Source organism: Eurosta solidaginis, chromosome 3 (genome assembly GCF_040869045.1).
Source record: "Eurosta solidaginis isolate ZX-2024a chromosome 3, ASM4086904v1, whole genome shotgun sequence".
Classification (NCBI taxonomy): Eukaryota; Metazoa; Arthropoda; class Insecta; order Diptera; family Tephritidae; genus Eurosta; species Eurosta solidaginis.
The window spans coordinates 137,499,405-137,571,493 of record NC_090321.1 but is presented as its reverse complement, the minus strand read 5'-3'; the positions used below and the strand labels follow the sequence as shown (position 1 = coordinate 137,571,493).

General features: G+C 39.4%; 2 long non-coding RNA genes and 2 pseudogenes across 3 annotated transcripts; 2 read left to right on the top strand and 2 right to left on the bottom strand.

Annotated features, from left to right (window-relative positions):
* Nucleotides 1-12,207: 12,207 nt before the first annotated feature.
* On the bottom strand, nt 12,208-18,435 carry LOC137244298 (uncharacterized). Of its 2 annotated transcripts, XR_010950884.1 has the most exons (8): nt 18,257-18,435; nt 17,966-18,182; nt 17,681-17,900; nt 17,387-17,620; nt 16,985-17,326; nt 16,250-16,931; nt 16,061-16,194; nt 12,208-13,168 (listed from the first exon to the last, which is right to left on the bottom strand). It is a non-coding gene; the product is annotated as an uncharacterized lncRNA (long non-coding RNA). The 2 variants fall into 2 exon arrangements; XR_010950883.1 differs by having other exon boundaries at nt 17,966-18,435.
* A 15,846-nt stretch (nt 18,436-34,281) lies between these two features.
* On the bottom strand, nt 34,282-34,954 carry LOC137246006 (mediator of RNA polymerase II transcription subunit 29-like; annotated as a pseudogene).
* A 1,622-nt stretch (nt 34,955-36,576) lies between these two features.
* Nucleotides 36,577-40,213, top strand: LOC137246656 (uncharacterized). The gene is made up of 3 exons (XR_010951630.1): nt 36,577-36,696; nt 36,758-36,913; nt 36,976-40,213. It is a non-coding gene; the product is annotated as an uncharacterized lncRNA (long non-coding RNA).
* A 2,803-nt stretch (nt 40,214-43,016) lies between these two features.
* On the top strand, nt 43,017-45,455 carry LOC137246005 (DNA-directed RNA polymerase I subunit RPA2-like; annotated as a pseudogene).
* The last annotated feature ends 26,634 nt before the right edge of the window (nt 45,456-72,089 follow it).

Genomic DNA, 72,089 nt, shown 5'->3' with positions numbered 1-72,089 from the left:
CGATGTAAGCTCACTTTAAAATATTGAAAGTGATATCTGAATCCCCAAAGCGAAAGAAATGTTTGCCCAACAATTATCCCAACTTGTCTTCGAGTCAGGGCCAAAGCTGTCCCCTAAGACCATCCCTTCAACCGCGTTGACCAATACGAACAGGCTTGCCTAAGACGTTATGAACAATGTAGCTCAGGAATCTCCACAACGCTCTGTCGAGACTTCTAGCGAGACGATCTTTGGCACAGTTAATGATGTACCAACTAATAGTGGTACCTTTGCGGCTGTCTGTTCTACGTCACCAATGTTGATTTCGCTGGGCTCCACAATTCTTCCTACACCTCCACCTGTATCTTTAGCTCCACAAATAACAGTTACCGATACTGCGGTTGTTGCTAGCGATACAAGTGTAGCTGCAAATAATCATACTTCATTGACGGATTCCATAACCAATGCTAGGTCAAGCAATGCCTTTCCTGTCAGCTATCTTACAACGGCCGCACCTTCCCAGCTCTCTGGTGAGCTATCTGCTACTCATTTGCAGGAGACTGCCGTGCCACCTCGTTGGGCTGTATTTGTGTTCCGATACACGCCTCGCTAACAGAAAATTATATTGCTCATTATGTTTGCTCTAAATTTGGTGTTGCACCCACTAGTAACATCAATGATTATAAATTTAACTTTAAATATGAGAGAGATATCTCCTCATTTAAAATATCTCTTTCAGATGCATATATCGATAAGGGACTTGATTCCTCTTTTTGGCCCAAGCATACTGTGGTTCACTTGTTCACAAGAAAGTCCAGGGCTGAACCTGTTTTATTAAATCCAAAAAACGCTATGACGAACACAGTAATAACAACACAAAGGTAATTGCTGATCTGTCCCGTCTTCTCATTAATTACCAAAATGTTCGTGGTTTACGATCAAAACTTGTTCCATTCTTCCTTAATTCCTTCAACTTTTCTGCACAATTTGTAGCTTTTACGCAGGGCCGCAGAGAGCCGAGCCGGACCCCTGGGACAGTTCGCGTTTACGAGCACCCTTAAAAAATAAACTCAATCCAGTAAAAAAAATAATATAACATACATAAATTTTTCAATTCACATTGTCAGTTTTATTTCATATAAAATAAGATTTACTGGAGCACTTACATAAATGAAATGTTAGATTTCATTGTTTGATTTGCTTACATTTAATTTTTCTAAATATGCACATTTTAAGAGCTTGAATCAGTCAAGGAAAACTTTCCGTGCTTTTTGGTCTGCGAATATGGAAATAACTGATTCAAAACTAATGCTGCGAGCAAGGCTGGACTCCAACGCCAATGTTCCAAGGCTTGTAAAGCGATTTTGGCTCATAGTAGAACGTAAAAAATTGTTCACGCGAGACAATATACTAAAAGAACGCTCCCCTTCAGCCACACTGACTGGAAGTGTGCAAAATATTCTTAATGCTATGCACTTGTTAGGAAATAATACTTCCATCTTCAAGTCATGAAATTTGTTCAGAAGTTGAAATGGTGGCAGCGAATCACATTCCAAATTTGCTAAGTGGATGGCTTTGGGATGAATGATTTCATCTATTAGATCCGTAGAAATATGGATGCCATAAATCGTGCAGAATGCCGCTGCCTCTTCTCTGAGCTCTTCTTCCGTCAGATTCTGATACTTCCACAAAAAACTAAATTTAATGGCAATGCCATTTACGGCCTCGAAACGTCTTGTCATGTTACCAATCAAGCAGTCCAAAAGAACATAAAAAGAAGGTGATTCGCCATGTAAAATGATAATTTTTTTTTATATTTAACTGTAAAATCATGATTTTTGAGTTGCAACACTCTGGAAGTAAATGAGTGATGCATTCATTTTTGCATTTCATTTATTTAATAGATTCTTACCTTTAAATTTTGTGCTCAGTGTGTGTCTTTAGAGTCCGTGAAGAATTACATTCACAAATTAAAAAAGTTACCAATATTTGCACTACTGACAAAAGGAATTACGAAGCTTGCAACAATTAACGCGAAACTGACCTATATAAGCTTATCCACGGCATACTCATATGTTTGCACAAATTTGCGCTTCGCAAAACAAGTCAAACGTACTAATTTTTTCAAATTAACGCTCTAGTTTATTATCAGCCTGTATCTACAGATGTCGCTGGCTTTTACAAAAATGAAAAAGCAATTCGACCAAACCGATAGGGGCATAGTTATAGTTGAAATAAAATGTGATTTTAAGTTAGTTGAAGCATATTTGACAGATAGCGCTTATGAAATTGTATCAAAAACGTTTATCTAACTTAAAATCACATTTTATTTCGACTATGACTATGCCCCATAGTATTTGATTGGATGTTTATGATTTTAGTTTGGTGATTTTCAATTTTAAAACAATTTTTTGTAGCAACAAAATATGTATGTATCTATGAAATCCTAGTTAGAGCAATTGTCCTGGCTGCGCCCACCTCCCCCTCTTCGTGGCCCTGCTTTTACGGAGAGCTGGCTAAAGCCTGATAATTACAATTCTGAGGTTTTTTCAAATAAATATGCTGTTTATCGGCGTGACCGCATCTCTAGAGCGGGAGGTGTCCTTATTGCTGTTGATTCTAACCTATCATCTGAGTTGATTTCGCTGGACAATATCTCTCATATCGAATTCATAGCAGTTAGGCTTTCATTCGGTACCTATAGCGTAATTGTTTGCTGTTCGTACATACCACCTCGTTCGGATATGGATGTTTATGCTAGTCATAGCTCGACCATCTGCGATTTGCATTCACAGTTAGGAGATTACGATCGACTTGTTGTTGTTGGTGACTTTAACTTGCCAACAGTTAGTTGGGTTAATATAAGTGATTCAAACTTTTTAACTCCCACTGTTCAACATGAGTTTCTAAATTGCCTGATAGACTCATCCCTTTTACAGATTAACAATGTTCCAATTAGTAGAAATAAAATGCTGGATTTAGTATTTGTGGATGGCTTGGTGGGTACTGCCCTTACTTAAATCCCACCTTTATCCCTTCCAGAAGACCCTCTGCACCCTACGCTTGGGATATCACTTTTGGAAATAGACTTGATATCAGCCTCCCCCGTAAGATTCAAGTACAGACTCGTCCCCGATCTAGATGCTTCTACAAAGCGAATTTCATTTTGCTCAATGATCTGTCTTCCAGTACACTTGATGGCTTCTTTGATATCTGCATTCCTACTCGCTATACCCTGTGTTCGAATAAGCCCCCTTGGTTTTGAAGGCAACTTATCAGACTTAATAACATTAAATCTAGGCCTTATAAGAGATTTAAGAAATCTGGAACATCTGCAGACCTCTCTAAATATCTAATAGCTCGTTCTAACTTTCACCGTTTTAATCAGATTTGTTATAAAGATTACTTAAGTTGTTGTAAAGCTAAATTTTTTTTAAATCCAAAAAAGTTTTACACTTTCGTAAATTCAAAGCGGAAATATTCTAGGTATCCTTCCTATTTACCTTTGGATGTAAAAAAGCTTGCACTGATGACGATGTTGCAGAACTATTTTCAAGGGTTCTTCAGGTCCACCTATTCCTCCAGCGGTTTTCATTCCGGTCAATACCTGTAGCGCTTAGATGGCTCGTATTCCATCATGAATCTTGCTATTGATACTTCTTCACAGTCTTCAATCTTTGAAGCCCACCTTTTTACCGGGACCAGATGGTATTCCTAGTTGTGTGCTTAAGTACTGCGCTGAAAACATGTAAACAATTGGGTATGGGCTCAGGGGCATTCGCAATCGCGCGGGGTTTCCGGGTTCTAAGGGCTAGGGGACTTTGGGGCGCTTCACTCACTCCAGAGAGACCAAGGGGTACTTGCACGGCACTACTTACGTCGATTGCAAATTTGAATAACTGGTAACGCACGAGTTTGAGGCGAAGTAAGCACTTTATTGGCGGCACAATATATAGACGTGTTGTCAGGTTGATGTTCGCAAAATTGTGATGAACAATTGAACAAGTTGACAGGTGTGGTGTGTTGTGTTACAATAAGTGTCTATGTGTATGTGTGCATTTGTCTGCTTGTGTCAAGTGTGGAGTGTTGGGTAACGTGTTCTGTGTTCTGTGTGGCGCGACCTCTGTGGGAATAGTTGCTCATTTGACCATCCCGGCCCCTAGGCGTATACTTAGCCTAGCAAACGTTGTAACTGTTGCAACGTCTCCACGACGTTGCTTAGCCCGGTGGCGCGCCGGTGATGCGACCGGGGCTGCTGACGATGACGATGAGTAGCTGGGAGGGGCCGAGATAGTCGACGATGCTGCGGCTGCTGAGCAGTTTGACGTACTACGGGACGGCGGCTTCGTGAGGCTGCGACGCGTGCGTAACTCCCGGCGCGCTGCGCTTCTCTCGACGTTGCAGGTTGTCGACGGCAGCGGTTCCCCATGGCGATCGGATTCCCTTGTGGGCCTCGATGGAGCATCGTGTGGTGGGGTTGGTAACAAATTTGGCACACGTTGGCTGATGTGCACTCCGTTGCGACATGCGTGTGCGCCAGGCAATTAAGGCAGTACCCGTGCGCAGCTGCCACTTGTCGACGTTGCGGTGGTGACATGCCCCGGAATATGGGACACAGGCGGAGTGCGTGAGGACGACTACAAAGTCCACATTGTAAACGGGTGTTGTTGGCGTCGCGCATCGTTTCGGTCGGGGCAGGCCGCTCCGGTGGAGCCGCTACGGCCCTTGGAGCGCGATTACGCGGTGCTGCGGCTGGGATCGCCATGGGCCGTGCGTTGCTGCGACGCGGCGGAGCTACTGTGGTTTCGTTGCGTCGTTCGACTACATTCCCAGGTTGCGTGACATTGGATTCGGAGGTGGCAATCATCTCGGTGTCCATGATCTCTATCGGGAGAGAAAGAAAGTTCGTGTTTTATACGAGGTTGCATGTTAGGGGTAGGCAACTTGTTCAATATGGTAGTGAGGTTTGAGGTAGGGGTATCGTTTCGTAGGTTTCCGATTGAAGAGGTTACTATCTTACTCTTTATTGGTTAAAGGGGTTACTATCTTATTCACTATTGGCAGTCGGCAGGAAGCATAACTTAACTAGCGGTCTAGTTAGCCTGCCATTTTGTGTTCGGAGGTCGACGACTCTGATATGACCATCAGGTCCCTGATGAACCTTTTCTATACGGCAAAGTCGCCACTCAGCGGAGGGGGGGGGGGGGGGGAGACATTCGTCGCTTATTAGGACGCATTCTCCAACATTTGGGGCCTTTTGGGTGTCTTTCCACCGGTATCGTTTATGGAGGTCTTTGAGATATTCCTCCTTCCATCGGTGGCTAAATTCGTGATGTAGAACCTTTATTCGTTCCCATCGATTTAGAAGGGAAAGAGAGTCAACACTTGGTTCAGGGGTGGCCAAAAGTGGTGATCCTGTAAGAAAATGCCCGGGGGTGAAGGCTGTGAAATCGGAGGGATCTTGCGAGAGCGCAGAGAGTGGCCTTGAGTTAGGAACGGCTTCGATTCGAGTGAGTAACGTGGTAAATTCCTCGAAATTGAACTTGTGAGTTCCAGCGATTTTTTTGAAATGCATTTTGAAGCTTTTTACAGCTGATTCCCATAAGCTGCCCATATGTGGGGCCGCAGGTGGGATGAATTGCCAATCTATACCTTGGGGTGCGTATTTTGCTATGATTTCTGGGGACACCTTTTCCGCGAATTTGACAAATTGTCTTTCGGTTGTTCTTTTAGCTCCGACAAAAGTTTTTCCATTATCGCTCATCATTTTAGAGGGAAATCCTCGCCGTGCGACAAAGCGAGCAAATGCCGCGAGGAAAGCCGCTGTGGTCAGATCAGAACATAACTCGAGGTGTACCGCTTTTGTTGTGAAACAAACAAAGACGGCCACATAGCCCTTTGTATAGGTGGAAGACCTTAACATGGAGGCTTTTATCTGAAAAAGCCCGGCAAGGTCAACACCAGTGGTGGTGAAGGGCGGAGCGAAGTTACAGCGTTCCGGGGGAAGAGCTGCCATGATCTGAGTGCGCATCCTTTGTTTATGCATAGTGCAAGTTTTACACGTAAATATGCATTTTTTGATTTGCGGCTTTAGGCGTGGGATGTAGAACTCTTGACGGACCATTTGTTGCATCAGGCGATGTTCAGCATGTAACATTGACAGGTGAAGGAAATTTAAGTACAGAGAAGCAAATGCGGACTTCTCCGGAATTATTATTGGATATCGTTCGTTATAAGTGAGGGTCGAATTTGCTAGCCGTCCATCGGCACGAAGTAAGCCGTTCATGTCGAGGAACGGGTTGAGGACTAGAAGTGCGCTCCTTTTATCAATGGGTTTGGAGGTTTGAAGCATTGATATTTCACGACTGAAGTAGCGTGATTGGGTGATCGCTATGAGATATACCTTTGCTCTCTGTAGATTCTGGTGACTCAGAGCGGCATGTGGGGGGTTCGGCCTTTTATTTACCTTATTTTTAAGGCGTTGTATAAATTGAATTATATACGCAACGACTCGCATGGCTCGGGGGAATGAAGAAAATCTCTCAAGGATGTCGGGTTCATCCATAGAAAGGTGAAAGCATTCAAATTTTCGACCTTCGGGGGGTATTATGTTCCGCGCTGGAGCATATGGCCAGGATTCTGGTGATTCTACTAGCCAATTTGGGCCATTCCACCATAAAGCGCTGCTGGCTAGTTCTGAGGGATTGCAGCCTCTTGTACCAAGATCAGCGGGATTACCACCACTGGCTACATGTCGCCAAATGGCTGGTCCGACTAAATCAAGGATATGGGCTGTGCGATTGGAAACGTACGTTTTCCATGTATGGGGTGGTTTTTCCAGCCAGGCTAAGACGATTTCGGAGTCAGACCACAGATACAGTTTCCGATCGTTGAGATTTAAATGAGCTCGTACGGTTGAGACTAATTTGGCTAAGAGGAGTGCGCCGCATAGCTCTAACCGTGGCAGGCTCACAGTTTTTAGAGGAGCGACCTTACTTTTTGAGACTAACAACTGGCTTGTCGTTTTGCCAATCGGCTAGCTGTGTTCGCACGTATATAACTGCGCAGTATGCCTTTTCGGAAGCGTCGCAGAAACCGTGTATTTCGACTTGATGGTCGGGGGAGAAGTTGACCCATCGAGGTATCTGTATCTCTGAAATTGAGGGCAAATTGTTCGCGAATTGGGACCATTTTTGTAAGCGGAGTGGTTTTACGGACTCATCCCAATCGGTTCCGTCTAGCCATAGCTCTTGAATAAGCATTTTGGCCTGTATCATTACTGGCGAGAGCCATCCTGCGGGGTCAAAAAGTTTTGCCACAGACGACAGAATTTGCCGTTTTGTCTTTGCCGATGTAGCAGATATTGCTTCGGGGGTATACGAGAATGAATCTGTTATCGCATTCCATTGAATACCAAGACCTTTAGTGGTACTCTCTTTTTCAAACATTAGGAAATTCGAGTCCAGTATATGGTCTGGATCTATATCCTTGTGGTGAATCGCTGTAATCTTTTTCAGCGGGAATCCTGCTGAGTTGAGCGCTTTTATCACTTGGGATAGTGATTCGCATGCAAGTGGTAAACTGTGGCTTCCCGACAGGATGTCGTCTACATACGTTTGTGTTTTTAACACCGGGGTTGCATTGGGGAATGTGTACCTTATTTCCTCTGCTGGTTCGTGCAGGGTACGAATGGCTAAGAAGGGGGCGCAATTGACGCCGAATGTTACCGTCTTTAGTTTATAGTCAAGTATTTGACTATTTGGGGAATTTCTGAATATGATGCGCTGGTAATCTTGGTCGTCTTTATGCATCAGTATTTGCCTGTACATTTTTTCGACGTCACCATTAAATACGTACTTGTACATACGGCAATTTAAAATGAGAAGCATTAAATCGGGTTGTAATGTGGGGCCAGTGTATAAAACATCATTGAGGGAATTACCTGAGCTTGTTGATTTGGAGGCATTGAAGACTACTCTGACTTTAGTGGTTTTCTTATCTGGTTTTACCACCGCGTGATGGGGAAGGTAAAATGAGGTGTATTTACCTTGGGTTCTTTTCTCATATGGATTTACCTTTTCCATATGATCTCATTCGATATACTCTTCCAGGACACCATCATATACTGATTTTAACTCGCCTTTTTTAAGCAGGTTGTTTTCCATACTTAAAAACTGCTGAAGCGCAGCGATTCGGGAGCGACCTAATGCGAGTGTGTCAGGGAATTCGGGTTTGAAGGGGAGTCGTACGATGTATCGACCGTTTTCAGCACGCGTTGTGGTGGCTGCGTAGTAGTCTTCGCAAGCTTTGTCTTCTGGGGTAGTGACTTGCGCGGGGGGAAGTTCTTCCAGCTCCCAAAATTTTTTGAGCTGGGAGTTCAGATATTCATTTGATATCCAAAGATGGTATTTTGAGCTAATAATGAATTTGAGATTTTCTCAATACCACTTAGCATTATTTGGGGTATAAGGTCACTGCCTAAGAGCATATCTGTTTGAGCAGGTGTATGGCAATTGGGGTCTGCCAGCTTCAGATGTGCAAATTTTTGCCTATCTTTGTTGTTTAATTTATAGTTGGGGAGCATATTCGTTAGTTGTGGTAATACAATGGCTTGTGCCCGTATTCTTATATCCGCATCGGAGGAAACTAGAGTTAATGAGCAGATTTTATTAGAGTTTTGCACAACCCGTCCGCCCATTTCTGAAATTTCAAAGCTAGAAGTTTCAGTGGGAAGTCTCAACCGGTTATGCACTTTAGAAGAGATAAACCATCTTTGTGAGCCTTGATCGATTAGAGCTCTCAGTTTGAATAGTTCTCCACGGTGTTCGATTGAGACTATGGCAGTGGGCAACAATATTCTGCTTTCATTATTAGAATGAAGTGCTTGTACATTCGATGCAGGTGAGCAGCAAGCCCCCTGCTCAGGGTGCATTTCGGGATTTTGCGTCTCTGTACTTTCGGTTCTAGCTGTTGCAACTAGACCTGTTGTTCTTCTGTGGTGAGAACTATTTTGGGGGGTATTTGTATTGTCATTCATGTGGAGCATTGAATGATGTCTCCTTTGACAATACACACAGTCAAAATTACTGCCACAATCTTTAAAAAGGTGGGAGTGTGAAAGACATTTGATGCATAGACCTTTGGTTTTTACGACGTTGTATCTGTCATTTATTGACATTCTTTTGAATTTCTCGCAAGATCTTAGGGCATGACTCTCTCCGCAGGTTTCGCACGAACCATATCTATATTCAGACATATACGTTTGCGATCGATTGTAGCTTCCATTTCTGTTATTCTGATTGCTGGCTTGAGGTTTTGTGAAACTTCTATAACTATCATTTTGTGCATTTTTGGGATTAAGTGTTTTTGTATCTACCCCCTCTGCGATTTCATATTGGGTGGTTAGGAAGTCTTTCATTTGTTGCCATGTAGGGACTTTTTTACGAGACGTTAACGACTGTTCCCATAATAATACCGACTTTTCTGGCAAGGCTGAGGTACCAGAATCGGATCCCAGTTATCTGTTGGGATATTCTGGGTGGATAGAACTGATAGACAGTTGCTTAGGGTGGACTGTAATTTAATAAACTCTTCGCTTGTTTCCCTGTGAATTTTTGGCAAACTCATTAAAATCCCTATTTGTTTATCTACCAGTGCTCGGGTGTTTTCGTATCTCTCTTTAAGAGCTTCCCAAGCCAGATTAAAATTATCATCGCTTAGAGCGAATTGCTTAACTATAGTGCCTGCCTGGCCTTTTGTTTTGTTCCTGAGGTGGTGCAATTTTTGTGCTGGTGATAGGTCCGGATGGTTTGTGTACACGGCGGTGAACATGTCCCGGAAGGACGGCCATTGTCCATACCCTCCGTGAAACTCCTCCGTATCACAAGCTGGCACTTTGAGGTAAATGCCTGAGTTGACCTCTTTCATTTGAGGCTCGTCGACTCTCGGGGGTGGAGCGGGTGCGGTTCTTGGCTTTAATATGTTGAGCTGATCGGAGATCTTGGCTTTCGTTTCTTCATATAGGTCAAGGCAGTGTTCATATCAGGCATGCTTAACCAACGAACCGATATCATTTCGTTACGATAATTAACGTTAATAAACGAAACAAAGTCATTTCGTTTCGTTTATTAACGTTAAAAGCGTCAAATTAACGAAATGATTTCGTTTCGTTTTCTGCCATATCAAAACGAAATCAAATCGTTTATGTTGATTATTAATTTCAAACTATGCTGGCAAAGCTGATTGATGGCGGAGTCATTAAAGGTGAAAGCATTAGCCAAGCTGATTGCAACTTTTCTCATGAATTTTGACAGTACGAACATTTATCAGAGTATTTTTGACATTACCACCAACGAATTATACAAACAAATTACATGAAGTTTGTGTGTGTATGTGCGTTCTTTGTTACCACCTTACGGCTTCACCATGGCTATAGCATTGCCAGCACAACTCAAACATAAAGTATCACGTTTTTGTTAACGTTTTTAACGTAAACCAAAGCTTTTCGTTTCGGTTAAAAACGATATACAATTTATCTTGATAATTTCTTTATCGATAATATTTCGAAGTGTTTCAACGGAAACGGTGGAAATTTTTTGATAAACGATTAGCTTAACGTTAAGGTGCATCCCTGGTTCATATTTAGATTCCGCGGAAGCTTTGAAGCCATCGGGTAATTCGGAATCCTCAGCTTCCAAGATATTATCGTATGTGGGCGGCAAGCGAGCCCAAAAATCATCGAGACTTTTATTTTTTTTTCTCAGAACTGATTCTGTATTGTCTTCGATTGCGGACTGTGAAAATTTTGTGCAGTACTTTATAAGTCTGTCACCTTCCGCAATGAATTTTGCGGCCGAGAATTCTTTGTTTTTTGGTGTTGCCCCTTGTTTTGAGCGGGTGTTGTCGGCAGGGCTACTGTGGGCCTTTTCCTCATCAACCGTCTTTGATACAACTAATTTCGGGGGTGGGGTCATTTTTGAACTTACGTTGGTTTTTTGTTTTTGAAAAAAAAAGGTAGTATTATGTATGTAAGTAAGTGTATAATTTTAGGTGTTTTTTTTTTTGGGTATGGGGTTTTATCTGTATGCGCTGCTTATATTTTGCTCGCAAGTGTTATTTCTAATTTGGCTTTTTATCCTAATATATGCCAAAGGCTAATTCGAATTACTACCGCTTATTTTTACCTTATATTTTTTTTGTAAGTACTTAGAGTATTTTTGTATGTAATTTACTGTGTAAGTACTTTTACTATTTTTTGGTGGGTTACGGTTTACCGAAATGTAGGTTCCCAGCTTTTTGCGCCCGTAAATTTATTAGGAAAATGACTAAAAGCTGTGTCGATGGAACACGTAAATCGTTAAGTAGCATTTGTACAGGGCAGCGGTAACTTTCGTGACCAGTCCATTCCGTCGTACCTATTTATATGATTGTCCATACTGCTCACACATATACGGTTTTAGGTTATCGAAATGTAAACAAACTATAGTGCTGTACTGTTCTTACATTCACGTTATGGCAGTCATATTTTAAGTTATATACCTGTAGCTTGACGAGTATTTTTACGTTAATATGACCGCCTTTTGACTAGTATTATGACCGTTTTTTTACTTGGATTATACTGCTATATAAATAAAACATTTCTTTAATTCAAATCCATTAACATTTCTTTTATTCAACATTTTTGTAATATATTACATTATATATAATAGTTGTAAATTATTAACTATAAGGAAGGAATAGTTTTTCAGTCTTGTTGGTGAGCCATAAATACAAATTTTATTGTATGCGATTGTATGCATACAAAGTTAAGGGAAACTTAAATAAATTAATTAATGATATAGAAAACAAAAGAGAAGAACTAACAGAACTATTGGTGGCAGTAAACCATCAAATCGCGAGTAGGCAATTGACAAATTGAGTAAGTTGACTTGTAATTCGCCAATTTAGTGCTATACCTTTTTTATTTTAGTTCAGAAAGCTGCAATTGAGGTTCGAAAGTTACAATTTAAGTTCAAACATTTAAATTCAAGTTCAGAAAATTTAAATTCAAGCTCAGAATTTCTATTTGTAGTTCAGAAAATTAAAATTGAAGTTCAGAATTTCTGTTTGTAGTTCAGAAAATTATATTTTAACTTAAATTGTAATTTTCTGAACTTCAGTTGTAATTTGCTGAACTGCAGTTGAAATTCCTGAGCTTCAATTATAATTTACTGAACTTCTATTGAAAATTGTGAACTTCAATTGTAATTTTTTGAACTTCAATTGAAATTTCCGAGCTTTTAGGACTTCAATTGCAACTTTCAATTTTTTTTTACATAAAATGAAAAATTTAACATTTTTTCTGACAGCTAAAGTGGTGAATTGCCTACCAGAGGTTTGAAACCACTTGCATTCGTGTTGGCGCTTCTCTATATCATTAATATAACAATATCTTTTTAATAATTTAATTAATAGACAAATATAAATTTTTTTCCTTTACATTTTAGAACTGTGTACAAAAATATGTAATTTTACATATCGAAACCTAAACAAAAAAGTATTGCAACTCATAATCAGAGAAGCTTTGTGTAGAATGTTGATTTATACAACAAAATAACAAAATTCTTAACTAAACGATAACGTTAACTACCAAAAAAAAAGTTGTTTCACGATGCTTTCATGGATCGAATGCGATATATACAATCAGTGGAATAATTTTACATTGAGGGTACTTTATGCAATTTTCTTTTTTTCGTGATTTGGCAATAATAAACGTAGGTACTCATAGTAATATTTTGTTTTAAATTATGTAATTACAATATTTATAAGGACCGTTTAGTTGATGGTTTTGGTACTGTCAGTTAAATTCATCAGCAAATATTTAAATTCAAAATATTTTTTGTTATACATCTAGTTTATAAGGTTTTCTTAAAAATTTTTGACAAAAATCTTTGCAAACTTTATGCGATTGTTGAATATTTTTTTTAAATAGAGCATAAAAAGCTTAGAATAGGAACGTAGGAAAAAGCTTAGAATTATTAGATACTCAAGATTATTTCAGTGTGTGTTGTTCGTTTGTTGTACAAATCCGTTGCATATTAATTTTCAGATCAAGAATACTCAAAGGTGTCGTGGAATCGTCTTGTTGATCAATCGCGCGCCGCAATATCCATTGGTGGCAATTGACTGTGTTGACAAAAGATATGCTGAACTGTAGAGGAAGAAACATTTTTTAAAATTTAATAAAATCAAAAATGATAGTTGTGGTAAAAAGGGGTAAAGTATTGTATGTTAAAGTATAGCAAAGTCTCAGCGGCCTTGTCCTGGTGAAAATTGAGTTTGAATAGGTCTCATTCTTCATTCTCAGAAACATGTACGAAGGTACCTCGTAAGATATTAAAAATCCTCAACGCTTTTTTTGAAATAACTTCAAAAAAACTCGCATTCAAACCGGTGTCCCCTCTCTACTTCTGTTTAACTTCTACATATCAATAGCTATCTTCACCACCAGAAGGAGTCACTATTGTTTCCTACACCATATGGTCGCCAAGCCTAAAGATTACCTACTGGAAGAAGCTACAGGCCTGCTAAAATACTGCCCTCAGAACCGCCACGGGCTGTCTCCTATACCCAGGAACCTGGGCATCCCAACAGATATCTGATTGATGGCGGTGCCACTTTCCTAGATGTTCTGGTCTCCGCTACGGCAACCCCCCGACGGGTTTCATTGCGCCATGTTGCCAGGTCGCAAACCCCAATCTACCGGGTACCCCAATGCTTGCCCAAGGACGCCCAGTCCCAAGGCCACAACAGCAGTTGCGTCCTGGCCTTCCTCAACCCAGGCGTAGTCACCCGTCACTTACTCCCAGAGTGGCGACGTCTCCCCCTATGCACTTCAGAATTCTGCAGTTAAACTGTAATGGACTAACTGGGAAGATCACGGAGATAGTCGATTTCATGAAGCGGCACAACATCCGCATTGCTGCGATTCAAGAGGCTAAACTCACAGCAAGATCTGCACTGCAAACCTGTTCTGGGTATAATGACCACAGAAAAGATCGCGTGAGCGGAAATGGAGGCGGCCTCGCGTTTATCATACACCACTCTGTGCAATATCATATATTTGATCCCGACATCGACCGCAGGGACAGAGCCTTAGAACGTCAAGCCTTATCTGTCCTGTCAGGCGATGCAAACCTAGAAATCATCAACATCTACATCCCTCCTCCCACCTGTTTCCCCAGTGGATACCGTCCTAATATCAGCGCCTTGCACACTGGCAACAATCGCATTATCTTAGGTGATTTCAATGTCCATCACGATCTATGGCATTCAAACTTGCGAGCGGACAGTAGGAGTGAGATGTTGGCGGATCAAATAGAAGAAACGACGTTCTGCACAATAAACGGAGACGCCCCCACACATATGGTAGGAAGCTGTCACAATTCGCCGGATATTTCAATCGTGAGCGCAGAACTCCGTAAACTGCGTCAACTGGTAGCCGATGGTAACATTGGCATCCGACCACCTGCCTATACTTATTTCGCTCGAGCGTACTGCCGACTTCATCGTCACAGAAAAACGCACTTTCATAAACTTTAAAAATGGAAAGTGGGACGAATACAAATCCTTGACAGACAACCGCTTTGCTGCCCTCCCTATCCCGACGGATGCCCGCCAAGGGGAGCGTGCTTTCCGCAAGGTCATTGAATCCGCCTCGGCTCGTTTCATTCACGCCGGGAGAATTCCCGAAATCCGGCCCACTTCCCGGCGGAGGCCGCAAACTTAGCGAGAGAACGTGACCTTATAAAACAGCTTGATCCAGGCGACCCCCAAATAAGGGATATAAACCAACGCATCAGATTGCTTGTGGATGAACACAAGCGGGCGAAATGGGAGAAGCACCTAAGAGGTTGTAACCTCTCTACCGGTGTGGGTAAACTTTGGTCCACCGTAAAGTCCCTATCGAATCCGTCTAAGCACAATGGCAACGTTTCCATCGCCTTCGGCGATAAAGTACTGTCGGATTCGAAAAAATTCGCGAGCGCTTTCTGCCGTCAATATGTAATGCATTCTACGGTCGACAACTGGGAAGGTGTCTCAGGTGAATAGAAAAAGCCTGGATCCCTGTAGGACGATGCCATGGAATTAGACATATTTATCGAAATTCTCGGAATTAGGAAGCTCCAACGAAATCGTTGATAGACTTATGTACTTTGATGTATCTAAATTTAAACGAGTTAAACACAAGTATTTGTTTTTGTTATATTATCGGCAAAAAATATCCACAATTTACTCTATTTGGTCAATGCACAAAGTATTCATTTACAATATCCATTTTACTACAACAGCAAAATAAGTAGGACATATAGAACCATTTTGACATATAGCAAGAAAGCAATTTATTGTCTTTGCGAAGTTTAAAGAGAAACTGAAAAGAAAGAAACATTTACTGGCATATTTCGATGATTTAAGGCAACTGCAGTTTCACCGTATGATTCGCGGTTCGAATATCAGTGAAGCCTTTGTTAAAATCGCAGTGCGCCAGTAAATTTTTCTTTCTTTTCAAAAATAATGATTGAATATTCAATTATTATAAGCCGGTCTTAAGCTCATGAATTCTTAAATATTAAACTACTTGAATAATTAGAAGGGGCTATTATTTCTATAGATAAATTTTACGCCTTTTTTTGCACCCAACTCCTAAATTGGTTTAAAAGTATACAAAAAGTATACAAAAAAAAAAAGAACCCTAGGGAAAAAGTATTTAGTACTGAATGGAAAAAAAGTGTGCATTCATTTCAAGTTTACATTCATTAAAGATTGGGAATGGTTCCTACATTCCCACTCTATATTGAATTATATTTTACCATTCAATAACACACACATTTTAGTTTGAGTTAAGGTATTTTGAGCCATTCAGGAAAGGAGATTTATAATATGCAACCAATAAATCACAATTTTTTAAAAGAATGCTAACAGAATGCACACTCAATTGATTCAATCTTTTTACAGCTCTGTTCCGTAGTTGGACACAATCTTTTCATAATATTACTTAACAATTTAAGATTAGACATTTTTTTCAAGTTGTATTTTGACTTACCAGCAACAATAGAATCATGTTTAATTGTACGCTGCATAATCATTGTACCATCATGTAACGAAGCTCAGTTTCTTCCAAACATTGCTCGGCACTGCCACGTAAAATCAATGTACATGTTCTAGCATTAACGCAACCTTTAAATAATTATAAACTATAAAAATATAATTAATGTCAAACCCACTATCAAACCTTGTAAAATGTTGAAATGTTCACCACCAATTTGACGGTCTTCAAAGTAATCACATTGACCAAAAACACTTGAATTAATATCATTAGCTGTAGTCATAACAGCACCACCACAAGCTTTCATTGTACGTTTCAAATCTTCTTCTGGTACCCTAACAGAACATTTCACGATCTGCTAAATACTGTGTACCAACATCACCAATTGGTAGTTTAGATAACACAACATTGGCGTCGTACTTTGCTAGTTTATTGTACAGAATACGCCATTCAGCATCAACAATTTTCCGATACTCTTGAACATTATCAATACGTACTTCAGCATTGTCACGCTCAGCCTTGAATTCCCATTCTATATTTAATGCGAATAAAATTTTTTGCATGACGTTGGATCCACCAAAGAAAAGTACAGCGTCCACAACCATTTTAGAAAAGAAATATTTTTGTTGATGAATAAGTTTGGAGGGCATTGCTGTGGCAGCGCATTTTTCCAATAAAGCACGTTGTTGTTCCATTGATTGGCGCTTCGACATGTTCAGCCATGTCATATTTTGGTCATGCATAATTGTAATGCTTTGCGTATAGTTTTAATGATGATACGTGCATGCACGCTTTCCTCAACATATGGCTTAACTTGTTTTAAGATTTCACATGCTTAAAGTACTACTGAAGTGGAGCCATCGCCGACCTGATAAGAGAAACATTTTTATTCTACACATTCTAATATAACAAAAAACTTACCTCAGCATTTTGAGATTTGACGATGTCGACTAGAGTTTTACGGCTGGATGCACAATATCCAATAGTTTCATAATGGTTGCCCCGTCATTTGAAATTGTGGCCCTACCACTGGTATCAACAATATATTTGTACATACTGTGTGAATCCAATGTAGTGCGTACAGCGTCCACCATTGAATGCGAGGTATTGATTTTGGATATGAGTTGAGGTTCTACCTTAAGAGCTATCGGTACCCAAATATTTTTTATACAAAAACTCATGTACCCAATACCAGTTCAGGACGTTCACATTTATCGACACGCTGTCCGGTGTGGCCCAAATGTTGGAAATATTCAGTTGGCACTGTTGAGAAAAAATATGTATCAATGAACACAATTAAAAGTGAAAGTTTTTTTTTTTTACCATCTGTTGTTACTTTACACATTACATTAACATTAGAAACGACGACCAGCATCTACAAACTGCATTTTAGCCTTGAAAACGATTACATCTAATTGGACCCATTTTCACCAAAATTTACAATGGGTGGCTCATATTCACCCTCAACCGTGCGTTCCATTGGTGAGATGGTAAAGGACAAAGGACAAAGCTGTGGTTTTTAATAAATCAGCTGTTGCAGGTATGCAATAAAAAGGCCTGGAAACGAGAAAGATCAATGTAAATGCCAAACAAAAAATTAATTTCGAATATCAATACCTAACGTAACGTGGCGAGGAGTTACCCTGATCTTGTACAACATATTTTGTGGTCACCAATGGTGGTAATAAACCCTGTTCATTAGTAATAAAAGCACCACCAGCGCTATTTTGATTTTCAACGATAACGCTTATAGGATTAGGCATCTGATCGGGATCTAAACGGCGTTGGGCTACTGTTGCGGCTGTTGATATATACCAGTACCAGGTGCAGGTGGTTGCTAAACAAAATAATACAAAAATAATCATCAGTAATATTTGAAATATATTAGTTGTATTAGCATACATTATAACCATGACGTCCGGGTATTGGGGGTTGACCCGGCATGGGTGGCTGACTGGGCATTGGCGCCTGTTCAGGTTGTGTTGGTGGCATCATTTAACCACCTGGTGCACTTGGTTGTTATAGATAGCCTGACGTTGAGGTTGTGGAGGGCAACCAGGTGGACCAGGTTGTGGTGGATAGCCCGACTGTTGTGGCATTGGCAGATAGGTTGTTGCTGCTGCTGTCGTGGCATTACATAAAAATGGCTTTTCGTTTGAACTCCGGAAATAGCTTTCACAACAGTGGACTTACCGTGTCCAATCCTGCCAATATTGATGGTTGCCTGACGCGAAATTACCTCTGGCGATAATGGGGACACATTTTCGATATCCTGTAAATAATAGTTTTTTATTAATTCAAATTATATTAAAGCAAATCCTACAACAGATTGAACGATGCAGATTTTGTAGCACCAGTAATGAAAATGAATGAATGGGTGTGTAGCGATATGGGAAAATGATGTTAGATTTCCCAGAAAATGGCTTTTCCCATATCGCATTAAAACTTACTTGATTTTGGTTCCTTTGATCTTCCGTTTATCTGTGGATGATTTATGGATTTCCTCTGACAACCTTCAAATTTTAAAAATCAACAATTATAGAAAAACTTATGTGAACGGTACATAATGAAAATTTCTTTTATTGTAGTTTGAAAGTGATTTCCCAAAATTTGTTGGCACGCAAAGAAGAACGTCAAATTTTGACATTTATAAATTAGACGTGGGGTTGTTTATTGTATAATTGCAGCTTTTTAGTTAGGAACGACGGTTTGGAAACTTTTCGGAAATTATACCAAACTCAACTGCCTTAGAAGACTATTTTCGGCACTGCTACAACAACAACAACAACACTATTTTGAGGAGCGATCAAATAGGAGTTAACGAAACATGGCCTCAGTAATATTGCAACGCAAAGGGCAGTTAGCAAGTAAGTAAATGAAAGCCAATCAAAATAAGAAAATGATAAATATAAAAATTATGTAACTTCTTGAGCTAAAACCATCCATTTGTTTATATGTTTAAATTTACTTTCTTTAGAACAACAAGGCACTGCATATATAAGTGTATTCTGCGTACGTCAATCCTCTTCAAGTTTATCCGATCCTCCGCGTCCTCTCAAAACCACTAACCCAATAATTTTGCACGAGTTTTAGCAGTTGTGAGCTAAAGTAAAGAATTACCCTATGATTTAAACAAATTATATATTTGGTAGCGTATTAGAAGTCGACCCCTCAACTAGACTATTACCATAGGGAAAAATATTCGCAACGACCACCTTCATCAAAGCAGCGATAGTCACATTTTTTGCAATGTTCATTTATATACAAAAACAATTACCCCACCTGATGCTGAGCGACTATTTTTTCTTGGTTTTCCAATAAACATGCATTAAAAGACAACATAAATTGAAACATTTTCTCCACAACATCTTTTCCACAATCACAAAAGAAATTGCATGCACGAATTGAATTATTCACTGTACGCAGATGCTACCAAAAATGCAATAACCTACATCCATTAAAACTCACTTGATTTTGGTTCCTTTGTGGAAAATATAAATGCAAATACCGTAGCGCACACAACACTTAATTTAAATTTAGTTTTTATTATATCCGAAATTATTTGTAAATAAATTTTTATTGCTCTACTGTTACGTTTCAAGCTGAAAATAACAAATGGCGGATTCGCAGAAAATTTTTGTGACGTATTTGAGGGTACATAGCATGTAAGAAAAGGCAAGCATATATGTATCGGGCATTTCAATTAGGCCATCTCATTCTGCCATATTAACAGTTGTGGAACAATGTGGGATATTTTGTTGTTGGTCGCCATTTTTGGTCACTAGATTTTTGCTGGGTTTGTTAGCTACCCTACAAGAATACTGACTATCATATGACTATCATCTGATTGTCAGCAATGTCACCCTAACGATCAGCGCCTCATACAAACTTTCTATCACAAACTTAAGGGGACTTGCGCAAATGTGATGTAAACAACTGTGTACGTGTGAGTTTTTGTCTCCTTCTTATACACCAAAATGGCCTACTGATTAAGTATATAGCCGTACTGCTCACTCTCATTCCTTTTCCTGGATCAGTGCTGACACTCTAACTATCAAAAAGTGTCATAAATGATAGTTTACTGTAGATATCAGGTTTGACTGTTATACTATCATAAATGACCATTGTTATATTCCGCCATAAATGAAACAATACTTTTTGCTTTTTATTTACTTTATTTCATTACGTATTTAATTTTGTACGTGATAAAAGCATACGTATTTCTTATTTGTTTAAAATAAATAGTGTTATAAGAATTCGAGTTCAGAATGTTCATTTTAAATTCAGAAAATAACAAAACAACAGCAGAGCGCTTTCCTCATGCGGAAACACATTTAAAATTGAATCACCACTAACCACTATTATTTTTCGCGTATCAATTTTTTGAGTGTGCCCCATACATTCCGACAGCTTTTGGTATTTTTTAATATTATTTTCGATTTTTTTTCTTTTAGCATGGAGCTTTGAAATGCTCTTTTTTTCATTTTATAAACTTATTTTTTATATGGTTTTCGTCGGTTGAAAATGGCGGAATTTAAAAAATAACAAAACAACCGTGATAATCATTTGATTGTCATATGACAGTCAGTAGTGATAACATGATTAAATCGGATAAACTGTTTTCGCATACATAAAATTCCGCTGAGAATTATGTATCTGTCTCACATGCATAATGGTATCTGCTGTATGTTCTTTTGTTCTGTACCAGGTGTCCGAAGCTTTCCCAGTTTGAGTCCTTTTTCATGATTATAGGCTGTCGTTGGGAACATGCGGAAATGCGTGAGCGAACAAAGGAACATACATAAATTTGAGTATCAATGTTTACGTCATCGCAGGATCAGCATTGTCAACTACAAGTGTGAGTGTGTTAGTAAAACTATCAGCGTTTCTTGTAGGGTAGCGAGGGTGGATGTATACACGTTTGTGTGTATGCCTATTGTTATAGGTATAAAATAATAAGCAACAGATCAAAATGTTTCAGTTCTCTGTTTTGGTTTGATTTTCTTTTCGCTAAATTACCTTATGTTGGGTGCAAGGAACTTAATTTATTATGCAGTGCTGGACTGCCGCTTTGTAGCTTGCCAAGCGTTTGAGGGTGTGTACATTTAATATATACGTACGATGTATGATAATTTGTTGGGATTTAAAGCAGTTAGACTATTTTTGTTACTGCTTATTTTCTTTATACAATCCTGCCTTTGCTAGACTTATGAATATAAGTGGATACTTGAATTTGAAGTTGTTGTTGGAGGATTATTGGTGTTTAACAACATGAAGAAATAAGCAGCAGAGCCGAATTCGATATTTTATTTTTAAATAGGTATATATGTATGTATGCCTATATACATAAATGTATTTAATATTGGGTTTTTTTTTTGTGTTCTGCGGTAAAGTAATATGAAATTGGTAGGTGGTTTGAAACCAACGGGGGATATCTTATATGTATTTGTACCGTACGTAACAAGGTGATTTTTTTTTTTTTTTTTTTTTGTAATTTTCCACAGATATTAGAGTGTTTGCGGGAGAAACAAATTCTAGCTACCTATACGGTTTTAGAATAAAGCCCGTATAATATCAATATATGTAAATATATGGAAATTGGTGACGATACAACTCACTGCGATTTTTAGGGGGTTGAAATGTTTCTTTTAGGGGGTGGATTGGATCCAAACTTCCTTTGTAGTTGATTCCCTCGTTGTCCGTCCATCTACGTTCCTGCTCCTTCTTATGGTGTTGTTGCTGTTGTTGTTATTGTTGCCTTTGTTTTTCTTGTTGATTTTGTTGTTCTTTACAGGTGATTTTTGTTTTTTTTTTGTAAGTTTATGTGTCTTTTTTAATAGTTCAGTATCCTTTAATTTTTGATTTTATTAAACTTTTTATTTTTTGGTTTTTTAATCACCCTACTGTATATATGTGTTTTCCTCTTTCACCGTTCTTTTCTTTTTGGTTTTTTGAGTATGTATGTATGGGAATTTGTCTTCACAGCACTTTTTGTTTTTAATTGTTATGTGCGCGAAATTATTATATTTTATTTTAAAAAGTATATTGTTCACTTTCATTTTACGTTTTTTCTTTTTGTTATGGACTGTAGCTTGTGTTTTTTCATATACCCACAGGTGCCTTTCCTAGTGGTTCAGATGGACCATAAACAATTGGGTATGGGCTCAGGGGCATTCGCACTCGCGCGGGGTTTCCGGGTTCTAAGGGCTAGGGGACTTTGGGGCGCTTCACTCACTCCAGAGAGACCAAAGGGCACTTGCACGGCACTACTTACGCCGATTGCAAATTTGAATAACTGGTAACGCACGAGTTTGAGGCGAAGTAATCACTTTATTTGCGGCACAATATACAGACGTGTTGTCACGTTGATGTTCGCAAAATTGTGATGAACAATTGAACAAGTTGACAGGTGTGGTGTGTTGTGTTACAATAAGTGTCTATGTGTATGTGTGTATTTGTCTGCTTGTGTCAAGTGTGGAGTGTTGGGTAACGTGTTCTGTGTTCTGTGTGGCGCGACCTCTGTGGGAATAGTTGCTCATTTGACCAACATGTATGAGCCTATTTCAAAATTATTTGAGCTATCTCTGGGATCTGCGTCATTCCCGCCACTTTGGAAACAGTCTTTTATTATTCCCCTGCATAAAAAAGGTAGTAGAACAAAAGTTGAGAACTACAGGGGTATTGCTAAACTTTCAGCCATTCCTAAAGTTGTTGAACAGATTGTTACCAGTCAACCTAAATATCAGTGTTCTTCCCTTTTATCTCCATGCCAACACGGTTTCATTCGTCAAATTTGCTTGTATTCACCTCTATAGTTATGGAAGGATTTTTAGTAAACAAGCAAACGGATGTCATCTACACGGACTTCAGCAAAGCATTCGATACCGTCAACCATGAGTTACTTATTCATAAGCTTGATTTACTGGGCTTTCCGCTTCACCTATTAATGTGGCTGAAAAGCTATCTCAAAAATCCTGTTCAAGTGCAATCTATTGGAAGCGTTCAGAGTTTCCTCCGGTGTACCCCAGGGAACTCATCTAGGCCCTTTGCTCTTTACCCTATTCATAAATGACTTGTCACAGATATTATTATATTCCCATACTATAATATATGCGGATGATGTAAAACTTTGTTACACTTACTGTCCTACAGATTTGAGTTCCTTGGATCTTCTTCAGGTCGACTTGGATTCGTCCCAATGTTAGTGAACAACAAATTTACTAGTTTTAAATTGCTCTAAATGTAAGCATATGACATTTCACCGAGTGAAGCCAGTATTGAAACCTTATGTAATAGATGGTACGCCTTTGGAGCGTATATCTATTGCAAATGATCTAGGTGTTCTTTTTGATCCGAAACTGAATTTTAACACGCATATTTCATCTATTGCCAACAATGCGTTGGGTGTACTTGGATTTGTTAAAAAAATGGGCTAAAGAGTTCGATGATCCGTACCTCACTAAGGTTCTTTACACATTGCTGGTTCGTCCAATACTCGAGAATTGTTGACGCGTTTGGTGATGGAGATACAAGCTAATTTAATATGCCGGCATTATTTCTTCCGTAAAAAACAGGCACGATCTCGTATAAGGATGGACTAGTTACATGGGTTCTTCAACCTGAATAATTAAGAAGAAACAAGACAGTACTGTACAAGTGTATTAGCTTCGAATGTTCATTTGCTGATTTACATACTGCCATACTTTTGTGTTTGGCCTTATATTTTAAACGAAGTAAATAAATAATTAACTATTAACCTCGTTGCATGTAGTTCGCGTGTTCCCCCTACTGGGCATCCGGCTCATTTATGAGAACGTCGTGTCAGCCCCCTTATGGGCACCGAGCTCCCTTCTGAGCTCCTCATGATAGCCCCCCACTGGGCACACTTATATAAATTCTTAAATGACATTGTTACTTTCTGTATATTATAATTGAAATTGTAATGCGTATAATTATATATAATTTACTTTAATTCTTGGCTTGAAAGTTTATGTACGTTCTTTTCTTCTAATTGAGTCTATTATTCTAAGCAGTCGACCGCTTTGTTTTTGCGTCGACTATAATTTTAAATAAATAAATAAACAAGTAAGGACGGGACTGTCTTCGGCTGTGCCGAAGACTTTATACCTTTCATGAATGGGGCTGAACAATAATCTTATCCCGTTCGTAATCTCCAAATAATCGGATGTATAAGATAAGAAATATAAAGGTGTACATACCTATAGGATTTTTAAGATAAATATAAAATAAAAAATGGCAAAAACCCCCTTATCTGAACGATCGGTTGTATGGGATATATATTATATATAGCTCCGATCGAAATGATTTTTACAAGAAATCGTCTATGATATATTAGAATATATGTCACCAAGTTTCACGTTTTTATATTGAAAACTAAGGGAGAAATTGCCAAAAATCTTTCTATCTGAACGATCGGTTGTATGGGATATATACTATATATATAGCTCCGATCAAAGTGATCCTACCGGATCCGACAAATCTATAATATAATACAAAAATACATCCTTGTGCCAAATTTCATTGTGATATCTCAAAATTTGGGGGACTAGTTTGCGTTCAAACAGACAGACGGGCGGACAGACGGACGGACGGGCAGACAGACATGGCTATATCAACTCAGTTCGTCGCCCTGATCAATTCGGTATACTTAATGGTGAGTCTATCTTCTATATTTCTCAACGTTACAAACATCGGACCAAAGTTCATATGTATACCATTTCATGTTCATGAAAGGCATAATGACATACATATTGTGGCGAATGTTACCAATTTCGATGCGTCACTGTGCTGCTAGTAAATAAATGCGCAACAGCAAAGTAAGGAACCACACCTATGAGCATGTAAATATTAAAACAAGCAGCCACACATACATGCAAAGAGCGAAGAAATGATTTCACATACACTCGCATATAACAAGGAGACACAAGTGAATGCCAGATACATAAAGAATAAATAAATAAGCAGCTGATCGAGAAGGTTGTTCGTGAAACGTTTAGACCATTAGGGAGATATGCGAACGAGACAACAGAGATACTCTCGGCAGCAGCGTAATCTGAGGAATAATCAATCTAGAATTGAATAAAATAATTTAAAAAAATGTTTAAGTTAAATGGTTTTATTGAAAACAATACAGCCCTATTCTGTGCACTTGACAAATTCACCATCTTGGTTACTTGTCAAGTTTGACAATTTATCAAGAAATTGCTATTGTGACGAATATTAGCAAAACTAAGGATACTATCAGCTCTAAGCCGATACTAAGCAGTCACTAGTATGTACATAAACAAATCAATCATTATGTCTGCCCATATGTACATGCCAGCAGCGGAGAGATGCTTACAAAAGTATGTCATGAGCAAAGTATTTCTCACACATACACATGCATATATCTGAGATGCTCACAAAAGTAGGCAATCATTTCTGCAAGTGTCACTCACATATACACGCGCATATGGGAAGCTATAAAGGTGCATCTGTAGTTATAGCTGGTGAGTTTATAGCTGGTAAACAAGTAGTAAATTCTAGAAATAGAAACGCCTAGAAATATGCCAACGAGGAAACCAAAGGTTATAAAAACAGCACCAGCTGAGGCACGACCAATCAGTTTGATTTAAACAAGCTATTGGTTGTGAAGTATCAGTGTACACTATTCTATGTAAAAAATAAAAAGATTTTTCGCTGACAAATTGTCAATAAGTCTAACACTCTTGATAATTTAATTTATACGGATTAATTTAAATTAGAATTCTGTTATTGTGCGATCGAAAGAAAATGGAAGAAGATTTATTATTATAATGTGTGAAGATGGGGAAAATGCGAAAAATAGAGATCGTTCCAGGTACTTCTTTTTCCTTGAGTGAAAGTGTTTTGTGCAAAGTTTTCGTTTGACCCGTACACTGTGCCGTCGCCTTATTAATGACTTGGAACCGCACGATGACCAACAGACGTTTTTACACGCAACTATCCGGATTCTGGTCGTATTGAACTTTTTTGCCAATGGATCATATCAGAAATGCGTGGTAAACAATTACATCTTGCCATTGAGCCAGTCGTCCTTTCACGGAGTTTGAAGGATGTGTAAAACCTTATTGTGAGTGTTAAGGGCAGAGAAATTTAATTTCCGCGCACTGTTGAAGAAGAGACATTGTTAAAACAGGGTATAGCTAGTTATATTTTACCGAACATTTTTAAACTAAAATCTGTGTATACAATTTTAGGTTTTTCCGGAAATTCGGTATAAAAAGTACGATGGGAGCAATTGATTGCACCCACATTGCAATAGTTGCTCCGCCATCGAACAATGTGGAGCGGCCACTTAGCCAATATCTAAATAGAAATAGCATACATGTTGAAGCGATAAATTTTTTTATTTAAAAATGTGGTATGCATCCATAATTTAAAAATGTTTAAGGTATGTATCATCGTTTGCGCTTCACATTTTTCAATGCCAATTTTCCGGGAACGACTCATGATTCTAGAATATGGGCCACGTCTGATTAAGCGAGTATTTGATAAGAAAGCATAACGCAAGATCTGTTCCTTACCAACGAGAGTATTGGCTCATTAGAGATCAAGGATACCCATTGGAACCGTGGCTTCTCATGCCGGTTGCAAACCCGAATACCATTAAAGAAAGAAGATATAATAATATACATCCATCCGCCAGGAATTGTATAGAAAGAGGACTTGGTGTTGTAAAGTCTCGTTTTAGGTGTTTGCTAAAGCACGGGTGCTTCATTATTCCCACGAAACAGCTGCAGCTATTGCTACGAGTTGCGTGATACTGCATAACAATGGTTAAAGCTAGTATTGCTCCAGACGAGGGAGATCTAGTCGAAGAAGGTCGTGATTTTACAATAGATTTCAATGATTCTTCGCAGTACATCCGCGATCTAGATACATATCAACGTTTTAAAAAACCACAACATTCATCTTATTAATATTATAAATGCGAAAGTTTGGATGTTTGTATGTCCAGACGTTTTTTTTTGTGCCTCAATCACGCAAGAACGGCTGGACGTATTTGGATGAAATTTGGCACACATATAGCCAATAGTCTGGAAGGATCTACTAGCTATATTTTTTTGAAAAGGGGGAGGTCCCCGCCCGCTAGAAACAGTTACAATTTAATTATTATATTTTTTTTCTTTGTGACTGAATCACGCCAAAAGGCTACACGGATTTGGATGAAATTTGGGAAATAGTCTACTGCCGAAATTTTTTCGAAAATGGAATGGGGGCGGGTATCCCACGACCCTTCGAACAATTACTCTTTAATAGTTTTTACACATTATAACTTTACGTTTACTGACCTTCACCAATATTAAAAACTCAATAGGTCAAATAAGCCGAGGGCTTATAAAGTGAGCAGTGACACCCTCCGTCTCCTCACCCCCTCTGGTGCAAAATCTATAAATTGTTATAACTCAATATAAATGTTATCCTGAATCATAAATTTTTGGTATCTGGCTCATACAGATCGAGATCTAAATAATTTTGGAAATCGGTGGTGCTCTCCGTCTCCTCCCGCTATCCTCCCTCCATCAATTGTTTTTATTAGCACGCCTTTATTATCTTTACCTGTATGTTTGTTTGTAACTCTTCATTCGCTTCAACGCGCCTGCTGCCTTATTAACAAGCTTTTATAATTAGCTTCACCTTATTTGTAATCCCGTCAGGGTCATATCGAGACCCTTCCGGGATCATTTCTGTATTGTTTTCGGCATCCGTCTGATATCCCGTCGGGGTCATTTCGGGTCTTTTTCGGAACTATTTCGGGATCATTTTTGGACACTTCCGGGATCATTTCTGTATATTTTTCGGGATCCGTCTGGGATCCCGTTAGGGTATTTTCGGGAATTTTTTGAGACTGTTCCGGGATCATTTGGGGACCCTTCCGGCATCATTTCTGGATAGTTTTCGGGATCAGTCCGGGATCCCGTCATTGTCATTTCGGGACTTTTTCCGGATCTTTTCGACACCCTTACGGGATAATTACTGTATGCTTTTCGGGACTCCGTCAGGGTAATTTCGGGATCATTTGGGAACCCTTCCGGCACCATTTCTGGATGGATTTCGGGATTTAGTTGGGATCATTTCGAGACTATTTTGCTAACCTTTGGGACCCTTCCGGGATCATTTAAGGACTCTTCGAAACCGGTTGTTAAGTACACATGATTTTTTAAATTATGAGCTTTTATGGCCACGGATTTGCTGAAAATTATTCGTAATTAAAGTTCTGTATGTTTTATATGTAATATCTAACACAGCTTTTTCGTTCTATTTTTGATTATTTTAAATGAATCCTGTAACGAACTGTTTGTTATAACTATAATTACACTTTTTTCATATTTTAACCAACTAAATACCCGAAAAAGCAACACTATTTTCATCGAAAAAATTCTCTTTAGTTTTAGCTAATTGTAGTTTCACTCCTTTGTTCAAAATAGTAATTCCTTCACCCCTGTGTTGTAGTATAGTATGTTATAGTGAATCCTTCACCCCTGTCATATCAATTAATTTAATTAGGAACAAAATGTATTTTTTTAATTCGAAAAAACTGTATTGTATTATTCACGTAAGCGTGCCTTACAGGATATCATCTCATTTAGTTATTTTTTTCTCTATTACAAAAAAATATATATTAGACAAAAATAATTTTTAAACAGATAACTTGATAAGCAGGCTAACATGCATAGCCCCTATAATTTTTTCGAATTAAAAAAATACATTTTGTTCCTAAGTTAAATTAATTGATATGACAGTGGTAAAGGAATTACTATTAATTGAACAAAGGCGTGAAACTACAATTAGCTAAAACTAAAGAGAATTTTTTAGATGAAAATAGTGTTGCTTTTTCGGTTATTTAAAAAAAAAATAATTGTAAAGCGCGATAACCTCCGAAGAGATCTAAGGCCGAGCTTCTCTTCCAATTTGCGTCGTGCTCCTCTTGATTTTCCCTACAAATTGGCCGGACGGGACCTACATGTTTTATGCCGACTCCGAACGGCATCTGCAAAGCAGATGAGTTTTCACTGAGAGCTTTTCATGGCAGAAATACACCCGGAGTGCTTGCCAAACACTGCCGAGGGGCGACCCCGCTTAGAAAAATTTTCTTCTAATTGAAAAATCTTATTTCTAAAATTTTGATGTTGCTTTGCCCGGGAATTGAACCCAGGGCATACGGTGTGATAGGCGGAGCACGCTACCATCACATCACGGTTATTTAGTTGGTTTAAATATTACAAAAAGTGTAATTATAGTTAATACAGTTCGTTACAGGATTCATTTAAAAAAAATCAAAAATGCATTGAACGAAATGCTGCGTTAGATATTAAAGATAAAACATACCGAATTTTATTACGAATAATTTGCAGCGAATCCATAGCCATAAAAGCTCATAATTTAAAAAGGCATGTGTGCGGAACTACCGGTTTCGAAGAGTCCTTAAATGATACCGGAAGGGTGCCAAAATGATTCCAAAATAGTCACGAAATGATCCCGACGAGATCCCGAACAAATCCCGAAAACCATCCGGAAATGATCCCTGAGGGGTCTACAAATGATCCCGAAATAGTCCCAAAATTACAATGAACAGGTCCCGGACGGATCCCGAAAACTATCCAGAAATGATGCGGGAAGGGACCCAAAATAATCCCGAAGTATTCCCGAGAAAGTCCGGAATGACCCTGAAATTACACTGACGGGGTCCCCAAAATGATCCAGAAATGATGCCGAAAGAACTCCAAATGATCCCTAAAAAGTGCCGAAATAATCCTGACGGGATCCCGAAAGCCATCCAGAAATGATACAGGAAGGATCCCCAAATGATTCCGGAATAGTGCCAAAAATGTTCCGAAATGACCCTGACGGGATCCCGGGCGGATCCTGCAATGATCTCAGAAGGGTCCCCAAATGATTATGAAATAGTCCAGAAAAAGTAACGAAATGACCCCGACGTGATTCCGTAAACTGTCCAGAAAGGATCCCTAAATAACCCCGTAATACTCCCGAAAAAGTCCCGAAATAGCCCCGACGGGATCCCGGACGTATCCCGAAAACTATCTAGAAATTATGCCGGAATGGTCCCAAAATGAGCCCGCAATAGTCCCGAAATAACTCTCACGGGATCCCGGACGCATCCCGAAAGCTATCCCGAAATGATGTCGCAATGGTCCCAAAATTATGCCGGAATAGTCCCGAAATAACCCTGACGGGATCCCGAAAGCCATCCAGAAATGATACAGGAAGGATCTCCAAATGATCCCGGAATAGTGCCAAAAGTGTTTCGAAATGACCCTGGCGGCATTCCGGACGGATCCTGAAATGATCTCAGATGGGTCCCCAAATGAACTTGAAATAGTCCAGAAAAAGTCACGAAAAGACCCCGTAGGGGTTATTTTGGGACTTTTTCGGGACTATTCCGAGATCATTTGAGGATCCTTCCGGGACTATTTCGGGATCATTTGGGGACCCTTCCGGCATCATTTCTGTCATTGTCATTTCGGGACTTTTTTCGACACCCTTCCGGGATCATTGCTGTATGGTTTTCGGGACCCGTCAGGGTAATTTCGGGATCATTGGGGAACCCTTCCGGCATCATTTCTGAATGGATTTCGGGATTTGAAAAACATCAAATCATGTTTTTACACATGCTGTGTGTATGAGTATGAAAAATAATTTTTGTAACATTAGAAGTAATTACATACCTAAATGTGTAATGAGGTGAAAAGTAAATGCAATTACAAATAATAATAAATACATTCGATTAAAAATAATTTTTAGCCGACTATACGTAATCCTCTTCATTTCCTTTTGGACACAACTCTTTTGATGGAATTATGCTGTTTATAGTTTTAAAATCTAGATTGTTTCTTAGCTCCGTTTTAATTAAGGCTAAGTCGGAAAACTTTCTTTCTGCCGCCGCTGAACTATGTGGAAATGAAAGGTCTCTCCCAATCCCATGCTTTTATCATGCAACTTTTTCCCATAGATTAGATTGATACGAATCTTTTGGTTATGCTCTCATATTTTCGCTCTCACGAGGGATTTATCTTCTAGTTGTTGCTGGCAACAATCACAGGTAAATCCCTCGCGCCAGCTGAAGCGGGTGCCAGAACAAAAAATGTGCCAGTCAAAACGAAAAACGGGCCAAAAATTTCGGTAAACTTTAGTTTGACCTACAACTGTAGAATAGCGTTCAAAATTATGGGAATTTATTTATTTTAGTCTAGATATTATTAGTTCGACGGCGGAGGGTAAATATTATTTCCCATTCAAAAGTTATCACTAAAAACAGGTTTTGTAAATATGAACTCCCGATGCAACCAGTCCAATTTGATCACAGAACCTGGGACGCCAGACATGTAGGATAAGCCCTATTCATTAAATAATGTTAACTGTTATATCATAGGTCCGATTTACTGAAATTTCGAAGGAATATATGGTTTTCACTGCGAGTTAAATGCGTTACAATATTTGACTAAGTAATTTAATTGAAATGTAAATTTTACTTAGATTTGTTTATATTTAACTCTAACTAGTCGTATTATTGTAAAATAAGTTTAAAGAAATAAATATTTTACAACTATCATTTTATTAGATGATTGAAACTATAATCGCCGAAATTTATGTCAAAAATCCCCATTTTCAGATCTATTCATTTTTGTTTGGAGTGGCATCATTGATAAATGTTATAAAAAATGTCCATTTTAACAGCGCTCTCTCGAAACAAAGAGTTGCAAATCAATTGATCTTTTCTTTTTCCCAAACAAACTGATAATAACCAGCGATGACAAGAATTTGGCAAATATTGATACTTGGATTTGCGATAAAGAATATCTATAGATGGCAGTGTCGCCGCTTTACATAGAGGCTACACCATCCAATTTTATATCAAATTTCCTTTAATATATCAAAATCACTCTATATCAAAATCACTCTACATGTTACTTGTTGCAAAATAAAGCTCAAAAATATATGTAATTTATCAGTATCAAAGTGGAAAGTTTAAACGGTAACCAAAATAGGCAAGCGGTATCCACGTAACCAAACGAAATTTCGGTAACCAAAAACGGCAACACAAACAACAAATAACAAAAGTTTCACTGCTAATGTAACTTTTTTTAATATTTCGTTGTCATATGTTCCAGAAGTCAAATTATTTGGAATGTTCATAAAATTGTGCGCGTGCCTTTAATCAAAATTGAAATTTGAGAACAAAAAAGCAATTACAATTGCAAATTAATTGAAAAACGTTTAGTAAAGTTGTTTTAACAACGAAATATTAAAAAAAGTTACATTAGCAGTGAAACTTTTGTTATTTACGTGTGTACGTACGTGCACGAGTATAGGTGTTTCCTTAAAGCAATTACAATTGCAAATTAATTGAAAAACGTTTAATAAAGTTGTTTTAACAACGAAATATTAAAAAAAAAGTTACATTAGCAGTGAAACTTTTGTTATATTACGTGCGCACGTACGTGCACGAGTATAGGTGTTCCCTTACCATGACTGCAACGCTGAATCCGCGAGAGCTGAGTCCAGAAACCTTTCATCCAGATGAAAGCCATGAACACTGAACGAAGATATCAACGAGGAGTAAACCCAGTGTATAGCGTAGTACCCGCTTGTTTGCTTGTTTACCGATGATGCCAGCAATACAATCTGGACAGACGCTAATGCCCAGTCAGCCATCCATGCCGGGTCAACCCCCATTACCCGGACGTCCTGGTTATAATGTATGCTAATACAACTAATATGTTTCAAATATTGCTGATGATCATTTATATATTTATATTATTTTCTTAAGCAACCACCTGCACCTGGTACTGGTATATATCAACAGCCGCAACAGTATGATCAAGCCCAACGCCGTTTAGATCCCGATCAGATGCCAAATCCGATAAGCGTTATTATTGAAAATTAAAATAGCGCTGGTGGTGCTTTTATTAGTAATCAACAGGGTTTATTACCACCACTGGTGACCACAAAATATGTGGTACAAGATCAGGGTAACTCCTCGCCACGTTACGTTAGGTATTGATATTCGAAATTAATGTTTTTTTGGCAATTACATGAATCTTTCTCGTTTGCAAGTCCTCTTTGTATTGCATACCTGCAACAGCTTGTGGTGGTGCTGTTATGACTACAGCTAGTGATATTAATTAAAGTGTTTTGGGTCAATGTGATTACTTTGAAGAATGCCAGGATAGTGGTGAACGTTTCAACATTTTCCAAGGTTTGATAGTGGGTTTGAAATTGATTTTATTTTCATAGTTTGTAATTATTTAAAGGTTGCGTTAATGCTAGAACATGTACATTGATTTTACGTGGCGGTGCCGAACAATTTTTGGAAGAAACTGAGCTTCCTTACATGATGCTATAATGATTGTGCGGCGAACAATTAAACATGATTCTGTTGTTGCTGGTAAGTCACAATACAAATTGGAAAAAATATCTAATCTTAAATTGTTAAGTAATATTATGAAAAGGTTGTGTCCAACTCGGGAAGAAAAAACTATAAAATATGTATCAGAGAAATGATAACTATTGCTTTTGGTTGTTAGTTTTAAGGCGTCGTCTTCCAGTGCCTTCTGATCGTATATGCCGTTTCTTTTGCCAACTACGTGTAATGCGTTAAGCTTATCAGTAACTTCGCCGTGGACTCGTTCAGTGTAATGAAGCTCAGCTCTATCACAAAACAATCAAAACATGATTGTACACCAAAGTAAACGAGGGACTCAAGGGGTTGATAAGCGACAAAGCTTTATAGCTTCAGAGCTTCCGAAACCCAATTGTCAACCTCGTCTACGCGAGAGGAATCCTGTTACAAATATGAATATATCACACACATATTTAGCAGGCGTGGCTCTGGCGACCCCAAGTTCCTCGTGGAACTAGAGGGTGGGGCGGGATGGCTTAGATGGTTTAATGTGATCTTATTAATCGTTCCCGAGATGGTCGGGCTAGTACCTTAATGGTGCATTGTTACCAAAACGTATCGGATCTATATCCGGCAAAGGACCATCACCATCGGTAACACTCCCCAAAAACTTCGGGGAGATTCTTGTTGTTGTTGTTCAAGTGAAGTAAAAGGTGGTGGGATATTCTCTCCACGGACTGTAATCAAATTATCTTTGCGCAGGAGAGCCACATGTAAAAAGAAAGAAATAAAAATAAGCGATTGTCTCTTATAATTAAATGTTAGCAGTGAAATCTGTTATTTCAAGAGTTCTGCGAATATATTTTTCGATAATACATCTTATTGATCTTAAGTATTTATCAGCCTGTAAAATATTCTGTGTAGCACAAATTAGGGGCTCATGTATATCTTTTGCCGATTGCACATGTACACGTACAACATTAAGGTATGTAGAATATGTCATAGGTCAACCTGGGGTGTCTTGCATATTGGGTTCCATACGTGCTGCTACTGCGCTAGGTAAATAATGTTAGGCCGATGATAGTGGTTGCATGCATTGTATGGCTGTTTTTAAATGTAATTCAATTTGACCGCAAGAGGCATAAAAATCTTCAAAATTTTTTTCAAATGTCCTGCATGTCCCGCTGTATCACGTTTAAGATTATCTGCTAAATTCTGTTCTTGCAATGCCAATTCGCAAGTACTTAGTGTAAGGAATAGTGATTCCCGAAGTGGCGAAAGAAGACTTTGACCTTTAGAATGTTGTCCATTTTTTCAGCTTGCTGTTGTTGTTGAGCAGCATTTGAAACTTGAGATTGCATTTATTGTTGTGGTGATGCTCGCATCATTGACACAGACGGAGCTCCAGGTTGTATCATTGGATTTGTCCCACCAACTCCGGCGATGTTCATTTGTTGCATGCCATGCATGTTCATATTGGGATTCATTGTTCAATACGAATTTTCTTCTTTATTGAGCTAAATACCACGATTGTTAGTTAATAGCAATAAAATTTATTTTAATTGAGCAGTATATTTGTTGCTTTTGTCTGTTTAGGGATGGAACAATAGATTTTTGTTGTGCGATTTCTTGATCATCTGCTTTGGCTGAGACCATGTTTACATCTTGGCGGAACCATATAAGTGAAGGACGGGCTGTGAGCAGCTTAATTTATTTTGAGCAGAGGTATTAAGTCTAAGCGCTATATTAATAGAGTTATGAAAATTCAGGAAAAGTTTGCAGATTCTGACTCTTGGTATTCAACAGGGACTGTTTGGTTAGCATATCATTTCGCTCCCTGATGGGGAGTATTCTCGCCTCATTATGTAGATGGTTTCCTGGGGACATAAGACAACCCGTGGTGGTTCTGAGAACAGTATTTTGGCAGGCCTGAAGCTTCTTCCAGTGAGTAGTTTTTAGGCTTGGCGACCATATCGGGGACGCGTAGAATGCAATCGGCTGGTGGTAATGAGCGTTTCTTTGTCTTTTCCGCAAGTACTGCCAGCAAGAGATTTGAGGATTTTATTACGGCGCTAGATTTTCGATACAATTGCGGCTGCATGCTCACCATAATGTATATCCTGATCGAACATCACACCTTAGATTTTAGGGTGCAAGACAGTCGGTATCGTAATGTCATATGGTCGACATTTGGCGCGTCCATGTTGTAAATAAGGTCGGTGACAATGTCAGGTTTCGCGAGGCGACAAAACTGGAGGGATCAGGGAGATAGCTGTTTATTTTATTACAAAGCTCATCGATATAGGAAAAAATAGTAAAGGCGTAGGAAATAATAGTGACTCCTTCTGGTGGCGAAGATAGCTATTGATGTGTAGAAGTTAAACAGAAGTAGAGATAGCACACTGATTTGAATATGAGTTTCTTTGAAGTTATTGCAAAAAGCGTTGAGGATTTTTAATATCTTACGAGGTACCTTCGTACATGTTTCTGAGAATGAATGATGACACCTATTCAAACTCAGTTTTCACCAGGACAAAGCCGCTGAGACTTTGCTATACTTTAACATACAATAATTAACCCCTTTTTAGCACAACTACTATTTTTGATTTTACTAAATTTTATAAAATGTTTCTTCCTCTACAGTTCAGCATATCTTTTGCCAAGACAGGTTAGGGATGTGCTTGCGCAGGACGTGCCTTCGCTACTTTGTAATGAATGTCAATTTCCACCAATGGCTATTGCGGCGCGTGATTTACCGACAAGACGACGGCACAGTATAGAGAAACAACGTTTGACTGCCTCAGCGTAAGCTTAAAGCCGGAGTCATTGGTGCCGTATGTCGTATCGCTGTATCCGTATCCTTAACGTAATCAGCTGTTTATCGTTACGACGGTAAACCAAAACCTAGTAGGTTGGCTACGTACGATACGGTTACGACCTTAGCGGCACCAATAATCGATTGCATTGATTCTCATAAGGTTGGTCGAATCAGCTGTTAAAAGGTTACCGATAAAGCACCAATGTCTCCAGCTTAAACAATTTTTGTTTGAGCATGAAAAAGGATTATGGTTTTTTTACTGGTTTAGTGACACCACTTCTGAAAGCTCTTTATGCCGTGAGGAATCTTCTGAATGTGCAACAGATGGTTACAGTACGCTCGACAGCTTCCCTTCTGAACTTTCGACTGCAGAAAAATGTTATTATATAAAGATATTATCAAGAATCAATGGTATTTTTGAATATTTTTAATTGTGTTTCATAACTTAAATTGGTGGTTTTTCGTTATTTAGAAATCATATATCTTTATGCTGAAATTGTGCATCCTCAGACATTATGGGAGAATTAGAAAACTTTTCTCTGACAAGGTTATTTTCTGTTTTAACTGGGACGGAGTACATGGCAAACGATCTTTACTAAACTGAAACTCGTGAACAGCGTACTTTTTGGTAGTGTAATTTAAATTGTTTTAAAATCTCATTACTTACATTGCTCATTTTTATTTATTTAGATGTTTTCAAACTGCAAGACAGGATCGAATGGGAAGACACCATGAGATGGTGTTTAACGCTGAACCACAACCGACATAAACAAAGGCGGTATCTGACAAATAAATCCAGCTCTGCAACAGCATAAACCTACATACCTTAGCTAACAAAAAAATCCTGATAGTTAGGTTTGATCAAGGAAATCGGAAATCGGCTCTTCCCAAGGCAGTTGGTTCTATGTACCGGAGCGACTCGGGATTTTTCCCGACCAAGGGCTGTCATTTCAGTGTAACCCCATTTAATTCGTTATGTACTTTCCACAAATTGTCATCCCTCTAGCAGTTCCTCGCAGCGGGACTCAGCGGGCCGGAAAAGAATCTTTTTAGGACCGTCATACTCTGTTCAGTGTGTCTCGTGTAAGGGATGGTTTCATCGGACAGGTTGTTCTGGGCTTGATCCCAAAACCCGACGTCCACGTAACTTTTATAAATCATTTGTGGCTCGTTGCTGTTCACGCCCAAAGGCGCCCCGTAGTCTATGCCCCCACACGTATGGTAGAAAGCTGTCACAGTTCGACGGATATATTTATCGTGAGCGCAGGACTCCTAAACTGCGTCAACTGGCAGCCGATGCTAACATTGACATCCGACCACCTGCCTATATTATTTCCATTGTCACAGAAAAACGCACATTCATAAACTTTAAAAAAGGAAAATTGGACGAATACAAATCCTTTGCAGACAACCGCTTTTCTGCCCTCCCAATCCCGACTGATGCTCGCCAAGGGGAGCGTGCTTTCCGCAAGGTCATTGAATCCGCCTCGGCTCGCTACATTCTCGCCGCTAGAATTCCGGTAATTCGGCCTCACTTTCCGGCAGAGGCCGCAAATTTAGCGAAAGAACGTGATCTTATAAGACAGCTCGATCCCGGCGACCCCCAAATAAGGGATATAACCCAACGCATCAGATTGCTTGTGGATGAACACAAGCGGGCGAAATGGGATGAGCACCTAAGCGGTTGTAACCTCTCTGCCGGTGTAGGTAAAATTTGGTCCACCGTAAAGTCCCTATTGAGTCCATCTCAGCACAATGACAAACGCCTTTGGCGATAAAGTGCTGTCGGATGCGAAAAAATGCGCGAGCGCTTTCTGCCGAAAATATGTTATGCATTCTACGGTCGACAAAGATAGACGGAGGGCCAACAGACACGCACATAAGCATAAATTCAGCGCGTCTCCGATTACCATCACCGCCAAAGAGGTTGAGGATGCCATCGGTCATGCTAAACCATCCAAAGCAGTGGGCCCAGACGGCATAGCCATGCCGATGCTGAAAAGCCTAGGGAAAGAGGGTTTCAAATATTTAGCGCATGTCTTCAACCTGTCTCTTTCCACCTTTGTCATTCCCGAAAAATGGAAATGGTCCCGTTGCTAAAGCCTGGGAAACCAGTAGCCAAGATGCTTGAAGCCATTTTGCTCCCCTACTTCAAAGCAAATTTGCAGCTAGCCTGTCATCAGCATGGCTTTAGGAAACTCCATAGCACCACCAGCGCGCTAAATGCCATTAGTACCCAGATAAATTGTGGTTTAAATCAGAAGCCCCACCATAGAACAGTACTCGTTGCGCTAGACCTATCAAAAGCTTTTGATACGGTCAACCATGGCACGTTACTGCAAGACTTGGAAGGCTCTACCCTTCCCCTTTTCTTAAAAGGTGGACCGCAAATTATCTAGGTGGACGGCAGGCATCGGTGCAATTTCGAAACGAAACACCTAAACCAAGGAGAGTTAAACAAGGGGTGCCACAGGTTGGTGTCCTATCCCCACTTTTATTTAATTTCTACATATCAAAGCTACCTTCGCCACCAGAAGGAGTTACTATCGTTTCCTACGCCGATGACTGCACAATAATGGCCACAGGCCCAGGCCCACAGATCGATGAGCTATGTAACAAAATAAACGGCTACCTCCCTGATATCTCCAGTTTCGTCACCTCGCGAAACCTGACATTATCACCGACTAAATCATCGGCGAAGGATGGACGTCGCAAATGTCGATCATTTTGAATATCCACGTCAATGCCACTACGCTACCGACTGTCCTACACCCCAAAATCTTGGATGCCGTAATAAAATTGTCAAATCTCTTGCTGGCAGTACTTGAGGAAAAGATAAAGAAACGCTCATTACCACTTACAAAGCAATTGGCCAGCTGATTGCATGCTACGCGTCTCCAATATGGTCGCCAAGCCTAAAGATTACCCGCTGGAAGAAGTTACAGGCCTGCCAAAATACTGCCCTCAGAACCACCACGGGTTGTCTCCTTATGTCCCCAGAACACCATCTACATAATGAGACGAGAATACTCTCAATAAGGGATAGAAATGAAATGCTAACCAAACAGTTTCTGTTGAATACTCAGAAACCCGGGCATCCCAACAGAAATCTGATTGATGAGCCAACACCGCCCAGGGGCTTAAGGAGTCACCTCCGTAAGAACTATGAGGAAATACGGCACCTGAGAACACAGCCGTATGAAGCCAAAAAACATAAGCAGGTCCTCGGTGAACTCAATAAACAGGCGTCGGACCTCGATGTCAGGAATTGCCCGGTGAATCCAGTACTCAAAGAGCAATACCCTAAACTTGCTAGGGAAACGCGAGTCACTCTAGCCCAACTTCGATCTCGATACTGTAACAGGTTAAACTCTTACCGATCCGGAATCAACCCCGACATACAAAATGTATGCCCTGCTTGCAACGTGTCCCCACATGGCACCAACCATCTCTTCAATTAAAATGTGGAACCAACGCCTCTAACACCTCTCCCATTATGGTCCACCCCTGTTGAAACAGCAAGTTTCCTCGGACTCCCGTTTGAGGACACTGATGACAATTCGTGGTTGGTCAGACCTATTGGATGGGGCGAAGCACTGCTACAACAACAACAACATCAAGGAAATCGGATTGTTGTATGAAATATATGAATATTAGTATTGGGACTATACACGTGCATACCTACATACGTGAATCCACATATTTTTGCTTATTGCGGTATCCCTCTGATAGCACTGGTTTACAGCCAAAATGCACCAGAGACGCCATTATGAAATTCCTATGTAAAATCACTCCCTGATTCTAAAAATCAAGGTTATTTTTAATTATATGGTAACGTTTTTGAGATATTTACGAATTACCGTTATTTCAAAAAAATTTAAAATTGGGTCCACTTAATCATATATATCTCAAGAACGAATTAAGCAATTCCAAAACGGTTTGAAGCTTTTAAAAGGTAATAAAATTTGATATGCATACAACAAACAAATTTTACTGTGCATATAACACTTTTTGCTAGGCCCTGCAGATTCAAAGATAACGAACAATCATTACGGATTTTTTTTAATTTAAATGGGAGTGTAAAAAATGAATTTTTAAAGACATATTTACTCCTGAAAAAAAATAAAAAAGTACATTAGATAAATACATAAGTGACACATTAGTATATCATTTTCTTAGGCTGGATTTATCCTTCAATTCAGAACAAATTTTTTGTGTACATTTTTCTCGTTCTTTAAAAATTTTTGTTTATCGGGCAGATAGGTTTTTAAGTTAACTGAGAAAACGGTTTTAAATATGTTTTTTTATTTACCCATTTCCGCATAGTTTTTGATTAGGTCATTCACTATCATCTCGTAGTTAGGACTTTTGTGTTTGCCTAAAAAAGAAGTAATGACCTTTTCAAAAGAATCCCGAATACTGTTCTGTTTATAATTGCAGTTTATAAATCGTGTTTTACTTATAAATATAATATGAATAAAAGGGTTTATTTTTCTTATTTTTCCAGCAATTTCTTTGATCTTATTTGTCATGCTATTTCTGCGGCGGCCACCAAGACAGAATCGTCATGGCTTTTATGAAGGCTTATTTTTGTCACTTGCACAACCTCTGGGTTTGTGCAAATAGTTGATCTTGAGAACCTGGTAATCAATTATTATTTTAAATTTGCCTACTGCAGTAAATATTCAATTAATTTTTCCTTATACATTTCAAGTCCTGGATTGCCGGCATTTCTTGTATGCCTGGTCGAATATTGTCCTAAGTCAATAACTTCCTCAACAATCTGGTTGCTTGATAATTTTTCTACGCTAACATTTTTCTATCCTAAGATGAAAATGAGCGCGACTAGTCTTATTGCAAATTTATGTAGCGCTTCACATATATTTTTAAGGTTCTTGTTCGGCCGGGGTGCGTCTGATCCTTGCGAGAGGTGGGCGCACCGGGTCGATCTCAAAGAACGGGTGTGTCTGAAAATAAATAAGAGAAGACGAGATTTCTCGTTATAATAGCTGTGATTTTTATTGGTAGATATTAAATATACAGGAAATAATATTACCTTTGATAAACGGCAGAGATCGTTGGCGGCAGATGTGTACGCATTGGCTGTTAGAATCCAAGAGACCGGTTGTATAGCAAGCTACAACCGTTGACCCGCAAAATCCTCCGTTTTGGAGGGGAAAGGCACCCACACATCAACCCCGGCATGCATATGCATGAGTGCTGACAAAAAACACACATACACGTGCATGTACATGCATGCATATGCATGTGGCGGTGATGGTGTGGGTGGTTATAAATTAAGTCGAGTATCGAGTATCGATTTGAAAAGTTGCATTGGGGGAATCCAATCAGATGCGGAAAAGTTAGGCATCCTGCCTAAACATACCGGACCCCCTTGCGATACGCAACATCGTTTTTACCCCCACCGATCTCCGACCGCTGAAAAGCAACGAGAAAAAAAACGTTTGCCTTAAAACTAAACTTAACCAAAAATCGCGTATTTCGCCAGCGTCGCGGGTGGCCGGGAGTCTTGCCCGACTTGCGCAGCATGCCACCTAAGCTAGGATAAAAATAAACATTAGAAGTGGAGGAAAGTGAATCTTTCTTGCCTTTGGTTATACATAATTCTTAGATATATATAGAATCCATAAGTGATATGACGTAGAAGGTCAATAGTGCTGGACGAAGAGGCCGTGGTCTCCGTTCCAGACTGGCAGAAAAAAAATTTTTTTTTGTTGGACGGAGAGGCCGAGGTCTCCGTTCCAGATTCGCATTGTTTTTGTTTGGTTGGACGAAGAGGCCGAAGTCTCCGTTCCAGACTCGCATTTTTTTGTTTAGGTTTTTCTGGGCTGGACGAAGAGGCCGAGGTCTCCGTTCCAGTGTCTAGTGCATCGTGTCGCTCTCGCGGCGACTGCCCTTTTTTGTTGGAGGAGGTGTGGCATCTTTTGAGGTGCCAGGGCGGGTGACCGTGAGGTTGGTTGGGTGAAACGGAGGTGTTTTATTACAAAACGTATGTTAAAATAGATGGATAAAGCGAGTTTAAAACGAAGCGTAGGTGCCGACGAAGGTAGGGATTTAATTTTGTGCGACAGCTCATGACGAACAGCGCAAATCGTAATTAAATTCGAAAGTGTACCAACTGCCGGTGCTTGCATGCAGATTGGCGATGCGTTCTCCACGACGCTTTCTATCTGCACGTACCATTCTGAGACTGCATGCAACCCTGTCGTATATTTATTGGTTTGCTGACAGCTGGTATGGTGAATTTATGGTGTGCGAGTATATATACATATATGTATTTGCTTGCCCTTGAAAAAAAACTAGGTCACTGGGGCAGTAGCACACTAGGCCGGTAGAAACAGTTGACTTTTCCCATTTCGGGATTTTGTCGTGTCGGGATTCTTTTATTTCGGGACCCGGATTGTTTTTGTACCGAGCCCTTATAATGACTGTTTGTGATGTTTGTTGTTGAAAAACAACAAGTCCTGCCCCCCAGCCAGAAAGCAGGCAGTACCGACGGCAAAAAAAATCAAAAAGAAAAAATAAATTTTTTTTTTGGTCCTTTTTTTTTTGTTTGTAAATGCGAGCAATTAATTTTTAAGGAGGTGTTTGGCTTTATTTTTTTGTGTGTATTTTTTGGGACTGCCCGGGTCAAAAAGCCGATCCCGATTTTGTTCCTTTTGCGGGTTTTCGGTACCAGTGTGCGCCACTTGATGCAGCACTAATATGATATGCGGAACCAAGTAAGCATACATACATACATATGTACATACGTTGGTTACAAATATGCCAACGGCAAAAGACAAAACAAATGAACATTCATACACACCCGTGTATAGAATGTAGAATTCCAATGAATTGAAACAAACGGGGCATGAATTGAATGATTTAAAACGTTTTCTCATCTTTTTCTCATTTCTTACGCGTGGTTGGAGTACTATGGCACATTTATAAAGGAAAGGGTAAGTACATTATAAATTGTTGAATTCATTTTATTATTAATAACTATATTTATTTTATTTCATCTTATTAATTTACATTCTTTCTTTTCAGGTTACTGGCGTGGATGGGGGTGACGACATATTAGCATGGGCACCGGGATTTATGGGTTTTTTTTTCGTTTTTAGGTTACCGGCATTGCCAAGGGGTGCTCCAACTGCGGCGTCGGCCGCGCAGTCAGTTGCCACACCTTTGCGATGCCCATTGACGCAGCCATTAATGGATTTTTTCTTTTCAGGTTGGCGGTACACATTCATATGTGGTATTCGTACAATTTATGGGAAGCGCTTGGTTGGAACTTAATCTTAAATACTTTCCTAACTTAGGTATTAGATTTGGCAGCAAATCCAAAAACTGCTTCATCTCACGTTGATGCTGTATATTCACGTAAATGTATTAAGTTTATATTACGTTCGTTTGGTGGAAAAAATGTTGGGTGAGAAGGCGCAAATAGAAGCGGATCTTGGTGAAGTGCCACTTATGCTCACATCCTGGTGAACATGGCACGGACTGGGGTGGCATATTTCTTATTAAAGGAAACGAACGCATTATACGTATGCTTTTCATGAGTATACGTAATTATCCAATTGCAGTTAAACGTCCCTCTTGGAAAAATCGCGGTGCGAACTTTAGTGAATTAGATATTGGTACGCACCATACGTGAAGATGCGAACTCATTCAGTAATGTACTACACTACCTAAAGAACGGCACTGCAAAATTAATGTTTTCACAATTGAAAATGATGTACATATATACCAATTCGCCTGATCCTACGATGCCTGGTTAATTATACCGATGAGCCGATTTATCGTGATTTAGTACGTGGCTACGAAAAGGAGCAATATTATGTGTCACGTGTACAGGCAATGCTTACAGATGTGCATGGTGAAGGTATTCAAACACATAAAGATTGCAAGGAATATTTTGGCAAGATATTCCGCTCGAAATTTCCCGAGGTCCCCGAATGGAAAAGTGGTATGGATGTAGCTGATTTCATATTGAATGAGAGGATACACGTACATTTGAATAGACATAGGGACACATTTGATATGTTGGTATTTACGGTCCAAACACTGTTTCAATGCGCTCAAGGAAATGATAAAATTGAAAATGTAGACTCAGTAACGATGCAAGAAGTATTACTTTCGGGCCACTTGTATCAAAAATTCTGAGCTGATCGTATCGAGTTGTGGTTGCAATACGTTAAAAAACATTTACTCAAGCGTCTCGAAACACCGAATGCTTTGACAACACCTTCTCTGCTAACTGCTTGTTTACGCAGCGCTGGTGGTGTCTCGCATAGCATGGAATCATTTCTTGCCACCGGTAATGCTGTAACGCGCTCTGGTTTAGGTCTCATGCAGAATTCCTGTCTTGTAGTGATGGCTGAAAATATTACTCGCATACGTTACATGTCACATTTTCGTGCAGTACATCCTGGTTCATATTTTACGACAATGCGTACAACAGAAGCACGTCAGCTATTACCTGACCCTTGGTGTTAAATATGACCGGTACACACACCTGATGGCTTACTAATTCACTTGACTGTATCCTGTCGCGTATCACGTATATCGAATAAGGAATTGGTTAAGGCCATACCAACGTAGTTGACGTTAACGTTGGAAATTTCTTCATTTTTGCTAGTATTTTCTTTCCAAACAAATCCAGGTGACCAAAGTAACAGATTGTGATGTACCTGAGAATGTATATTGACCGTAAATTTTATTATTTGCTTGTTGCTATCCGCTACCATATTCCTCTATTAAATTTGAATTATTTATGCATTATTTTAGTGCTTTCTGATCAATTAATCGATGGTAGTCATCGAATCCGTCAGTTAACAATGGACTTTAACATATTGAGGTTGATATCGATTGCAAACAAGTGGACACTGAGTCCGTTCGAACGCCTCGTTTACGGGTACGTGTTTTATACAATTAATTTGACATGCATTACTTTAAACTCATCAGAACCGCCTGCCGTTATAGCCAGACGACTCCAGCAGAGGGTACAGAGACAAAATGTGCAAACAGCGCACCAACAGAGTACTTCATAATAAAACATCACTTACGAGAATGTAATGTCGCGGCTGGCAGCCGAAGCGTGGATGCAACCATTCCTCATGAAGCAACGATTCGTGCAGCACAGGCAGGACAGGGAATAGTAAGTTTAAGGTACATCAACTTTTACATTTATTAATACGTTTAGTTAGATTATGTATCGATTTTCAAAACTATCTATATATGTATGTACATCAATAATTTAAATGAGTCCCTGCGAAATTAGTAGATAATTTTCGAATTTGTGACTGACACGTTTCAAAATGCTGAAGACTATGAAACGTATATATGTATGTAATACTAATATTGAAATTAGTTGACGAGCTGACAAGCAATTTTTATGAACAGTTAAAATCTTAGGCGAATGCCTGTTGAGAAGTCGAGATAGAGTGCAGGAAAGTGAGTTGCAAGCATTGTGCTATCTTGAGGTGGCTAGTAGTGATTTCCTATTTTATCCTTGATGATCTATGTAAGCGATTTTGTAAGCGATTTTTGAATATGGAAGGTAGATAGTATTGAGGTTAAATGAATATTTTTCATCAAATTGGCAGAAGTTAGTGTGAGATATACAAACTAGGGTGATAGCCATCATTCCGTTGCAAATATCCTGAGCCACATTATTGCATGTAAATGCAACGACGAGTTGACCCAGATGGAAGTCGGGTTCAATTTGCGACTAGATACTTTATTGATTTCTTGTCCTTTAACTGCACACTTCGCATAATTTCTTTTCACGTATTAATAAAGAAAAATGAATTTAAAAAATAACTGACCCAAGTGGAACATGTTCCAAGTTGACCCCAGGTGGTTAAAAAGCAAGTTCCCCGAAAAGGTTGCAAACTTTATTTATTTATATTATTTTTTTTAAATATTTATCCCGATTTACTGGGAGAATAAGCGAACTCAGATCATACTTAAGTTGAAAATGTATGTACTTATGAGAAGGGTATGAAAAATCATTTTTATTTGCTTATCGATAAATTAGCGTCTGGAATGCTAAGTTTGACACTTCTCACTTCATACCCCAAGTCTCCCGATTTGACAAAGCTAGCGGCGGGACAAAGGCGGTAACATATATTAGGGGTTGATTCAAAGATGAATGCCATAAGCATTAAATGATTTTAATACTGAAATATGCGACTGATGCATATGCCAATAGCGTCTTCAGTAGAATGCTGTGAAAAGCGTCGCTATCATGGAAACCAAGATTTAAAGTTGAATCGTGAATTTTCCTCACAATATAGGGACCTTTATCTCCACAAGATGAAAAAACTAAAAACTGCTCAACAAGATAAGATGAAACGCTTCCTATCGCTGACTCAGAAGAAAGCAAAGAATTGCTTTCAGGTATTTTATTGGGGAAGGGGAATTTCGTTGCGGTTGAACTTGTGTACCTATAAGTAGTTGTGTGCTAATAAGTAGTTTAACTAACTAAATAACATGTTTTGAAATATATATGTCGATTGATTCAGCGGTATTCTGTGGCAGATCGGTTCGCCGTTCTGTGGTCGGCTTTTACTGGTGTCCTCGCTCTGGGTGCGCGAGTGAATTGTTGGATGGGTTTTTTTGAAAATTATTAAATATAATGGGCCGAATGCCTTTAGGTTCTGTAGCGGATTGCGTATCTGCGTTAAGATTGTTGATTGGCCTCGTTTAGGGTGAACGAGAGCTGGGATATCGGTGTGTTGGCCTCGTTCGGGGTGAACGAGAGCTGGGTTATTTTCTGGTATCCTCGTCATGGGATGACGAGTGAATGGGAATGGTTTCTTGTGTCCTCGCTCGGGGTGAGCGAGTGAATTTGGATCGGTTTTGTAAAAAATAACAAAAAAATAAGTATTTGGTGGCAGATGGGCTATCTGCATTAGGGGTTTTGGTTGGCCTCGTTCCGGGTGAACGAGAGCTGGGTTTGATTTGGTAAAATTTAAGGAATGAGTGTTCTGTGGCAGATATCGGATCTGCGTTGAGGCTTTTCGGAAATCCTCGTTATGGGATAACGAGTGGATGGGATGGTTTCGGGTGTCCTCGCTCGGGGTGAGCGAGTGAATTGTGGGGTTTTCTGTTCAGGGAGTCCTCGGTTAGTATTGGTAAATCACATAAAAAAAAAGGTTTTTTTTGTTTGCGAGCTTTTGCTAAGCTCTCATGCGTCCTCGTGCCTCTCGCTCCCTTTCCCCATTGCCAACCAGTAGCAAGGTGTAGGATTCCCTCCGGTAGACTCGACACGAGACCGGGGGTAGAGAACAAAAAAAGGAAGATGTAGGATCGCCCTCCGGTAGACTCGCACCATCACGAGACCTGGGGGTTGATTATATTTAGGGCCTCGGGAGAGACACAAGCTTAGGGATAGCGGGGCATAACGGCGCGTGGTTAAACGCGTCTTTATGTCCCGCGCTCCCTTTCCCCATGCCGACGCGGGTTCCTTAATTTGCTTTCTATGCTATCACCAACCGTGGGTCTCTGATTTTAGGTAGCTGGGGGAAAAAGAGTTTTGGTTTTTGGGGTTTTGTAAGGCGGACTTTGGCCCCTTACATTTAATCCTCCTTGTCGTGGGACGGAAGGAGTACCAATTTCGTAATTGGTCTCGTAATTTGTCCCTTGGTTGTATGAACGTCAACAACACGCACACGGTTATCAGAGCCTGGGTGTGTGTTGACGATTCTCCCCATTCTCCACTCGTAGGGTTGGAAGTTGTCCTCTTTGATAACAACTAGGTCTCCGGGTTTTAGATTAGGTTGTGGATGTTTCCACTTGTATCGTTTCTGGATCTCGGTGAGATATTCGGTTTTCCATCGCTTGCAGAAAGTGTGATGGAGGGCTTTGAGTTTCTGCCACCGATTGATCATCGAGGCCGGGCTCTCGCTAGCATCTGGCTCTGGCGGAGCCAGTAGATGGCTGCCAGTGAGGAAATGACCTGGGGTTAGTGGCTCTAGGTCCGTTGGGTCATTGGATGCCGGGCTGAGCGGCCGCGAGTTCAGGCATGCCTCGATGCGGCACAAGAGGGTATGGAATTCCTCGAAGGTGAATTTGTGTGGTGAGGCTATCTTTTTGAAATGGCTTTTGAAGCTTTTCACTCCGGCCTCCCACAGCCTTCCCATATGGGGAGCGCCCGCAGGGATGAAATGCCACGTGAGTGACTGGTGGCTGTACTTTGAGACAGCGTTCTCTCGCGCTTGTGAGATGAAGGTCTTGAATTCTAATCGTAGGGATCGTGACGCTCCAACAAAGTTCGTACCATTGTCGGAGTACATATTTTTCGGGCATCCGCGCCTAGATATGAAACGGGCAAATGCCGCTAGAAATGATGGTGTGCTGAGGTCAGTAGTGGCCTCCAGATGAATTGCTCGTGTGGAAAAACACACGAAAAGGCAGACATAGCCTTTGGATAGTCGACACCCTCTGCCGCGGTCGAATGTCGAAGGGTCTGACGAAGTCGACTCCAGTATTCGTGAATGCACAGCTGAAAGTCGTGCGTTCGCGAGGGAGAATACCCATAAGTTGAGTCACCACGCTTTCGGTGTATAGTGCAAACTTTGCAATTATGAATGGTTGCCCTAATCATGGCTTTGATGTTAGGTATCCAGTATTGGGTGCGTATCAGACGCAACATGAGTTGGTTTTCCCCATGCAGACTTTGTTGATGAAACATTAGGACTGTCAGACGGGATAACCGGCAGTTGTATGGGAGGAGGATTGGGTGGCGTTCATTAAAAGCTAAGTCCTTTGACGCCCCGAGTCGCCCTCCTACCCGAATGGTTCCATGTTGGTCTAGATAGGGATTAAGTGAGAGTATTGCACTTTTCCTTGCAATTGGTTTTCCGGCCTTTAGATCACTATATTCGGAACTATAGTGTTGTTTCTGATAGATTTTAATTAAGAGTTGGGTTACTGATTTGATCTCATCAGGAGAGATTAAAGGTGACTTGACCTGATATGATTTTTTTGTTTTGGGGTGAGTTCTTCGGTAGAACCTCATAACGTATGAGAGCACCCGTAAAGCCCTAGGTAGGTCTGAAAAGCGTTGGAGAACATCGGTAGTATTTACTGTTGTTGTTGCGCAGGTCTTCGCCCTCTTTACCTCTACGGAGTTGATGTAGTCACTTTCTTGTGCTGGCCATTGGGAAGTGTCTTCTTGCAGCCAAGAAGGTCCCTGCCACCACAACGAATTGTTGACCAATTCAGACGCAGGTAATCCTCTGCTACCTAAATCTGCTGGGTTAGATTCTGAGTTTACATGCAACCAGTTCTTATTTCCGACCATGTCGATGATCTTGGTGATCCGATGTGCGACGAAAGTGGACCAGGAACACGGCGGTTTCCTTATCCATGCGAGGACGATAGTTGAATCCGTCCAAAGGTGCAGTTTCACTGGTCCCAACTTGAGGTTCCTGAAAATTGATTCGGTGATTTCCGCTAACAGCACGGCTCCGCAAAGCTCCAATCGTGGAAGAGAAAGAGTTTTCACTGGGGCTACTCGGGTTTTGGCTAGAAGCAGGTTTGTCCAGGTGTCATTATCCGTTTTCACGCGCATGTAAACGGCTGCTGCATAAGCCTTCTCAGATGCGTCACAAAATCCATGGATCTCGATGTCGGTTCCTGGTGAAAAGTTGACCCATCTAGGTATCCGGATTTTATCGATTTCATGGTATTGGTCGGTGAAGGTTTTCCATCGTTCCAGCGTACTGGTAGATACTGGTTCGTCCCACGCGGTGCCTTCTAACCATATACTCTGCATGAGTATCTTTGCCACAATGACCATTGGTGCCAGCCATCCCAAGGGATCGAAAAGTTTGGCGATTGCTGATAGTATCGCTCTCTTTGTAATGTTTTCCGGGTTGTCCAGCGTCCCTGCTTTAAAATAAAATAAATCGGAGAGGGCATTCCATCGAATTCCTAATGCTTTAACTGAACTGGTATCTTCGAAGGCCAGGAAGTTTTCACTGAGCAGGTCTGCTTTGGGGATGTCCTTTAGAATGTCCTCTGAATTGGATGTCCATTTGCGAAGTGGAAAGCCCGCGGAGTGTAGGACTTCACGAATTTCATCTCTGGCTTTAATGGTCGATGTGATCGTATGTCCACCCGCTAACACGTCATCTACATACATGTATTCTCGCAGTATGCTAGCCGCTGTAGGGTGTGAGTTTGAGACGTCGTCTGCTAGTTGTAGGAGCGTTCTTATCGCGAGATATGGAGCGCAATTCACTCCGAAGGTAACCGTCTTTAATTCGTAAAGACTAATAGGGTCATTCGGGGAAGTGCGATGCACAATACGTTGAAATTTGGTGTGATTTTCGTTCACCCAAATTTGTCGATACATCTTTTCGATGTCGCTATTGAATACGAAGCGGTATAGTCTCCATTGTAAGATAAGTATGGGTAAATCGGCTTGTAGAACTGGGCCTGGGAGTAGAATATCATTTAGGCTCTTCCCGTTGGCCGTAGGGCTGGAGGCATTGAATACTACGCGTACCTTTGTAGTGGTACTTTCCGCTTTAATAACGGCATGGTGGGGCAGGAAGTAATGATCCGAATCGTCGGATGGGATATTCTTTTTCAATTTTCTCATATGTCCGAGTGTTTCATATTCTGACAACACTCGAACATATTCTTTACCTAAATCTGGATTTTTTATTAGCCGCCCCTCATTCCGGAAAAATTGAGAGCATGCACGCTTCAGGGATGGTCCTAAGTTACTATTGTTAGGGTAATCCTGCCGGAATGGTAGTGACACGGTGTACCTTCCATTCTGACTTCGCTGCGTTGTTTCTTTAAATAGTTGTTCGCAGTACCTTTCATCCTCATTTAATATTTTATTTTTTGATACATTTTCTACCTCCCAGAACGCTTTGAGTTGGTTGTCTAACGCAACTTCGTTGTAGAAAGACATGATGATCTTCGTTGGATTCGGTGATTCGGTACGACCGGTTAGTATCCAACCGAACACTGTCTCTTGGGCTAAGAGTGTGTTTAGCACATTCTTTTTTATACCGCTCATTATAATTTGGGGATATATGTCTCCGCCAAGTATGAGGTCTACGTCTTCATTGACGTAGAACCTCTTGTCTGCCAAAACCAAGTCTGGGAATGCCTGCATAGTCATTGCGTTGATATGGCAGGATGGAAGATTCCCAGTGAGTTTCGCTAAAACTAGTACGGGTGTAGTCAGGCTGAAGCAGGGATCCACTGGTGAACGTAATTCGATGTTGGATGCTTCTTTCACCTGAGCTGACACCGCATTTGTGATGCCTGAAACATGGGCATGCATTTTCCTCGCTGGCAAATTGATTCTGCGTTTCAGTCTTTCAGTTATAAAGGAACATTCAGACCCAGAATCAATTAATGCCCGCGCGGAGAAGTCGGTACCATTATGGTGAATGTGTACGCGAGCAGTTCCTAATAGCACACCTGTGCTGGAATTGGCATGGCAGGATTTGACATTCTGGTTCGTAGAGGAAGGTGGTTGTCCCGATTCCTGTCTTTCCGTACCTGTGCCGAAGTTGATGGGGTATTATCCGCATCTTTGAAAGGGTTGCGCACCGCCGGTTGCTGAAGTGTGTCCGCATGCAGGAGCGTGTGGTGACGAGAGTGGCATTTGGAACAGTTGTAAGAACTGGTGCACCTCGTCACTGTGTGTCCTGGGGATAAACAATTCAGGCAGCCATTTGTGGATTTGACGAATTTAATCCTTTCTACCGGGTTTAAATCGCAAAAACGTGAACAGTTGCGTAATCTGTGCTCCGTAGATTTGCACATTTTACATATTGATTTTGTTGTTTGCTTGGTTACTTTTGTTTGAAAAGCACCAAGTCTTTTTGTAGGGGTTTCCGTCGACTGGCGCGACGTGTTTGACTTTTGAACTTTAGAAGTGGCATTCCCTGTAAAACCAGAAACGGTTTCAAGTGTCTGAAAACGATTTGACAAGAATTTGTCCATATCCTCCCACTTCGATATGTCCGTTTTGTGGTCAATGCTCTGCTCCCATAGAGCTAACGTATTCTCAGGTAATTTTGTCGAACATAAATAAGTAATAATCGCATCCCAATTTGAAACGTCAATCTGATGTGTTTTTAAGGATGCTAAACAATTATTTATGTCGCGCTGTAAGGTTCTGATTGAGCTGCCGCACTCGCTATCTATCTTTTTTAGATTAAACAAAATTTGTAGTTGTGAGTTTGCGAGAATCCGTTTATTCTCGTATCTCTCACATAGCTTTTTCCAGGCTGTTTCGAAGCCTTCATTTGTCAAAGGACATTTCTTGACAATGTCCTTTGCCTCACCTTGGGTTTTTTGGTTAAGGTGGAACGACTTTTCTACCGGGCTTAGGCGACTGTTGTTTTTGTAGATGGCCGTGAACAGGTCACGAAACGTTGGCCAAGATAGGTAGTCGCCCTTGAATACCTCAGTATCGCAAGCTGGCAGGCGGATACTTTGTTCGCGCACGCGTTCTCCCTCAGGTTTGACGGCCCTATCTTTTTCCTCCTTCAATTTGGCTTGAAGTTCAGCCATGTTCGACATGCACCTCAGGAATACGGCATATGCCGCTTTATGCTTGATCTTAACCGCTGCAATTTTCTTTGCGTCGAGCGTGTCAGAGCCAAGCAACTCCTCTAGGGCGTTCTCTGCTTTTTCCCACTTAGCTTGCAACTCTTTTTGCTGTATTGCAAGAGTGTGTACAGTGTGCAGAGCCGCATTGATGTCATTAAAATCGGCCTCGAATTCGATTATTCGATCGGCCAATCTAATATATGATTCCATGTTCATGGATTAAAGTTTGTGATCAAATTAAAAAGGGGTTGTAAAACTGAAAAAAGCTGTGCGAATCGCCCAACCAACATTGATTAAAATATAGAAAAAACTCTTTATTTAACGCTTTCAATTTGTTTATTTTTTCACTGACTTTGCAGCTTATTTGTGCCGAAAAGCAGGGAGAAGGGGAGAGCAACAACAACGTCTTTTGTGGAATTAAAGGGGGCCACTCGCCACTTCAACGTTCAAATTTGTTATAAATAAGTGCGCGCGCTGATATAACAACTCGACGAAAAGTGTAAAAACTCAGTGAAAACTGTTGTAAAAACTGTGTCGATTGAATTAGTGAAAATTAGAGTGCTTGAAAAGAAAATGAAAATTGCCACAGCCGTATGGCGTGAGATTTTAATGTGAATGTGAGGTTATGTGTACCTCTTCCTTGTGCTGTGTCCGGAGAGCCTTACCGCTGGTGGGGGGACAGACCAGATAGTCACAAGGAATGTTAAACGACGTTAATGCAACGCGTTTGCACTTATTTTCCTTTTCGGCACTAAATTTTTTACACTTTTCGCGGTTAATTAGAAATCACTACGCACTTTAAATTGATTTTTCGCACTTTTTATTTGTTGTTTTAACCAAAAACAATGTGGCAAGAAATATTGCACTTACTCAGGTATTTTTTGGTGACTTGTATACTGGTGATGATGTGGCAAGATAACTCGGTGTTGCAGTGGCTTCCGCTCGCTGTCGATTGCTCAGTGTTTGACGCTGGTGTTAAATAATAGCCGTTCTTAAACTTTTTGTGTTATCGCTGTTGATTGTGGCAAAAACTCTCCGTATAACTTTTTATGTGAGGGATTTGAAATTTGTGCGGTCAGCTATGGTCGTATTTTGTGGACTGTAATTTAGGTGCTGTATATTCCTTTCTCGGGGAGATAGGACCAAATTTTCGGCCGGGGTGCGTCTGATCCTTGCGAGAGGTGGGCGCACCGGGTCGATCTCAAAGAACGGGTGTGTTTGAAAATAAATAAGAGAAGACGAGATTTCTCGTTATAATAGCTGTGATTTTTATTGGTAGATATTAAATATACAGGAAATAATATTACCTTTGATAAACGGCAGAGATCGTTGGCGGCAGATGTGTACGCGTTGGCTGTTAGAATCCAAGAGACCGGTTGTATAGCAAGCTACAACCGTTGACCCGCAAAATCCTCCGTTTTGGAGGGGAAAGGCACCCACACATCAACCCCGACATGCATATGCATGAGTGCTGACAAAAAACACACATACACGTGCATGTACATGCATGCATATGCATGTGGCGGTGATGGTGTGGGTGGTTATAAATTAAGTCGAGTATCGAGTATCGATTTGAAGAGTTGCATTGGGGGGATCGCAATCAGATGCGGAAAAGTTAGGCATCCTGCCTATACAGTTCTCTTTGTGACTTTTCTTCATTCTTGCTGTTGTTATGGGCTGGTTTTAAAGTTTTTGTATTTTGCATATATCCACTGACATGAATTTTATCGGGGCTGTGGTATAAATTTTCTTCCTTGACAGCCTTAAAAGATGTTATTTTGATAACTTCCATAGGAACTACTGTGGTTTTTAATGTGAATTATGCAAATTCTTGATTTGCTGTTCACTTTAGTCAGGGGTGCCTTTACTGTCAATTGTGACATTTTGAGATATACTTGGATTCTTTATTGCTCTTCGTCAGCTTTGAGTTTGGTTTTAAATGCGTCATACGAAACTGCTCTAGCAGGAATCATATTGACAATATGTAGGTCAATATAATAATTCGCTGACAAAGCATTCCTCACTATTGAGTCATGCACCTCTAGTATGTAAATATTAATGTAAGTATGTATATATGTATAGGTTAAGAACTTTTGTATAAATAATAATGAATGTCGTCAATAAAGACAAATAACAAATTGCTATCCAACGCTACTCATCAGCGTTGGTCAGCCAAATTATTTGTTCAATTCATTTTTTCTTAACATGGCGATCCTGCCAGCCTGATCTTCAATTAGCTTAAAATTTGCTCATAAGCAAAATTCGCTAGATCTTGCTGAACAGAGATTCTGCCACCTCACAAACAGTTCGCTAACTGCCAAGAATTTTAAAGACAGGACTAAAGGTCCTGCCAAACTAAAGATAAAAATTAAGTAGTCCTGAACGAAACAGGATACAAAGGAAGGAGACATTTCGCGCTACAAAGAGGATTCCAAGAAAATTGCTAACATCATCAATTAAGAGGAGCTGAGCAAATTAATATCGAAAATATTCAACGTCAGTTATAAGGACTTGAGCAAATTAAAATCGAAAATATTACATCATCAGTTATGAAGATTGGAGCAAATCAAAATCGAAGTTAAACAACATTCTGATCGGCAATAAGGATGACTGACCAAATAAACGCATAAGCGAAGTGGAATAAACAGCATTCTGATCGGCAATAAGGAGAATTGACCAAATAAAAGCATAAAGCGAGGTGGAATAAGAATGACGAACCAAATAAAAGCAAACGAGGTGGAATAAAGAAATCTTCAGCAACAGCAAAAATTAGCAGCAAACAACATCCAGACTGACAAGGAGTTATATATGTTTAAGTATAATAAACATTTTTAGAATCAAGTGAGCGGCCTTAGGAACGCTAAACTATGAGCAAAAACTTCGTTTTTGCTTAGGAAATTTTTTTTTATCTGCATTTTATATTAGAATAAATTTTGTCACAATAGGACTAGCTCAATAGAAAAATATTGAAAAAAAAAAAACAACATAAATACAAATTCTCAAATAAGTTGTTAAAAAAAAAACTATTTTTTCATTTTCATAGAAAAATAACTAGAAATATTCATATACAGAGTAAATTGGAATGTTGGAAAAATATTTTAAACACCCCATTGAGTGGGAAGACAAAGTAATTTTAGACGCAGGAACAGTAGATTACGAAAAGGAATTAAAATGGTTAAATGGAATTTTTTTCGGCTATAAATAAATAAAAATATTTTTAAAAGAAAATAATCTATACTAGTAAATTATAAAATTTTTGAAATGTTAAAATCTTTTTTTAACCTAAATAAAAATATTTTTAATTTAAAAATTTTAGACATATTGCTGATTTTTGATAGCCTTGTAAGTACTTATTATTGTAAAAAATTTAATGAGCTGATAGGCCTTAGTTAAATACAACACAATATTTAAAGTTGTGTTTTAGTTTTACTTCGTCGATATTTCGATTTCAGTCTGAAATCATCTTCAGGACTGTCAAACACAAATAGAAAAAAGGACTATTAGAATAATATTCTATTTTGCATATAGGTATATAATAAAGGAACTTACACATATGACTATGTTTGATCGACTGATCAGATGTTCAAAAATTAAGTATAATAAAACATAAGAACGAAAGTAAACAATAGAAAATACCGCAAGTGTAAACAAATTTTTGCAATAACAATAATACATAGGACAAAGAACAATAAGGCAGAAAAAAATGCATGAGCCATAACTTTGGTGTTTAGTTGTTGTCATTGGATAGATTTTTAGCGGGATGTTGTCTGGACGCTGTTTAAATTTGCTGAGCACCGTGAAGCTTGCACTGCATTTTGTTGTTGTTTCAGCAATAGATGTCGATATGCATATGCACATTGGTCGGTGTCGCTTTTAAAATTCATTCTCTTATCATTAGGTGTGCTCATAATATGGAGCATTTCCAAAGTAAAACGCTTATTATAATGTTTCTCAATATCCAAAATAGAAACATTTTTGAAGTCAGGATAGTGACCAGTATCCTTACAATGCGCTGTCAAGGCCGTCTTATTGTCCGAAGCATTGTTTCTAAGCTTTATATTGGACTTATGACCGGAAATCCTTGTCTTTAGCTTTAATTTGGTTGTCCCCACATATACCTTATCGCATAAGTGGGACCCGTCACCGTTGCATGGAATTTTATAAATGATGTTGGATTTCTCATCTTTCGAGATTCTGTCCTTAGTATTGCTGTAAACCTGTCGTAACGTATTGTTATATGTGAACGCTAGTGTAATTTTCTCTTTATCATATAATTGCGATGTCTTTATTCTCTCCGATATTCCTGGAACATATACTATAGACTTGTATATTTTACTTTTCGTTTCACGTGTTACCTCATCATTAGAGGTTCTAATTTTGAAATTCCGTATGAGTTTGTTTATGAGATTACTGGGGAATTCATTTTCTTCTAGAGTTTTCTTTATAATCGCAATATTCTTTCCATGGTATATTCTGTCGCTAATAGTGAGTACCCTACTGATGAAGTTTTTGGCTGTATTTAAAATTGTTTTCCTTTCATGGTGTGAGTTGTAGTTGATTAATCTTCCCGAAGCTGTGGGTTTTTTGTACCAGTCAAAATATATTTTATTGTTGTGCGTGTTTATTAGCGTGTCAAGGTATGGTAGTTGACCGCCTTTTTCGACCTCCACTGTAAATCTGATGTTCTTGTTGTAGCTGTTGAGTTCCTTCAGCATATTCTCTACTTCATCCGTTTTGACAATCGCAAATAAATCATCTACATATTTAGTTAGTAGGCGTGGTTTACATTTGGCTTCCATCTCAAATCTTGTTAGCAGCTCTTCCATGACGATGTCTGCTATGACCGGGGAGGCTGGGGAACCCATGGGCATTCCTGTCCGTTGTTCATATATCTTTTCATTGTATTTGAAATATCTATTCTCCTTTATACAAAATTTGACAATCGTTAAAAAAAGTTCCCTTGTTAACGTTGTGTACTCTTTTATTTCATCCCACTTTGAAGAAATGATTTCCAAGGCCACATCAACTGGAATGCTTGGGAACAGGGAGACTACGTCGAAGGACACCAAGCATTCATCATCATATATGTACGTGCCCCCCACTTTGTTTTTAAATTCTGCCGAGTCCTTAACATTATACTTGGACGACATAGTAACTTTTTCAAGAATTTTCACGACATATTTACATAAATTGTATGACGGGGAGTCAATCGAGGAGCAAATAGGTCGTACAGGTATATTTTCTTTGTGGATTTTTGGTAATCCGTAAATTCTCGGTGTGTTTGCGTTTTTACATAGTAGAAATTTCTTTTCTTGAGCATCTATATTGCCATTGTTGAACATTCGTTGTACTAATTCATTGTTTTTCTCCTGTAATTTGTTAGTCGGATCGCGTTTTAAAACCCTGTAGGTAGAGATGTCGTTGACTACCGCCTGTATTTTTGAGTCGTATTCTTTTTTGTCCATGACAACCGTAACATTGCCCTTGTCGGCATTAAGTATGATTAACTGTTTGTTTTGTTTGAGGAACCGTTTTGTGTCTTCTAAGGTTTGGCATATAAATTTGTCTCGGAATGAAGTCGTCTTTTTCTTTAAGTGATCCTGTATTAGTGTCGTGAAATTATTTCTGGCTATTTCTTGCATATCTCTATCTTTTACAGTTTGTATGATGTTCTCCCCGTCTGCTATAAACTTAAACAATGGAAACTTCTCATTATCGGACGCAAGGGCGTATTTTGGGCCAAGGGATAATAGCCACTGTATGTTGTGTGGGATTTCTATCGGTGTTAGGTTTCGAAACCATTGTGGGACTACCCTAATATTTAATTTTTCCATTTCTTTTTGTCTTAGTTTTTCGTACTTGTTGGTTTGTGTATTTTTGATATTGTTGGTAAGTTTGTCCAGCAGTACATTTTCACTGTCGAAAAACTTTTTTGAGTGATGCAAGTCAAGTATATGAGAAATCTCTGTTTTCATTTTTTCCGATTCCCTCTTTTTTTGTCTTAGGAGTTCATGTTTGATACATATTATGAGGTTTAATAATTTTATTTGCACTTTACTAATATATGTGGACACTCTGTTGGTGAACTTACTTGGTATCCTGCTGCTGCTGGTGTTGTTGCTTATGAAGTACATGATCGTTTTTGTTGCATCACTAATAAAATTCGGTGTTAGTCCGCTCCGCTTGCACCTCTCCAAAAACTTGGTCGACTGGGATAGTTTTGTAATTTGTTTGGTTATTTGTTGGTATCGTTTGATATACCTATTGGTCCGATTATTGTATTTGTGTTTGATTGTATGGTACACTTTGAAAGTGTTGATGTTTTCTCGGTGTGCTCTCCGTTTAAACATATTGCTGATTTTTGATAGCCTTGTAAGTACTTATTATTGTAAAAAATTTAATGAGCTGATAGGCCTTAGTTAAATACAACACAATATTTAAAGTTGTGTTTTAGTTTTACTTCGTCGATATTTCGATTTCAGTCTGAAATCATCTTCAGGACTGTCAAACACAAATAGAAAAAAGGACTATTAGAATAATATTCTATTTTGCATATAGGTATATAATAAAGGAACTTACACATATGACTATGTTTGATCGACTGATCAGATGTTCAAAAATTAAGTATAATAAAACATAAGAACGAAAGTAAACAATAGAAAATACCGCAAGTGTAAACAAATTTTTGCAATAACAATAATACATAGGACAAAGAACAATAAGGCAGAAAAAAATGCATGAGCCATAACTTTGGTTCGTTCCTTTATTATATACCTATATGCAAAATAGAATATTATTCTAATAGTCCTTTTTTCTATTTGTGTTTGACAGTCCTGAAGATGATTTCAGACTGAAATCGAAATATCGACGAAGTAAAACTAAAACACAACTTTAAATATTGTGTTGTATTTAACTAAGGCCTATCAGCTCATTAAATTTTTTACAATAATAAGTACTTACAAGGCTATCAAAAATCAGCAATATGTTTAAACGGAGAGCACACCGAGAAAACATCAACACTTTCAAAGTGTACCATACAATCAAACACAAATACAATAATCGGACCAATAGGTATATCAAACGATACCAACAAATAACCAAACAAATTACAAAACTATCCCAGTCGACCAAGTTTTTGGAGAGGTGCAAGCGGAGCGGACTAACACCGAATTTTATTAGTGATGCAACAAAAACGATCATGTACTTCATAAGCAACAACACCAGCAGCAGCAGGATACCAAGTAAGTTCACCAACAGAGTGTCCACATATATTAGTAAAGTGCAAATAAAATTATTAAACCTCATAATATGTATCAAACATGAACTCCTAAGACAAAAAAAGAGGGAATCGGAAAAAATGAAAACAGAGATTTCTCATATACTTGACTTGCATCACTCAAAAAAGTTTTTCGACAGTGAAAATGTACTGCTGGACAAACTTACCAACAATATCAAAAAGACACAAACCAACAAGTACGAAAAACTAAGACAAAAAGAAATGGAAAAATTAAATATTAGGGTAGTCCCACAATGGTTTCGAAACCTAACACCGATAGAAATCCCACACAACATACAGTGGCTATTATCCCTTGGCCCAAAATACGCCCTTGCGTCCGATAATGAGAAGTTTCCATTGTTTAAGTTTATAGCAGACGGGGAGAACATCATACAAACTGTAAAAGATAGAGATATGCAAGAAATAGCCAGAAATAATTTCACGACACTAATACAGGATCACTTAAAGAAAAAGACGACTTCATTCCGAGACAAATTTATATGCCAAACCTTAGAAGACACAAAACGGTTCCTCAAACAAAACAAACAGTTAATCATACTTAATGCCGACAAAGGCAATGTTACGGTTGTCATGGACAAAAAAGAATACGACTCAAAAATACAGGCGGTAGTCAACGACATCTCTACCTACAGGGTTTTAAAACGCGATCCGACTAACAAATTACAGGAGAAAAACAATGAATTAGTACAACGAATGTTCAACAATGGCAATATAGATGCCCAAGAAAAGAAATTTCTACTATGTAAAAACGCAAACACACCGAGAATTTACGGATTACCAAAAATCCACAAAGAAAATATACCTGTACGACCTATTTGCTCCTCGATTGACTCCCCGTCATACAATTTATGTAAATATGTCGTGAAAATTCTTGAAAAAGTTACTATGTCGTCCAAGTATAATGTTAAGGACTCGGCAGAATTTAAAAACAAAGTGGGGGGCACGTACATATATGATGATGAATGCTTGGTGTCCTTCGACGTAGTCTCCCTGTTCCCAAGCATTCCAGTTGATGTGGCCTTGGAAATCATTTCTTCAAAGTGGGATGAAATAAAAGAGTACACAACGTTAACAAGGGAACTTTTTTTAACGATTGTCAAATTTTGTATAAAGGAGAATAGATATTTCAAATACAATGAAAAGATATATGAACAACGGACAGGAATGCCCATGGGTTCCCCAGCCTCCCCGGTCATAGCAGACATCGTCATGGAAGAGCTGCTAACAAGATTTGAGATGGAAGCCAAATGTAAACCACGCCTACTAACTAAATATGTAGATGATTTATTTGCGATTGTCAAAACGGATGAAGTAGAGAATATGCTGAAGGAACTCAACAGCTACAACAAGAACATCAGATTTACAGTGGAGGTCGAAAAAGGCGGTCAACTACCATACCTTGACACGCTAATAAACACGCACAACAATAAAATATATTTTGACTGGTACAAAAAACCCACAGCTTCGGGAAGATTAATCAACTACAACTCACACCATGAAAGGAAAACAATTTTAAATACAGCCAAAAACTTCATCAGTAGGGTACTCACTATTAGCGACAGAATATACCATGGAAAGAATATTGCGATTATAAAGAAAACTCTAGAAGAAAATGAATTCCCCAGTAATCTCATAAACAAACTCATACGGAATTTCAAAATTAGAACCTCTAATGATGAGGTAACACGTGAAACGAAAAGTAAAATATACAAGTCTATAGTATATGTTCCAGGAATATCGGAGAGAATAAAGACATCGCAATTATATGATAAAGAGAAAATTACACTAGCGTTCACATATAACAATACGTTACGACAGGTTTACAGCAATACTAAGGACAGAATCTCGAAAGATGAGAAATCCAACATCATTTATAAAATTCCATGCAACGGTGACGGGTCCCACTTATGCGATAAGGTATATGTGGGGACAACCAAATTAAAGCTAAAGACAAGGATTTCCGGTCATAAGTCCAATATAAAGCTTAGAAACAATGCTTCGGACAATAAGACGGCCTTGACAGCGCATTGTAAGGATACTGGTCACTATCCTGACTTCAAAAATGTTTCTATTTTGGATATTGAGAAACATTATAATAAGCGTTTTACTTTGGAAATGCTCCATATTATGAGCACACCTAATGATAAGAGAATGAATTTTAAAAGCGACACCGACCAATGTGCATATGCATATCGACATCTATTGCTGAAACAACAACAAAATGCAGTGCAAGCTTCACGGTGCTCAGCAAATTTAAACAGCGTCCATACAACATCCCGCTAAAAATCTATCCAATGACAACAACTAAACACCAAAGTTATGGCTCATGCATTTTTTTCTGCCTTATTGTTCTTTGTCCTATGTATTATTGTTATTGCAAAAATTTGTTTACACTTGCGGTATTTTCTATTGTTTACTTTCGTTCTTATGTTTTATTATACTTAATTTTTGAACATCTGATCAGTCGATCAAACATAGTCATATGTGTAAGTTCCTTTATTATATACCTATATGCAAAATAGAATATTATTCTAATAGTCCTTTTTTCTATTTGTGTTTGACAGTCCTGAAGATGATTTCAGACTGAAATCGAAATATCGACGAAGTAAAACTAAAACACAACTTTAAATATTGTGTTGTATTTAACTAAGGCCTATCAGCTCATTAAATTTTTTACAATAAAAATTTTAGATTTACAATTTTATAATACGAAGCTTGCGAGGTGGGTTTTTTCGAAGGCTGAGGTAAGCTCAGCCGCTCCAGGGTCAGGCGAAGGTCCCACTAACCTTTACCAATTAATAACACAAGTAGTTGTTGTTTTGTTCTGAACGCAGCCGTTGATCCCAGAGAGAGAGGGAGAGAGAGAAAGGGAAATAGCGAGAGATGCCACGGGTGATAGCGCAGGAGCGGTGGAAAGGTGACAGTACGGGTCGCGGTCCTCAGGGAACGGTGGTGATAATACTCAAATATCTTACCCCCAGAGAAAGCTTACGGATTTGTTCAGGCGGGTTGCGGTGGTACTCCTATGGCTAACGATTGGCGGCGGTGGGCAGGAAGGGCGCAGTTTGACCTAGGTGAAGTATATCTATTAGTAATACCCAACGTATAAATGTATGTGTATACATGGGTGCTGGGTAGATTCAGTACTCCTCTCAGAGAGCCTCATACAAGCGTCCTAGCGACCATGAGTGTAGTGAAGTCCACCGTTGCATTCGGCGCGGCACCCAAATTAGGAGGCGGGGGAGGGAGATGCTCCTCGGCCACCCTGAGTGAACTGTCCGCGCCTCATGCCATCCCCATTTGTTGCTGGGTAGACCCAGTACTCCTCCTAGTAAGGTCCGCCGTTGCATATGGCTCGACACTTCACCCAGGGAGCGGGGGAGCGAGACGATCTCGGCAACCCTGGGTGAACTGTCCGCGACAAATGCCACCCGTATTGACATGTATTGGGCCTGGCATGTCCCTCAAGTGGAGTACAGGACTGGTCCTGGACGCGCCTTGGGGGAACTACCCGTGCCCATCCGTCCTTCAAGGTAGAAGGGGAGCGTATCCCCTCCTACCCCGTGGGACGTTGTTCAAAGGTTGGTTTCCCATAGGTGGGGGGGGGGGGGAGATCCATGAGCCCGATGGGTTCGCTGAGAGTCTTCCCCGTTCACCTTGGGACCCCTTTGATACCTACCATTGTATGTTGGCCTCAACCTTACTTACCTAGGTGAAGTATGCAGTGAGTGATGGCGTTTGCCATTTCATACTTGGTAGCTAATAAAATGGTTAAGAATTCAGCTCATCAATAACTCCTCGTTATGATAGCGAATGAAAAATGCACGCCAGATAGTAAGTACCACGCGTGCTGAGTATGTTTGGTTGTTCACTGTTGGTACTTGGCATGCTATGTGCGGGCGGCTGTTCGCTGTGCAAGGCGATCGTAGGGTATGTATATTTAAATTGCATATTATGTGCGGACGGTTGTTCGCTGTTGGTACTTGGCATACCATATGCGGGTGGTTGTTCGCTGTGCAAGGCGACCGTAGGGTATGTAATTTAATTGGCATATTATGTGCGGATGGTTGTTCGCTGTGCAAGGCGAACGTAGGGTATGTATATATTTAGTGTTAGGGTATGTATATATTTAATGTTAGGTCTGTGAGTAGGTTATTGTGACGTAGCATTTTGCTACGTTACAAGCTTATAAATAAAATGGAATGCATAGGATAAAAGAATAAAAAAATATATAAATATATAATATAAATATAATATAAATATATTTACATTTTTTTTTTTAAATTAAACCCCGTTCAAGCTCGTATCTAAGGAATTCTATTGTTAAAATTACACCCTACTATTCTAAAACCAAACTCAAAGCTGAGGAAGAGCAATAAACAATCCAATTATATCTCAAATAGTAGATCTCAAAATGTCACAATTGACAGTAAAGTCACCCATGCCTAAAGTGAACAGCAAATCAATAATTTGTATAACTCACATTAAAACCCGCAGTAGTTCCTATGGAAGTTATCAAAATAACATCCTTTAAGGCTGTCAAGGAAGAAATTGTATACCACAGCCCCGATAAAATTCATGTCAGTGGATATATGCAAAATACAAAAACTTTAAAACCAGCCCATAACAACAGCAAGAATGAAGAAAAGTCACAAAGAGAACTTTAAAAATATATGTGAAGCGCTACATAAATTTGCAATAAAAGACTAGTCGCGCTCATTTTCATCTTAGGATAGAAAAATGTTAGCGTAGAAAAATTATCAAGCAACCAGATTGTTGAGGAAGTTATTGACTTAGGACAATATTCGACCAGGCATACAAGAAATGCCGGCAATCCAGGACTTGAAATTTATAAGGAAAAATTAATTGAATATTTACTGCAGTAGGCAAATTTAAAATAATAATTGATAACCAGGTTCTCAAGATCAACTATTTGCACAAACTTCCTTGACAGCCTTAAAGGATATTATTTTGATAACTTCCATAGGAACTACTGCGGTTTTTAATGTGAATTATGCAAATTCTTGATTTGCTGTTCACTTTAGTCAGGGGTGCCTTTACTGTCAATTGTGACATTTTGAGATATACTTGGATTCTTTATTGCTCTTCCTCAGCTTTGAGTTTGGTTTTAAAATAGTAGGGTGTAAGTTTAACAATAGAATTCCTTAGATATGAGCTTGAACGGGTTTTAATTGCCTATATTTAAATTTCATATAACTTTTGAGTATCATGGCTATTACAATGATCAATAGCCCCATTACGCAGATTAAAACTGCTAACCAAACATCTGGGACGTTTGACGAATTTTTCGTATCTATTTCGGTTGGTGGTTCATATTTTACTACTCTATTTTCCGTTGATTCCGAGTTTTCCTTCCCTAACTGGTATCCGGCTATCAAAGAAATTCTGCAGAAATATCATGACGATCCTATTAGTGGTGGCCACCCAGGAATAAATCGCATGTCAAATAAGACCAAGCAGAAATATAGCTGGCTAAACAAGAAAAATGACGTTAAAAAATACGTAAAGAGCTGCATCCACTGTCAGAAAAATAAAACAAATAAGCATATAAAAGAGCCAATGACAATAACGGAGACACCTCCGAAGGCTTTCGATATTGTACAGATCGATACGGTCGGACCATTACCGAAATCGATAAATGGAAACGAATACGCAGTTACCATTATATGCGATCTCACCAAATATTTGGTAACAATCCCAGTCCCGAGCAAACATGCGATAACAGTTGCTAAAGCTGTATTCGAGCACTTCATTTTGATTTATGGTCTCATGAAAACAATCCTAACAGATATGGGAACCGAATACAAAAATAACTTATTCGAAGAATTGTGCAAATTGCTAAAAGTTGAGCACAAAAACTCAACACCATACCACCATCAAACTTTGGGCACTGTAGAGCGTAGTCATAGAACGTTTAATGAATATGTACGCTCATACATATCCAGTGACAAAGATGATTGGGATGAATACCCCAAGTATTTCGCGTACTGTTACAACACGACCCCATCGACCGTACACGGGTATTGTCCTTACGAGCTTATATTTGCAAACATACGTTAATACCTTATAGGATAGGAAATAGAGATATTACAAACAAAATAAACGAAATTGTAATCCATAAAAATAGGCTTAAACTAGTATAGAACATTTGCTAGTAACACATATGATTTGAAAACCAAAACAATCATACTATAAGCATCCCAATTTACTCAACAACATAGATACGTAAGAAAGAAAATGTAAATAAACAAAAGAAATAATAAATACCCATGTTAGCATCAAGTGACTGTTACTTCATAATAAATTTGTAAACATAAACAGATTTTAAGTGGGTCGACACACTTAGAATTCTAATATGTAAAAACAAATGTCAATAACACTTGATGTAAAACATTATTCATAATCGTAAGCACTCAACCATACAAAATTAGCACAAAGAAAAATGTAAAAACAAAAAAAAAAAATGTAAAAAAAAATTACTCATTATAGTAAATACACAAAAAAAAAGATAGCAAAAGTCAGGTTATTATGAAGAAGCGAGAGTCAGCATAACGGGCACTGTATGTAAAGCAAATGCAAACGAATAAAAACAAAAACAGAAAACACATATACTCATAATATCAGGTTACCACTATGACAATGGTGGCACAAGCGTGTCGGCGAAGTATGCACCAACCCGGAGCAATACGCCGACTATACGATACAAGATGGACAGTTATACCGCCATATTCCCCGCCGGTTACACGACGAAGAGGCGATACCATGGAAATTGTGTGTGCCCACACCACTCAGACAGCGAGTATTACAGGAAAATCATGACGTACCAAGCGCGGGATACATGGGTATCCGCCAGACAGTAACATGAATCGCCAACCGATATTATTGGCCCGGCATGTTCCGTGACATCAGCCGATATGTACGCCAATGCGAATCCTGCCAGAAATACAAGGAAACTCAGCAAACGCCAGCCGGAAAGATGCTCTCACAGGTAGCCCAGGAACCACTTGCCACGGTATGCGTCGACTTCGTTGAACCCCTTCTGCGATCTACACACGGAAATACGATGTTACTGGTATTTTTCGACCGATTCAGCAAGTGGGTGGAATTGATCCCCATGAGGCGTGCTACCGCAGACGGCCTTCGCCGAGCTTTCAAGGAACGGATCCTCGCAAAGTTTGGCGTCCCCAAAGTACTCGTATCCGACAACGGCGCACAGTTTTGTAGTACGCTCTGGCAGCGCTACCTCAAGGAAATCGGGGTACGACAAAGAATACACCACACCCTATACCTCCCAAGAAAACCCAACGGAACGAGCAAACAGGACCATCAAGCGAATCATAGCGCAGCTTACCAACGCAAAACACAAGCGATGGGACGAACTTCTTCCGGAAATTGAGCTAGCGATAAATACTAGTGTCAACGCCTCTACAGGCTACAGCCCAGCTTTCCTCGTGCAAGGACGGGAGCGGTGACTGCCAGGAGCCCTATTCGATGAGGTCAACGTTGGGACAGGTGCAGCTCTCACCACGGCCGAGGAGAGGTCCAACATAATGCATGAAGCCTTCATAATAGTGAGGCAGAATATGGAGCCGGCGGCAGTAGATTAAGCACGTCATTACAACCTACGGCGCAGAAAATGGACCCCCGTAGTCGGCGAGTTAGTCCTTGCCAAGGATCATCACTTGTCCAAGGCAACTGAGGGATTTTGAGGACCAAATATAAACCATTAATTTGGCCCACACCAAACCACTGCCACACAACACAGGATCAGTAACACAGACAACGCAACACGAAACACAAACAAGCCTCTGAAACATCACTAGCGCAACAAGTTGCCGCAACACCGTAACCATGGCAACGCAACGGACTAAGCTAGCAACATCAAGAGCATTAGCTATGAAAAGGGTAACACAAGAAGACAACAGTCAGTCAGCACGTAGTTGTGGTTGCGACTAGAGCTACTATTGAAGCGTTCTGGAAGGCATATCGGTTTTAACCATTGCAAGCCAGTGCGTTTCATACGAGAAAGTCGTGGGCAGAGTATTGTGGGTAAGCTGGTTTTACCCGCTCTACAACGCTTTAGACCACGATCGCTCCTTCGTAAGTAAACGTCCACCACAGTATGGTGATCCCGCGCTCAACCAAACGTCAACCGCGGCAGAAGTACGTCGTCAAATCGAAGTAGAAGTTTATCGGAGTGAAACGCCACAAAGTGACTGTACCGAGGCTAATGGATCTCACCTAACGGGACGCGAAGTTGTGATTGTCACCTGAGCAGCAATTGAAGGACATCTGGAAGGCAAGACAGGTTCCTTCATAGGAGGAAGCCGTGGCTTGAGGGTTGTGGGTAACCGCTCTAGAACGTCTTAGACCACGCTCACTCCCTGCCAAGCGAAGGCCCACAACGTCACGAGCCCGCGCGCCACCTCCATAAGCTACGCAAACATATGACGCTGGCTGCAGCAGAACTACACGAGCATACGAGGTTGACCACAGCAGAGTCAGGCTAACATACGATGTTGGCCGCAGCAGCGCGGCGCAAACATACGACGCCAAGCATACAGAGCTACACTCTCGCAGACGCACCGACATAAGCCACAGCAGAGACAGCGCAGTCGTCAACCGTAGGAGAAACACGCCGACGCAAGGCGTCACTGAGATACAGTTACAGATACCCAGGCAGCGACGAGTAAGGCGTCCTAACGGAACGCCCCTAACAAGACGCGAGGGACCGTTAGCCCACGACTAATTATATAGCAAGCATCAAATGAAATGAATTATACATACACATCTTTCATATATTTTATATTATAGTTTAAGGAGTTAAGCAATAATGTGAATTTTTATATCAAAACGATTTGCAAGGTGCCACGAAATTCAAATTTATTGTAAACGAACTTTGGACACGGCGAGTATACCCCAGCAATTACTGAAGAATCACCGGGGCAAGAAAAAGCTTCGTTACAGGCCTGCTTCCTAAAATGGGTTTAGCGTAACTTTAAAATCGCCACATAATCGAACCTGGCCGCTTTGTTTTATTATTGCGACTATCGGAGTTCCCCAATCACTATATTCTACTGGAATACAAATTTTATTTTTAATTAAACGATAAATTTCTGCTTCCACTTTCTACCATAAAGCATAAGGCAGTTTTCGTGGTTGCAAAAACTTCGGCTGGGTGTTGGGTTTTACTTCCAATGACAACTTACCGCGATTAAATAAACCGAAACTACTTTTAAACACTTCTGGGAATTCCGCGCACAAATTTTCGATACAGGATTTAGATAATTCATAGATGCAATTAAGTTTATCATTAAGATTTTTGTCTGAAAATTGCAATGGCCACATTTTTAAAACGTGCATCCACTCTCACCCTAATATTGGAGAGCCACCTTTTTTAATAACATACACTGAAATAAATGGTGCTAGTAAAATCAACAAATGGGTTCTGTTTTTCTTGACTTAACGGAGATTCGGTGAAATTGATCGAATTATGGTTAATTCGACAGAGTTCTGTGTAAAACGAACAAATTAGTATAGTCATTTCAACAGAAGAGAAATTGACGCTCTAAAGTTGTCAAAATTCTATAAAATTGACAGATTCCTAATCTATCTAACTGATTTTTCTGTTAACACAACTGATCTCACTGGTCATTTCAACAGCGATCAACAGTCAATACATGAGCAAATTTCAAAGAGAATTTTACGCTCACTCTCTACTTTGTACTTATGACGATGGTGCCACTTGTTTAAAAAAAATACCAAAATAAGAAAAACACCAAATCGAAAAAACACATAAAATGGGAAAACAACAAAAAACTAGTTTTTCAGTTATCAATACAAAACGAAAACCCCTTTTTTGAATTTGCTGTGCAAAAAATTATGAGATACCGGGACACCTATTTGCCGGGTACAGTTTTGCAACTTCTCCTCCAAGCGAAATGTAAAATTGCGCCCTCTTGTTGCAAAAGTTTTGTTTAAACGAACAGGAAAAACAGAGGGAAATAGGGGACATTGGTAAACCAGAATCAACTGCCATATTGAAAGGCACATTATTTATATAAATAGTTTCAAACTGAGGACCAATAATTTTAAAACACATTTTACTTGATGCAAGTTCACCAGCATTTTATTAACGGAATGATAATAATCACACTTGTAACGCTCCGCTATTGAATCACTGTCACTTGCATGATCATGGTCTTTATTATTATTATTAACAGATAAACCATCAAACATTTTCAGTTCTTGGGGCTCTGGTGCATTTTGCACATTATTAACTCTTTGGTCAGGTTGAGAAAACTTTTATCACTACTACACATTCTAAAAATATGCCCTTTTTCACCACATTCACTACAAAATTTAAATCTGAGAGAGCATTGAAATTGTTGATGGTTGTTTTTGCCGCTACAAGTACAACTAACTCTTTTCTTTGCCTGCGCGCCAATAGATGTTTGCTGTCTGCTATTGTTGTTGTTATCTCTCGATGACTTTTGCTGCCGTTGAAAGTTATTCGTTCTCTTCGTTTGTCTTTTATAAGAGTTAGTTTTCTTATGGTAGCCGTTGTATGATGTTTTCAGATTATGCATTCCAACCATTTTCTCTTCCGACTTCGTAGCATTTTCAGCTTTGATTGTCTTTAACGTTTTCCCGTCTGCAATTTCAACTGTTTTTGCCAAATCTGTTAATTCTTTCAGTGATTTATTGAACTCTTTTAGCAACTCATACTTCATCAATTTGCTGAAGACACCCGAAATAATTTGATCTTTTAACTGAGTATTAATTTCAAAGAAGGAAAATTTACATAGCGTGGATAGGGTTTTAGAGCGAATAAATACTCCTGCAGGCTTTCATTCGCGGAAAACAAATCGTGCTGCGTATTCACCTTTATCAGGGTCATACTATTCCGCTAGCTTTTTTTGTAGTTGTTCGTAACTCATCTTATTTAAAGGCTGTGGTTCACATTCAGCTTTCAACTCTTTTTACACCTCTGGTGACAAGAGCGTCAACAGCAACGTAGGCTTCTTTGGATCTGGTATGTCGTTTAACATAACATAGGCAGAGAGCTGGTCTAAAAATTACCTTAAATCGCCCTTCTTTTTGAAAAGTTCCACTTGTCCTAACAATGACATTTTTTTATGCTCGATTTTAATGACAGTCGCAATGTTTTTGATTTCTTTACTATTCGAAAGGCTGTTGTCGAGTTTTTCTTTTTTTCGTTTTCTGTAATAATGTTTTTTATGCACTTTAGTAAAGAATTTCGTAACTGTTCGACCGAGATATTTTCATCGGCAATATTAAGAAAACGTTCACAAACTTTCACTAGGTTAGGTTAAGTTAGCTTAGAGTGTTTATCCACAAGTTGTGTTTTAACGCAATCTCGTTATGAATAAATTCCCAAATGGGATCAGTCATTTGCACTTTCTACTACGAGTAGTACGACTTTATTTACTATTTTTATGAAATTGTATCTTTATTTATTTTTTTACCTCGTCGCCATATGCTGTAAACCGCCCGAGGAAAACACTGATTATTCGGTTAATCTTAAAGCACACGTTTTATTGAATAATTGCCGAGGTTAAGCTGGCGGATATGCGTGAACTGTTACTATTTTTATATATATTAGTGATGGCCTTTTGTCATCAATAGGTGTGCTCCATTACTATAAAGGCGAGCGTATCAAGTTACCGCAGTTTTTTATGGTACGTTACATAAAAAGACGTCAAAATTTGAAAAACGGGGAAAAATGGGTAAATCTTAGATAACTTTTGGAACATGCTGCCAGCCTTTCCAAATGAACCACTTTCATTTTGTTTCGTGGTTTGCCAATGGTTTGTATGCGGTAAACTACATCGTTGATTCGTTTTATAACTTTGTATGGGCC